This window comes from Pinus tabuliformis, chromosome 2_2 (assembly GCF_031772625.1).
Source record: "Pinus tabuliformis cultivar Carrire ecotype Pingquan chromosome 2_2, CPIR1, whole genome shotgun sequence".
NCBI lineage: Eukaryota > Viridiplantae > Streptophyta > Pinopsida > Pinales > Pinaceae > Pinus > Pinus tabuliformis.
The window spans coordinates 749,203,926-749,276,014 of NC_142300.1; the positions used below are offsets into that span (position 1 = coordinate 749,203,926).

General features: G+C 38.0%; 1 pseudogene; it reads right to left on the reverse strand.

The window, feature by feature from the left end:
* Window positions 1–521: 521 nt before the first annotated feature.
* LOC149194843 (uncharacterized) lies at window positions 522–52,951 on the reverse strand (annotated as a pseudogene).
* Window positions 52,952–72,089: the final 19,138 nt, after the last annotated feature.

A 72,089-nucleotide genomic window follows, 5' to 3' on the forward strand; every position in this document is an offset into this window, starting at 1 on the left:
TGACGAGCTCTAATTTTATTTTGATGTACTCAACTCAATGTTGAGTCCATATGGAAATTTTTATGGTTCTAAAGCTTACTAGCTAGCTAGGATCCAGGTACTTTTAACGAGTGGTTAGTTTAAAATGCCTTGTACATATTTCGATCAATAGGAATATTTTTTGGATTTAAAAAAGTGGTCCAAAAATCTAGATAATTGATGTGCATGGATCCCAACCACGAGCACAATTTAACAATATCGTAAGGGAATGTAAGGATTAAGTACTTTTATTTTTATTTTATTTTATTTTATTTATTTATTTATTTATTTTATTTATTTTTATTTTTTTATTTTTTTTTATATCGGCTTCCAACTATGCAGAACTTGTCCTCTCCACAAAATTACATTCTTTCCATGCTTGTGTGAAAAATATGTTCTTAATTGGATAAATCCCAAGCTTAATTTCCATCCGGCTAACCAACATGATAAATCAATATATGCCAAAGGATGTCTACACTCTACAATATACACATACTTCGGATCTACCCTATTGAACTAGGTTGCTGCCCATGCTCACGTTGGTATTCACTTCCCTGAACTGGAGGTAACTAATTACCCTAATTTGCTGGTGTAGGAAGCCTTTGAATAGCATATAACCCTCCCCCTTGGCTCGGTGTAGGACCAAAAAAACCCTCTTGTGTAGCATGTGAAGCAGGAAAGCTAGAAGCCATATAGTGCCTCGGATCATGCTGAGCAATAGATGGAGAGTGCACAGGTAGTGATTGCATGTATTGTTGATACATATCAGATGCAGCTACAGGTTGATTTAATGATGAAGCAAGTGGCTCCGTGACAGTCCCTTGTGCAGGAGATTCTACATCCATAACATACTTTGTATGTCGATCTTCTGCCCTCTTCACAGATTGCTTAATTGCACAAGCAATCTTTAATTTATGCTTTTATGTTTCACTCGATTTCATAGCACTTTCTTCTGAGGCCAGTTTTTTCCTGGTGAGATAAGCATGTACGGAATGAGAGAAGCTAGGTTTATAGGAGAAAAATAACCCACACAATGGCTTCCCTTCAATATGTGATTCAATAGTGTATCCATAATGAAACACATCAGTTATTTTTTCTTCAAATATCTTCTCTTCAACAGGATTGAAAGTGTACATAAAAGGTTTGTCTTTAGGCTTCACATCATGCTTAGGTGTATCTCTCTCCTTCTTAGGATCATTTGAAGAGACATGGTGCTCTTGATGCTTTCTTTTCAACTCCAAGAAAATTTCTCTGCCTTTTTCTCATCTTGTCCATTTTCCATTTTCATTTATGTATCCAAATAATACATGTCATCCAGGGCTTCCAAGTTTCCATTGCACCCTCCTATGAATATGAGAATGCCTCTCGTGAAATCCAAACAATCTCTAGCAATAGAGAATCTAGAAAAGGTCCTTGACCTGTGGTTGCTACCTTGGTCCACACTCCCGTCTCTATGTTTAGGATGTAAAGATCATCAAATAAATTACGATCATTAGTAAATCAACTAAAAAAAAACAAATTCTTTTGAACGGATATTGTTTCATGGCCTGCTCGAGGTACTAATATCTAGCTAGTTGTGTTGAAATCTTTCCACACAAGTGTATCTGTATCAAGGACATAGACATCAGACAAATAAGGTTATGATGCATCCTCCACACCCAAGACTATAATCTTTTTCTTCCATGACGAGCAAGTGTGGCTATCTCTTTGAGATGATGGTGTACCACTGGTTTCATCCCTTGTCCAAATTAAGTTAACTATGTCGAGTATGTGAAGGTCGTTGTAATATATCTCTTTAGATTCATCTTGAGGTTTTCCGCAACCTCAAAATATAAATAGACGTCAATCAATGAGTGTAACACCATGCCCCTCATGAGTTGTTGGTCCTTCATCACTTTCGTTAGATTGCACCCATGTATTTGTAGCAATGTCCAACATATGCAAATCTCGTAGAGGGTTATTCCCATCTGTCCCACCGAAAAAAAATAAATGTGTTCCCACAGTGGTATAGGTGTGGCTCTCTGTGGGAGAGGGCAGGGTTCCTTTCACCATAGGCTTACTCCATGTCTGCTTGCCCGAATCAAAGACATGAACATCATTTGTCTGCCAGTTTTCCTTAACATAGGCACCAAAAACATACTTCAAGAACATAAATGAATATTTCATTAAGCAAGATATCGTGATGTCAACCAATTGATCTCGTCCATCAAATTTAAAACCTTGTAATGTAATGCAATTTTGGCTAGAGAAACCCCTCTCCTTTATACCTAGGTCCTTGTTTCTCCAGGTTTCGATCTAAAAGGTATTGCTCCACCGGGGTCTCGAAATCACTAAATTCAATAATAGATTTCCCACATTTAAGGTGATTCCTTCATAAAAGCGCATAGTGGGCAAGTCAAGTCTTATTGTAAGTAAATTACCCAAAAAATGCATTGGTTCATTTGGGTTGGGTGCATCAATATCAAAAATCTTAAGAGATACATGTTTCTAGATTTCAAACACATTGTTTCCCAAGGATTCATGCTAAATCAAGTAAGGAGATGGTCAAATAATGCAAGGCCCTAGTGGGGTAGGCTCCACACATGTGGATGCATAAAAATATGTGTAATGCATGAAAATATGTTGAGGGTTGAGGTCTCATAGAAGGGGTAATGGTGTGACCATGTACAAGGACTTTTATTGACTGAGACCAACTTTGACTGATGTTCATGATGACTCAATGTGAGATGTATGAAAAAACAATAATCCAAGGGCTAAGAAGCTCATCAACTAAGATAGGTGTACATAGAACATGCTTATGGCTTGATGTTAATGATGACTCAAGGTGTACATAGAACATTCTTATGGCTTGATGTTCATGATGACTCAATGTGAGATGTATGAAAAAACAATAATCCAAGGGCTAAGAAGCTCATCAACTAAGCTAGGTGTACATAGAACATGCTTATGGCTTTGGAGGAGTGTGTCGATGCACAACTTTACACAAGTGAAATAACTTAGAAGGATCTAGAGTCAACTAGGTGAAAAAAACACTCATAAGCATTTGTCTAGTACAACTCTGTCATAGTTGGGCTATACAACTCTATCATAGTTGGGCTATAGATACAATATAATAAATTGGCCCATCATATATAAGTACAATCTCACTTACAAAATAATACAACATGATCATGGACATGACAAATTGACATTACAAATGACCAGAAGATAATTAAAAAGTTGCTTCAAATCTGCATCTGGGAGTCTTGTAACTGCAACTCTTTTGGCACAACATCATCTTCAACACTTGAGTTAACCCTCATGCAAACTGAGGGGAAACAAAATCTATGTAGAGTCTAATTTTAGGTCGAATCCCACCAAGGGTGGATTCATGGTGAATTTTATAGGGTAGAAAAGGGTTGTGTCCCTTTGTCTTGTCAAGGAAATGAAGCACACAAGGTGAATCAGAAGCACAAATAAAAATTGACAAATTTTCACCAACTCTCTCTACTTAGAGAAGGGGAAAAATGTTAATGTAGCACTCTATCTAGTATAAATATTATATTTCTTCACACGGCATAGAGTTGTGACGATATCTTTCATGTGTGAAGTAAAAGTGAGGAATTTTTGAAGGGTCCCTCTACCTAAAAGAGAAGCCACTCTACTTCATGAAGAAAAAATCAAAATCTAAGAGTTGCTCTACCTACAGAAGAATTCATTCTACCCTGTGAAATAAAAGTGAAAATTTTCCAAGTGTGCCTCTGTGTAATGGAGTCATTTCACCTGAAGAAGAACTCACTCGTTATTGTGAAGACAATGAAAATCTGTGAAAGTTAGTTATGCCTAATGAAGGAGCTGCTTTACCTAAAAAATTCTATAATGTAGGAAATGTGGAAATCGACAAATTGTGGCTCCACCTAATTCCTTTGAGAAGAATTCACTTTCTCCAGTAAAGAAAAAGTGAAAATTAGCTAAGGCTAGTTGCACCTAATGACGTAATCACTCTAGGTAAAGAAGAACTTACCATTCCCAATGAAGGAAAAGTGTAAATTGGTCAAGTGTGGCTCCACCTAATGAATGAGATGTTGCACCAAAAGAAGAACTCACTATGCCTAGTAAAGAAAAAGTGAAACTTGGCTATAGTAAAGAAAAAGTGAAACTTGGCTATGTATGGCTTCACCTAGTGAAGGAGTCACTTTGACTAAAGAAGAAGTCTCTCACTCAAGTTAGTGAAGAAAGAAATTGATAAATTTGTTAAGGGTTTATCCATCTCAAAAATGGGGGAAAATAAGTTCAATTCTCCACTTTTGGAGAAGCACTAGTATAGAGGTGTCTAAGTAGGGGGGGCATATAGGTACTTGTTGAATAGCTCTCAAGAAGGAGCGATCAAAGAGTCTTTCAAGTGTGGAATTTTGAGTCATTTTAGACTAATTTCTACTAATTGGAAGTTGTGTGAAGAATTGTGGTTGTGTATGATTCTTCATTACATAATTCATGGGAAGGCTCTCCCCTTTGAAACGTAAGGTAAAAAAATGATTCTTATCAATATTTTTTTGAACTTGCAAAGTAAACCTCCTCCGTAGAAAACTATTAGTTTTAACCCGATAAGTCCAAAAAGTCCTTACAATGCCCTTCCTTCTTACGTGGAACTTTAATGTGCATGAAATCCACATCAAAGAAGCGGAGATGCATTCAAATGGTCATTAGAAGAGATGCCAAGTGATCTTGCTAAGATAGTAAGAAACCTTGTTGTGCATATAGAGCAAGCCTAAGAGGAGAAAAATTAGGTAAATAATTAGTTGTTGTGGAATTTTTCATAAATAAATAAACAATTGAAGGGAAAATAATATACAATGGAAGCATAGATTCCAATGAGAGAACTCATGGATCAAGGAAGTCACCTTCTGATTCCACTTTGTTAAGAGTCATCATAGAGTTATCATAATTTGATAAAAAGGTAGAAATACCCACTAATAATCTTCAATGAATATGAAATAAAGCAAAATTGCCAACTTTTGATGCAAATTTGAGAATGAGGCAAGACGTTGAAGCTTGGTTAACAATAAGCCAAAATGTAAGATTGGAAATATATAATTGGTTTGGAATACCTCATTGTCATGGGAGTCTTGTAACTACAACTCTTTTGGCACACCATCATCTTCAACACTTGAGTTAACCCTCATGCAAACTCAGGGGAAACAAAATCTATGTAGTCTCTAAGTTTATGTCAAATCCCACTAAGTGTCGATTCATGGTGAATTTTATAGCGCAGAAAAGGGTTTTGTCCCTTTGTCTTGTCAAGGAAATGAAGAACAAAAGGTGAATCAGAAGCATAAATAAAAATTGACAAATTTTCACCAACTCTCTCTGCTTAGAGAAGGGGAAAAATGTTAATGTAGCACTCTATCTAGTATAAATATTATATTTGTTTACATGGCATAGAGTTGTGACAACATCTTTCAAGTGTGAAGTAAAAGTGAGGAATTTTTTAAGGGTCCCTCTACCTAAAGAAGAAGCCACTCTACTTCATGAAGAAAAAATCAAAATCAAAGAGTTGCTCTTCCTACAGAAGAATTCATTCTACCCAGTGAAATAAAAGTGAAAATTGTCTAAGTGTGGCTCTGTGTAATGGAGTCATTTCACCTCAAGAAGAACTCACTCCTTATTGTGAAGACAGTGAAAATCTGTGAAGGTTAGCTATGCCTAATGAAGGAGCCTCTCTACCTACAAACTTTCTATACATAATGTAGGAAACATGCAAATCGACAAACTATGGCTCCACCTAATGGCATTGAGAAGAATTCACTTTGTCGAGTGAAGAAAAAGTGAAAATTAGCTAAGGTTGGTTGCACCTAATGACGTAATCACTCTAGGTAAAGAAGAACTTACCATTCCCAATGAAGGAAAAGTGTAAATCGACTAAGTGTGGCTCCACCTAATGAATGAGATGTTGCACCAAAAGAAGAACTCACTATGCCTAGTAAATAAAAAGTGAAACTTGGCTATGTATGGCTTCACCTAGTGAAGGAGTCACTTTGACTAAAGAAGAAGTCTCTCACTCATGTTAGTGAAGAAAGAAAGTGATAAATTTGTTAAGGGTCTATCCATCTCAAAAATTAGGGACAATAAGTTCAATTCTCTGCTTTTGGAGCAGCACTAGTATAGAGGTGTCTAAGTAGGGGGGGAATATAGTTACTTGTTGAATAGCTCTCAAGAAGGAAAGATCAAACAATCTTTCAAGTGTGCAATTTTGAGTCATTTTAGAATAATTTCTACTAATTGGAAGTTGTGTGAAAATTGTGGTTGTGTATGATTCTTCATTACATAATTCATGGGAAGACTCTCCCCTCTGAAATGTAAGGTAAAAAATTGATTCTTATCATTATTTTTTTGAACTTGCAAAGCAAACATCATCCCTTGAAAGCTATTAGTTTTAACACGATAAGTCCAACAAGTCCTTACAATGCCCTTACTTCCTACGTGGAACTTTAATGTGCGTGAAATCCACATCAAAGAAGCATAGATGCATTCAAATGGTCATTAGAAGAGGTGCCAAGTGATATTACTAAGATAGTAAGAGGCCTTGTTGTGCATATAGAGCAAGCCTACGAGGAGCAAAATTAGGTGAATAACTAGTTGTTGTGGATTTTTGCATAAATAAATAAACAATGGAAGCATAAATTCCAATGAGAGAACTCATGGATCAAGGAAGTCACTTTCTAATTCCACTTTGTTAAGTGCCATCATTGTTATAGACATTTTTGGGCACTGCAACCCCAAGCATAAATGTCCATAAACCAAGGGCTCCTAAGTCCCTAAAGGTGTTGTTCCAACCCCTAAAAGAACAAGGTCAACTGATTACATCTTCTCCCAGAAGTTCTCCATGAAAAACTACTCAGAACTGGTCAAAACTGGACCATTTCACCTGCTCCATAGGCAAAGTGCGCTGCATCCCACCTAAATACACACAGTAGGTGCGATGCATGTCAAAAATCCCTTCTATGGGGTGCGATGGGCGAGAAGGGACAAATGGCAGGGTCAATCCGCAAGGTGGAGGAGCATGGAATCTTCTAGAAACTTCTCCTGTGACACTTGCCTCTCTGAATTCGACCAGGGATGAGTAAGAGGTCATCAATCTCCAAGTGGAATCAAGAACTATCAGAGAGAAGACACTAATCAAATCTCAAAAGCTAACTCACCCCCCTTGCAAACATCTATATATGGATCCCTCATCCCGGAGATCCAGGAGGCTGGAATTTTATATCTTGTAAGGAAGTGCTGTTGTTGTTTTGGTGCAATATCATAGTGTTGGGTGATCTAAGTTTTTCATGAGGTGAAGAAGGGATTCTTGCTGAGGGGATGACGCTGGGTCAGGACAATTAGTTGTAATCTCCTTTGCTCTTTCTTGATTATTAATAAAGCTATTCAAGTTTTCCTCCACATTCTTGTATGATTAATGATATGTACTTTTATGTGGTCAATGTACATCTGATCCTATATTGTTTATGATAATAGATCTCTGTTCTTGGATAGTATTATGCTGCTTTGATTCTACAGGTACTCCTTGAAGCTGGGTAAACGAGGAAGCGATTGGCAAAGATCTACCAGAAGAGAGAGGAATCAAGAAAGGAACCAAGCACAAGACAAAGGTTGGTCTCCTTCTTTCTTCTCTCATCTACTTCTCATAAAGGAAAACGAAAGTAGTTCTACTGTGTTTGTTTCTAAGGTAGCTATCACCCTTAGTGGGACTAGAAGTTCTGTATAGACACTAGTTTTCCCAATAAAAAATGGCGACTCCACTGGGGAGCGACTAGATTGTTTGTTTATCTACATTTGTTTACTTTATAAACTTGCAGACGGAGCGTGAAGTTGAGCGAGGTAGCCTTCGAGCTGCATTTGCTATGCAAATGCAAAGTAGATAAATGCCGCTTCAGTCTATCTCTGGGTTTTTTTTATGAATTAAACAATTGATTTACAAGCTCTTTAATTGCCCTTGTGGTGGCTCTAGTAATCTCTTTAGATCTACCCCTGTGATTGATTTACTGATTACCACTTGCTCGGCATAAATCCCTGAACTGAACTGCAAACTGTGACCCGAAACCCAATCAAAGTCTCATCCCTGGTCCAATGCACTGTTTTTTCCGTGAACTTCAAATGCATCGCACTTCCCGAGTGTAGTAGGTGCGTTGCATTTCAGTTTCACTGTGTTACAGGTGCGCTGGTCAGACAAGGCCTTGTTCCTAAATTTTGGTTTCTGTGTTCACTCTTTTCAGATTTATTTAGGAGTTTTGCTGCCTGTAGTCAGTTCACCTCTGTTTGAAACCCTTTTCCTTGCTATTATTCCGCCTCCATTGTGCAAAGAACTATAAATGTTTTTATGTATTTTTTAAGTCATTTTCAGTTCTCCTTTACAAAGAAGTAGCATAATTGTATTGTCATTTCTTGATTTGAAAGTGTCGCAAGTGTTGTCTTCAGTCATAGAAGAGAATCTGATTGTTCTTGATAGTCAATTACCCTGTTACTCTTGTATTTGAACTGAATTAGTAGTTTTTCTAGTGTCAAAAGCAAGTTTTCAATTCCAAATCGCAAAGTGTTGTCATTATCCTCATTTTGTTTTGAAAAAGAAACTTGTTAGTATTTGTCACTTTGAAAAATAATTCAGATTTGCACTTAGCTTTATTTTTATCATTTACACATTAAGAAGGCTGAAAACAAATACATGCATGTGCATTTGCATTTAGACTGTTTGTTGGTTTGATTTAGGACAGTGCATATAGTGTGTGCTCTTTGCTCTTTGTTGAAACAACGCCATCTCTCTTTCCTTAGTAGCTAGGATTTTCATTTGCAAAAAAAAGACTAAATGACTGTTTATCATCTTAGATTGCATTTTAGGAATTGTACATATACATACGCGGTGAACCTGAAAGGAAAATTTCTTAAGTAAGACCAACTATAAAATAAATTTAATGAATCTAAAAACACTTTGGAACCTAACGCACAACATCTAGAAGTCTAGGCTAGAGACGTATTCCGGCGTCGTAAAGCCTAGTAACTGTTGTTTTCACTATTGGTTGGGTGATTCCTCCACTTTGAGACGATAAGTGCCAGTACGGAATTGTGCTCCCATGTACCGTCGAGTATATTTTGGGAGACCATAATAGGCTTTATTCATTATCCATAGGAAGCCGTTTCTACCGCCCTATCGATCACAATGCACTGAACACAGCATTCGGGAAGATTGACTGTCGTACCGTAAAAAGTATTCTGCAGTTTTGCGATTGGTTTGGTAATCCCTCTGTCTAGATTTCCAGAGCAGTCCCTTTCGTTCCTTTTCAGACTCCTTAACAGAAAAGGTCCATCTAAGCACTTGTTACTTCAAGCTCATTAAAAATCGGAGGCGACTAGAGTCATCTTTTGTTTTTTCTCGACTCTTAAAAATTGAAAGAAAAAGTTGTGTCAAAGCGTCTAAAATTTATTTTAAACCGAATAATTATCACCTTTCCTACGTTGGTCTTAGGTTGAGGAAAATGGAGTCCACCAACCAAGGAGTTCCCCTTGGGGGAAATCCTAGCCCTTTCTCCTCTTAGGGAGATGTTGGTGCACCTCGTATGGCCAGATTGTCGCTTCCAGGATTGACAATTGGTTTGCCCGTATGGCTCTTCTCAACCTCCGTCGTTCAGAACACCGCGATTCCTGAACAATCGAGTCAGTAACTAAACGATTCCAAGGTTACCCCCCAACCCTCTACTTCGTCCAATTCTTCCTCTCCTCCTTCCTCTTCGCTTGATGAAGCTGGTAAAGCCAAAAATCAAGTACCTGAGAAGAAGAAGGAAAAGAAGAAGAAAGAGAAGAAGAAGAAGGAGCCAAAGGCGAAAAGGGGCAACCAAACATCGTCTAGCGAAAATCCACACACTGCACTGACCAGGCCTAAATCGCCATGTGTCATTTTCAAAGGAGACCACTATCATCGAGATTGTCCTTGCATCCCTTGGATCTTAAGGGACTGGTCTCCTCGTTTGCACAATCAGGTGTCGTCAACCTCTGGTGATCATGTTGAAAGTACACCGTCAACTAGTGAAAGTGAAGCCCTTGGACAAAAAGGAAAATATAAATTTCCTTATAGATTGTGTGAAGGTGATCACGTCATCCACCGTTGTCCCTTCTTAGATGAGGCTAAAAGAGTTTTTGAGGACCGTCTGGTTTCACCGTTACGGCTCCCTCGTGGATATAAGAAACTCTTGCCAAGTCCGTCACTAGTTGAAAATCCGGCTGACACACCCTTGTGGTTGGCTAAAGCATCTATGATTGAAGAAAAACCATCTGAATCCATACCAGATGAAAGTCAAAAGGTCGAGACGGCAGTTGACCCGGTCTTGCCTTCAGAGGATCCATCTTCAGATGATACAATCACCAAAGAGAACAAGAACAACACCGTTCAAATTCTCTTCGTAAACACAGACTCCGATGAACATGGGGGAAATCTACCTGTTCCTTTACCACAGGAAGGAAGTTCTTCAAATTCATATCCGGTCGTCTATTCGGTCCCACCTCCAAGCAACCTAGTTGTTTCCTTTGACTGGAATCTACTAGGCAGACCCCATTTACCGGCTAGTGTACCATTCTGAATCATTGCTCAAGTATATAGAATGGTCATGGCCGGTACCATCATAGATGAAGGGGCTTCTGTGAGTATCCTTTCCTCAACTGCTTGGAAAGCACTTGGTTCGCCATCACTTTTTCCTGAGATGAGAAATCTAACAGGCTTTGACAAAGGAACCAGTCGACCGTTAGGGATGCTTCCCAATGTGCCCATAACATTGAGAGGGAAAACCGTTCACATGAACGTAATGGTAGTCCAAGGACCCCTGGATTATAATCTACTCCTCAGACGAGACTCTATTTATGGCATGGGAGCCATTGTCTCATCACTCTTTAGAGTAATGTGTTTTCCGCACGAAGGAAGAGTGGTCAAGCTCATAGACCAGCTTTCATTTCCCGGTTCACACATGGAAAATAGTCATATACCAACCCTGAATGGTCTTTCCATGCAAGGAACGTCTCATCAATCCCCAGTCCGTCCTCCTGATGAGCGCAAGTGATTCAGAGGATATGACTGAAACCCAGGGCGCATGCACCCTAGTCTGCTTCAGCAAGGAAACTTCAGGTATAGGGTAGGTTTATGTGACGGATGTATGACCAGTCTGACACACCCGTCCATTTAGGAAAATGGGATTAGGCTGGAATAAGATTCCCTCATCAAATTTATGTGAGTGGAGGCGTCTGCACCATTCACCGTTTTCTATTTCGGTAGACATCGCCGAAGAAGTGTTTTGTTTGTGATGCAGATAGAACAATCTTTGGTAACCTGAAAAAGGTAGGCCTTTCCTAGCAAAACAAATATTTTGTCTGCAAATTGAGGGGTAACCTCGAAACTCTATTTCTCTATACCTGGAGGCATGCAAACCTTTCGGCATGCAAGTGAAAAGCGACCAGCATAACGCTAACTTCATACATTCGCTAACTATAACTGCATAAGTTAGGTGAGTGGTCGGACCGACCATTCGTTTTGCAGGGGGCCTTTTGTCCCAAAAGGCACTGGCGAAGTAAAGGAGAGAGTTTCCTACCTAACCTTAGTGGTTAGCTAACCCCATAAACAGTAGTTGGTCACTCCTAGCTTGCATGTGAAAGGTAGCAGAGCAAAGCTTTGTAAGGTGCAAGCTCCATAAAAATGGCATCTTAGATGAGACATTCTTATTATATGATTGGATCGAGCGGTTTTAACGCGGACTTCAAGCTTGTTAAAAAATAAACATAAGCAATGAGCAAGTGTTTCCCCCGGCTTTTAAGCTCATATTAAAATAAAAAATGAACCAATTTCAGTAAATAACCGTCGTGAATGTAGTACTTCAGCCTTTAAAGCCTTGGTCGTGTTCTCATCATCACCTCCACTCTGTATTGGCCGATCATTCACCTCCACTTGATTGTTTACCCCTTTTGAGGAACAGCTGCGAAGAGTGATCCTGTAAGCCATCCTTGTAACACTGCTGTGATTGGAAAATTCCAAACCTTAACTGGAATCAGCTGCTACCCGAATTTATCACTCGTTCCTCAAAGACAAGTCTCCTTTAAGCTCTTTTCAACTGACTCGTAAAATATGAAAAGATTGTCGAGCCATTGGCATCTCCAGCTCGTTAAAGTGACCGGAAGTGCTATCCCTCCTTTAGATTTTAATCTTTTCGGACCTGAGGGATTATTACACAAAATGGTCAAGCGCTTGTTTTGTTCGGCTCGTTAAAAGTACCGAAAATTCATCCCTTCTATATTATTTTATACTTTTTTGGACTTAAGGGATTAGATGACGAAAAAGGATTTTTGGAGTTTCCTTTACATCCCTTTTCAGACTCTCTAAAATTGAAAAGGACCGAGTTATCTTTGTCGTTAAACTCATTAAAACCTAATAGTGACAAACTTGTCCATAACAGACAAGAAAGAGTTTCACTATCGCTAGGCTCGTTAAAACATAGCGATGGGTTTGCCCGAAGGGCAAATTATAGAACAAGCATATGTTATCCTCCTCAAGATTGACAAAAACAAAGAGGTACTGGTCAGGAATGACTGGGGAAAAATTGGGAAGAAAACTTGAAGAAACTTTGTTGGTAGCAAGTCGCTCTTGAACATGACACTTTCACTCTGCATCCAAGTCGGGTTGGGTTGTTCCATTCACTGGTCACATCACCATGGTTCCATCACACCATCCACATTTGGGGTTAATGCTACCAATCCATCATGTCAGTGTCGCCGATATGTTCAAGGGAAGTCGCTCAGAGAATTCACCTGTGTCTCACCCACTGCAATACATTTACGCTCCATTCTTTCATGACCGCCACCCTAAACCTTATATCACCAGATCGTTTTCACCTCCATTAAAATCATTTGCTCCGTTCTGTGTCATTGATGTGGGATCCACTAAGGCCCTCCTATAACGGATCGCTTCTTGTCGACATCAGCTAATTATCCAAGAAGTCGATCTAGGAACAACCCTTTCAATACTTTGAAGCTTGCATGCCTCAATGGCAAATTTCTCACTTCCGGCGACAGGTTTACATCAATGGCCTTCGACCGAAAGATTTTGCGTGGTGTTTGACACCAAGTCCTTTATTCACACCACGTAAATTGTATTGTAGTACCTTGAGGGTCATCATCATTATCGGTGATTCCTCTCACGCCTGTTAACAGCTTACATCATTGGCTGGTAATCAGGCAATGTCTTTCCATGTTCGACTTCGGAACATCTCTCACATGGATTGACTTGTACTTTGAGTGAAGATCGAATGAGATTGAAGACCCCGGATCTAGTTTCATCCATCCGGGCTACGATATATATTCAAGAAAATAAAGAAATCAAATGTACATCATTTCAGCGCAGATAATCATCCAATCTAAGGGATGATGGCTCTACCAGAATCATCAGTCTACACTCAAACAATTGTCTATCTCATGTACATGAAAATGAATTTATAAAGCTGAGCATGGGAATGCCCGCCTCAGCTAGATCATGAAAATATTATGAAGATAATGTATTGTATTGTATCTTATTACAGGTCTCCTTCCAGCTTGAAAGAACTTCGGATCCTCATGATAAAGCATTTCACTCGACATCAAAAAGATTAACGAACTCATTCTTTAGGGGGCAACTGTTATAGACATTTTTGGGCACTGCAACCCCAAGCATAAAAGTCCATAAACCAAGGGTTCCTAAGTCCCTAAAGGTGTTTTTCCAACCCCTAAAAGAACAAGGTCAACTGATTACATCTTCTCCCAGAAGTTCTCCATGAAAAGCTACTCAGAACTGGTCAAAACTGGACCATTTCACCAGATCCATAGGCAAAGTGCGCTGCATCCCACCTAAATACACACAGTAGGTGCGTTGCATGTCAAAAAGCCCTTCTATGGGGTGCGACGGGCCAGAAGGGACAAATGGCAGGGTCAATTTGCAAGGTGGAGGAGCATGGAATCTTCTAGAAACTTCTCCTGTGACACTTGCCTCTCTGAATTCGACCAGGGATGAGTAAGAGGTCATCAATCTCCAAGCGGAATCAAGAACTATCAGAGAGAAGACACTTATCAAATCTCAAAAGCTGACTCACCCCCCTTGCAAACATCTATATATGGATCCCTCATCCCAGAGATCCAGGAGGCTGGAATTTTGTGTCTTGTAAGGAAGTGCTGCTGGTGTTTTGGTGCAATTTCATAGTGTTGGGTGATCTGAGCTTTTCATGAGGTGAAGAAGGGATTCTTGCTGAGGGGATGACGCTGGGTCAGAAAAATTGGTTGTAATCTCCTTTGCTCTTTCTTGATTATTAATAAATCTATTCAGGTTTTCCTCCACATTCTTGTATGATTAATGATATGTACTTTTATGTGGTCAATGTACATCTGATCCTATATTGTTTATGATAGTAGATCTCTGTTCTTGGATAGTATTATGCTTTTTTGGTTCTACAGTACTCCTTGAAGCTGGGTAAACGAGGAAGCGAATGGCAAGGATCTACCAGAAGAGAGAGGAATCAAGAAAGGAACCAAGCGCAAGACAGAGGTTGGTCTCCTTCTTTCTTCTCTCATCTACTTCTCATAAAGGAAACCGAAAGTAGTTTTACTGTGTTTGTTTCTAAGGTAGCTATCACCCTTAGTGGGACTAGCAGTTCTGTATAGACACTAGTTTTCCCGATAACAATCATAGAGTTATCATAATTTGATAAAAAGGTAGAAATACCCACTAATAATATTCAATGAATATGAAATAAAGAAAAATTGCCAACTTTTGATGCAAAGATGAGAATGATGAAAGAAGTTGAAGCTTGGTTAGCAATAAGCCAAAACGTGAGATTGGAAATATATAATTGGCTGGGAATACCTCATTGTCATAGGAGTCTTGTAACTGCAACTCTTTTGGACAAACATCATCTTCAACACTTCAGTTAACCCTAATTCAAACTCAGGGGAAACAAAATCTATGTAGAGTCTAATTTTAGGTCAAATCCCACCAAGGGTAGATTCATGGTGAAGCTTATAGGGTAGAAAAGGGTTGTGTCCCTTTGTCTTGTCAAGGAAATGAAGAAAACTAGTTGAATCAAAAGCAAAAATAAAAATTGAGAAATTTTCACCAACTCTCTCTACTTAAAGAAGTGGAAAAAAATGTTATTGTAGCACTCTATATAGTATAAATATTATATTTGTTTACATGGCATAGAGTTGTGACAACATCTTTCAAGTGTAAATTAAAAGTGAGTAATTTTGTTAGCATCCCTCTACCTAAAGAAGAAACCACTCTACTTCATGAAGAGAAAATCAAAATCAAAGAGTTTCTCTACCTATTGAAGAACTCATTCTATCCAGTGAAATAAAAGTAAAAGTTGTCTAAGTGTGGCTCTGTGTAATGGAGTCATTTCACCTCAAGAATAACTCACTCCTTATTGTGAAGACAATGAAAATCTGTGAAGGTTAGCTATGCCTAATGAAGTAGCTGCTCTACCTACAAACTTTCTATACATAATGTAGCAAAACATGCAAATCGAAAAAATGTGGCTCCACCAAATGGAATTGAGAATAATTCACTTTTTCTAGTGAAGAAAAAATGAAAATTAGCTAAGGCTTGTTGCACCTAATGACGTAATCACTCTAGGTAAAGAAGAAATTACCATTCCCAATGAAGGAAAAGTGTTAATCAGCTAAGTGTGGCTCCACCTAATGAACGAGATGTTGCACCAAAAGAAGAACTCACCTAAGCTGTTGATCTATCTTTTCTATCTGTCACTTACAATAATCTTTGGGTTTCCATGTAGCTTTTGAATTGTTTCCATAAATACAGTAGAAAGTGTACTAGCTTTAAATGGATGTGATAATGCTCAAAAGTGTGTATACTTGGTAAGTCTGTCAACTACCACCATGATGAAACTCTTTCCTTCAGACTTGGGTAAACCTGTGATAAAATCCATTGAAACCTCCTCCCAACGTTGGCTTGGAGTGGATAAAGGTTGTAATAGGCCCGGGGTATAATTGTTTCAACTTTATTTTGTTGGCAAACCAAACATTCCGCCACAAATTTTTGAATATCCAATTTAAGGCCATCCCAAAAAAAATCCTTCTTAACCCTGTGGTAAGTTTTTAAAAATCTTGAGTTCCCTCCTAATGGAGAAGTGTGCAATTCCATAAGAATCTTTTGTTTGAGTTGGGAATTCTTACATAGGTATAAGAGATCTTTGTACCATAATGAATCATTTTTCCAGCTAAATGTATCAGATGTACTAGAATCTTGTTGTATCTTTTGAATGAGTGCCCACACTTCTTCGTCATTCTTCCATTCCTCCCTTGCTTCATTTATCCAATCTAGTTGGATAATAGAAATGGCACACAACAATGCTTCCACATCCTCATACTTTCTTGAGAGTGCATCTGCCACAACATTTTTCTTCCCCTTTTTGTAGATGATTTCAAAGTCATAACCCAACATCTTTGTGACCCATTTTTGTTGCTCTTCGGAGGATAATCTTTGTTCTAAAAAGTATTTAAGGCTATCATGATCCGTTTTTACCTTGAAGTGTCTTCCCATTACGTAGGGTCGCCATTTCTTAAGTGTATGTAGTATTGCCAACATTTCCTTCTCACAAATAGCTTTGTGTAAATACTTTCCCTTGATTGGATGACTTTTGAAAGAAATGGGTCTTTCATATTGCATTAAAACAGCACTAATTCCATTTCCTGAAGCATCACATTCCACAATAAAGGTTTTTGTGAAGTCTGGCATAGCTAATACCAGTGCTTGGGACATTGCCTCTTTAAGATGTTTGAAGGCCTTTGTTGCTTCTGGAGTCCATGAAAATGCATATTTCTTCAATAATGTTATTAGAGGTGCTACTATTCTCCCATAATTCTTAACAAACTTGCGATAATATCCTGTCAACCTGAGAAATCCTCGCAGATGCTTTATGGATGTGGGGATTTTCCATTCCATAATGGCTTTAATTTTGCTAGGGTCTACCTTAACACCTTCATGAGATACAATATGACCCAGATATTCCACCTCTTGTGCTCCAAAGAAACATTGCGAGCTTTTTGCATATAATTGTTTCTCCTCCAATAGTTTGAGCACCCTGTCGACATGTTCAACATGATCCTTCCAAGACCTGTTGTAGATTAGTATATCACCAAAAAATACTAACACAAATTTTCTAAGGAAGGGTTTGAAAATGGAATTCATCAAACCTTGAAATGTAGAAGGTGCATTGGTAAGGCCAAAAGGCATGAACAAAAATTCATAATGACCCTCATGAGTTCGAAATACTATTTTTGGAATGTCTTCAGTCTTCATTCTGATTTGATGATATCCTGAATGAAGATCCAACTTGGTGAAGTAAATTGATCCATGCAATTCATCCAATAATTCATCAATGATAGGAATGGGAAATTTATCTTCAATAGTTAGCTTGTTGAGCTCCATATAATGCAGACACATGTGCCATGATCCATCCTTCTAGTGCACCAATACTAATAGAGCAGAGAAAGAACTTTGACTAGGTTGAATTATACTAGCCTCTAGCATTTCTACAACCATACGTTCAATTTCACTCTTTTGGGCATAGGGATATCTATACAGCCTGATGTTTGGAGGAACACTTCCTCGAACCAAATGAGTAGCATGATCATGATCACAAATAGGTGGGGGACCTTTGGGAGTCTCAAATACCTTGGAATGATTGTCCATGACTTTTTGGAGATCTAGAAAAATAGATGATTTCGATGTGGGAACCTCTAGTGAACATAATTGTGCAATTACTCCTTGGTGTTCCTTTTTTAGAAGCTTTGTCATACTGTTAGAGCTAATTATCTTTCTCAATTTCCCTACAATACCCCTTAATTCAACATCCTTTCCTTCTGCAGAAACTTTCATGAAAAGTTCTTGAAAATTAAAAGCTATTGTACCCAAGGATTATAGCCATTGGACTCCTAGTACAACATCAGCACCACCCATTGGAATGGAAAGCATTGGGATATTCAATACATATTCTCCCATGGATAGCTTGATATTATGGCACTTTCCAGAGCAATTTATGGTTCCTCCACTTGCAACCATCACTTGACACTCTGGTGTTGGATGTAGGAAGTAATTCAATTCCTTTTCTATCTTACAATGAATAAAATTATGGGTACTTCCCGAATCAATCAATGCTATTACCCTTTTTTTCTTGATATGTCCTTTTATCTTTATAGTTTGAGGAGTGGCAATTCCAGCGAATTCATTACAAGATATGGTCAGATTCATTTCTTCTTTATCTAGGGTTTGTTCCTAGACTATATCCTCTTCTTTTGACATTTCTTTTTCCTTTTATTCCTCCTCTTCACAATCTATGTCGAATAATTTCTTCTCAGCACACTTATGACCTTTAGTGTATTTTCTATCACAACTGTAACAAAGCCCTTTTGCTCTTTTTTATTCCAATTGTTGTGGTGTCAACCTTATAGGTTGTGGAAGGCTAGGGGCCAGAACACTTCCATCTTTATAGTTGTGAGTGGTAGGCTTCCTGGTTGCCATAATTTTTCTTTCCATTTTTCTTGCTAACCTGAATGCCTTCTCCAATGAATCAGGTTCCCAAAGGTGAACCTCATGTTGGATATTATCTTTTAAAGTCCCTATGAACACATCAATGCTATGCTCCTCTAGAATAACTTTTACCCTTATGTTCAATTTTTGGAAGTCCTCAATGTGCTCCATCATTAAACCCTTTTGTTTGAAATTTATCAACTGGCTAAAAAAGGTGTTTCTTTTTGTATCCTCATAATGTGCTATCAGTTCTTCCGTAAAAATTGCCCAAGTGACAATTTGTTTATGAGAGCAAAGCCATCGATACCATACAAACTGATTTGGTTCCAAATATAAAGTTGTAATACATACCTTTTGTGTGTTTTGCACATTATGGAGATCGAAAAATTGCTCCATCTGTAGTATCCATGTTCTAGGATCCTTGCCATCAAACTTCCTCATATCAATTTTTGGAACATGGTGGGTCTTCAATCCAGCATTAGAGTCTATGAAATCATGATAAACATTTCTTTTTTTCTCATCATGAGTTTCCTTTACTACCATTTCACCATTAGTGACCATTTCTTGTAGCAACTTATTCAAACTTATCTTCAAGTCTTCCATCTTATCGTCCATGCCATTCATCTTAGCTTCCATCTTAACATCCATGCCATTCATCTTAGCTTCCATCTTAGCATCCATGACATTCATCTTAGCTTCCACACCACTCATCTTAACTTACATGCCATTCATATTAGCTTCCACGACATTCATCTTGGCTTCATTTACCTCTAGTGAGAGTGAAATTTGTTGTACTTGGTCTTGTAATTTTGATATATCATGTTATATTTCTTCCTCTTCCTCATTAGTCATGTTAGAGCTTTCAGGTTTCTTACTAGGTGTTTCCATTTTCTTTCTTCGGGGCGTTAATTAATGCTAATAATTCTTCACTATCCCCTTTGAATTCCTTCAAACTAATTTTTCAAACCACTCTTATGAAAAATTAAAAAAAACTACACACCTTTTTTTTCACTTTGTAAGAGCTCGATATTGAATATGTTGTATCTCTGTAACTGTGGATCTTGAATATATAAAATCTCATCCTATGGTAGCCCTTTGAGTCCCCTTTATAACCCCACAAATCTTATCAAGATTGGATTCTCCAAGGAAGATTTATGCCAAATCTCCGAAAGTGACTTGCTTATATACTAGTTTAGTAGAGCAAACTTGTATGACGTGCCACATGTAACTGTTTCTCCCTTAGTACCTGAAACTAATGCATAGAAAACTACAGGTCGTCCTATTTCCAAAACTTCTTACCAAATTTCAATCTGATGCTAAAAAAAAAATTATGACAATTTTCCCCCGGTCACATATTTGGAATGTAATTCGGGAGTCTGCAAAAACCATAAATTCCTCAGATCATATCTCCGGAAATATAGCGAGACAAGCTCTGAAATTTGGACCCAAAGTTCAAAATGATTTCGGCTCAATTGGGTTTTTTTTGTAGCTTCTGAAACATCACAGACAAAGAGTTATAGCTAAAATTCCATGATGACCTGTTTGGAGCAGTGAAACCCTAGAATCCAAAGATCTGATACCAAAAGTTATGAAACCAGCTCACAAAAAGATAGAAAAGATAGATAAATGCCTTATAAATAAGCTTCTTCGAGGGGGCAACCTCCTTTACATTACACAAATGAAAAATTCTTAGATGATTCAAATGAAAAAACCTCCTTTCTATATATAGGAGTCTAAGGGGTCACAATATAACCAAGCCGACCTAACAATAATAATATAAAGACACAAAAATAATAATAGAGGGATTCTATGGGGAATAATAATAGAAATATGGAGACAATAGGAGCACAACAATCATAATAAGGGATACAACAACAATAGTAATGGGGGAATCACTAATATTATAGGGACCTAACAAAGAAGGAGTGATCAAAGAGTCTTTCAAGTGTGGAATTTTTAGTCATTTTAGACTAACTTCTACTAATTGGAAGTTGTGTGAAGAATTGTGGTTGTGTACGATTCTTCATTACGTAATTGATGAGAAGGCTCCCCCCTTTGAAACTTAAGGTAAAAAATTGATTCTTATCAATATTGTTTTGAAGTCATGAAGTAAACCTCCTCCCTAAAAAACTGTTAGTTTTAACTTGATAAGTCCAACAAGTCCTTACAATTCCCTTCCTTCTTATGTGGAACTTTAATGTGCATGAAATACACATCAAAGAAGCAGAAATGCATTCAAATCATCATTAGAAGAGGTTAAATTGATATTGCTAAGATAGTAAGAAACCTTGTTGTGCATATAGAGTATGCCTAAGAGGAGAAAAATTAGGTAAATAATTAGTGTTTGCGGAATTTTGTGTAAATAAATAAGCAATTGAAGGGAAAATAATATACAATGGAAGCATAGATTCCAATGAGAGAAATCATTGATCAAGGAAGTCACCTTCTGATTCCACTTTGTTAAGAGTCATCATAGAGTTATCATAATTTGATAAAAATGTAGAAATACCCACTAATAATCTTAAATGAATATGAAATAAAGAAAAACTGCCAAATTTTGATGAAAAGATGAGAATGAGGCAAGAAGTTGAAGCTTGGTTAATAATAAGCCAAAAGGAAAGATTGGAAATATATAATTGGCTGGGAATACCTCATTGTCGTGGGAACATAATTGAGAAGGGAAGAAGCATAGACAAAGAAAAGTAACCTAGAAACAATTTGAAAGGTACCTTGATAAAAGATATTGATTTTATTCTTATTATATGAAAAAAGACAACGAGTTTCATGACATAAAGAAGGGAACCATCACAGTAAGTGAATATGAATGTATGTTCATGAAGCTTCTGAAGTATGTCTAATTTATCAAGAATGGAAAATGTAGGTCAGTTGTTTTCTCAATGAAATGTAAATTCTAATCAGAAACGAGATTCAAGTCATGGAGTCGAATAAATTAGAGGAAACAATATGAGTTAAGACTCTTGAAGAGGCCTACATGATTCCCATAAGAGATGGATGGATAAAAAGAGATAAGGGAAAGAAAACAGGAATAAAGAGTATAAGAATTTGTTCTTCAAGGGTAAAAATAATACTTCTCAAACCCTCCAACTCAGAATGAAACTCATGATACAATGCAACCTCCATCTAAGATAAAGTTAATAAATGTGTAGCCATTTATGTGTGGGAAGTGCATTATGCAGTCCTAATGTTAAGTTTTAATAGAACCCATTACCCTAAATATTCCATGCATTCCATGTCCCCAACAGAGCACAAGAGTAGTATGCTAGACCACAAGAGGAAATCCCCGTCACATGATACTCGAAAGAAAGAGAAGGCCTTTTACCCACCACCACCACCACTAGAAGATATTAAGCCAAGTTCTTACCATATGAGTTGCTTGAGTTCCCAAGTTTCCACCAGACATGAGAGAGTTAGTTTAACAAATTTTCTTGGCCATGCGAATGAAATTTTATTATGTTGTTAGATGAAAGGATGGAGTAGAGGGAGGTGATACTTAGCAAGAACTCATTCCCAAAACTCACCCACTTCAAGTTGCTAATGGATGAAAGAAGATATGTCCACCATATGAGAAAATAGATGTCCCCCATCATTCCCAACTGATTAGAGAGGGAAGTAATTACCCATAGACAAGAGAGGTTACCACCAACGAGCCAACAAACCAACTCGCCTACCCGAATTCTCCCAACAAGAATCAATCAATAGAAATAGTGAAGAATATGTAATGGATTCCAAACCTTTTATTAATAATTAATTTAAACCATGATTGTTTCCTTTCCAAAAAAAACTATTACACTTTGCGCCATTTTTGGTCTTTTCTTGTCACCATTTTTGCTCAAAATGCATCCTAAAGTATTGGGGCTCCAATTTCACTTTGCACCCTTTTGAATTTTTTTTAACCCTTTTCAAGGATCAAGGAGGGGCCCCATCAAGGCTCAAGGCTTAAGGAGGGGCCCCATTTCTTTGGGCGATTATCGACTTTTTTAAGTTTCTTACTTTGGCTCAAGGCTCAAGGCTCAAGGCCCAAGGAGGGGCCCCATCAAGGCTTTAACCCGTTGGGCAAGTTCTTTAGTTGGTTCGAAATGTCGACCCAATCCTTGCGATGTGATTTATATGAAATACTATTCTCTAAATTACTCTTTATTTAATGTACGTTTAGTCTTTTCATTTTTATTTTAATGTATGTCTAATATGTTATACTTGGTTTACTAGCTTCACTTTCATAGTCTACATTTATACTTAGGTCCTATTTTTATACTAGATCCTATTAGGATACATTTTATCTTAGGCTTTTCTTAAAAGCATGTTCATTAAAATCTCAATTTAAATCTGATTACCTAGGGCTCCAACTTCCTAGTTGTAATTTTAAATGGATGTATTTGTTAATAGAATTTATAATCAACACTTTACATGGATTGATTCCAATAACATATTTGAATGGATCAATTTTGATGATATATTTTATACTCTTTAGAAATATACCTAAATACCAGCCAAAATAAAAGAGGGGATAGGGATAAAATAATATGAAGTCAAATATGTTAAAAAACAAACCCTAACAAAACCAGAAAACCCTAGAATATACAAAGGGGTTATAGTCTAAGTTAAAAGATCGCAAAATGATATACAGTTTGTGTATCGTCACCTTTCTTTCTCTAAGGTGAGTCCTAATAACTAGAATGAAATTTTGAGTATCCTTACCTTTTCTTTCACAAGGAGAAACCAACCACCTAGAAGGCAATTTTGGAAATATTGAGAGCATAACATCAAAGTAAAATAAGTATAAATGGTTGGAATTTATCATTATATTTCTTCTAACATAACTATGGCATAATACTTGTTATTTTTCAAAATCAATAAAAATATTAAACAAAAATTTGGCATAATGTAAGTGATTTCTCTTTATCTTCTAGCTTTGAATGACATTTTGTTTACTAATTTTTATCTTCAATGATTTTTTATATATCACGATTCTTCTTGAATTTATGCCTTACAGTGTTTCCTTTGCAACATCTGGTGCAATTGCTACTTTAGCATATGGTATTAATAATTCATGGTATTAGCCCATATAATTGTAACAAAAGCTATTTATAGGTTAAAAATATCTTATGATACTATATGGTTGAATTTCCTTGGTTAAAAAGCTTGTGACATGTTCTTATATATATATCATACCAGTGCAAACATATAAACAAAATGTTAAATTTCATTAGGCATCAATCCATAATATGTATGAACACACTTACTTTATCATAAGTCTCATGTTGCTAAGATTAAAAAATCATAAAAAATACTAAATTATAACTTTCTTTAAAATAAATATTGATAGCATTAACCATAAAAGAGTTAATATATAAGTTAAATATATGTAATTTAAAAAAAAAAAATGTTAGAGGACTCTTAACCATGGAAATTAAGCTCCACTCCATCACGAAGATTCTTACTCTTAAACCATGGAGATTAAGCTCCGCTCTATCACAAATGTTTTTAATAAAGCATGCTTTGTTACAATACCATGGTTTATGAATACTAAGTTTCCATAAACCTCCTTTCATATGACTCTTGTTCATATGGCATTTTTTTAATTAATAAATTTAATTAAAAAAGTAAAGTAAATATTTAAAAATAAATCTCAAATGTTAATATTCTAAAATATTCTGTAAAGATTAAATCTCTACCATCCATATAACAATTATTGATATTAAATTAAAATTCTATATATCTTATTTCAAAATATACATATTTATTGCTATAAATTTATTGTTTATTTAATAATTATTTAAAATAAAATTATAATTTAATTAAATTTTATAACAAAATTGAAAATTTTGAATTTAGGTAATAGGATAGGTATCATCCTCTAAATGTTTTGTTGTCTCTAAGGTTTTACCTGCTATTTAATTTATCATACTAATCTATTTAGTAATATTGCATACCCTACTCATAACCTATCTTGTATTTCAAAGTCAACTCGATCGGTCACATGAGAATCACGAAAATCACAATTCAATAACAATCCATGTAAATCACAACTATTTTTAGTGTGAGCAAAAAGATTAAGATATGTGGTAGTAGAATACAGGTATAAATAACATCTGGAAAGACAGATGTTTTGGACATTCAGTAGGAATCAATCCGCGAATAAATATGGACCGATGGCTGTGAGGGTTGATACAAATTAAGCAGAACAGTAGTTCAAAGAACTCAAAAGGAAACAACGTGTCAATATGGAACATTTTCAAATATGTCGATTGTAGAGATGTTTTGATGACGATGTTAAGCACAATGGGTTCAATCCCTGATTGATCTTAGGCTGTGGCGTTTTTTATTATCCACAGTGAACTAATAAATATTCGAGGATCTGAGTCTCCAGCTCAGAAGCATGGAGATTTTGTGAATACAATGAACAATGTAAAACATTGTTAACTAGATTGAGATAAAATTTAAAAATACTATCATGATGCAACAAATAGTATGTTTGTTGTATTTTGCGGCTGGAATATGGATTGCGGCGCTTTAGTTGGTGTTTTGTACTCTCAATTATCATGTTACCGTTTATTCAATTTTCTTTAACAATATACGTTGTGTGTGGTTATGCAATGGCCATGCATTTCAAAGGGATTTTGCTGGACAAGGATCGCATAAAGACAGGCATGTGTGCTCTAAGGAAAGTAAGGGATTGCCATCGGTGGCAACGGATTCGTATGTTTTGTTTGGTGGGCATTCATTTGATTGTATGGAAGCAAATGTTGTTGGAAATTTAATGCCAAGCACCAAGTTAATTACACTTACAACAACCATATTTTCCAAGTAGATTTTTGCAGCTTGCGGATTTTTTTAGCATGAGGAAAGACAAAAGTTCTGAGCAGGAGTACAAGCTCACATCGAATAATTAAAGTCAAAAGAGTAGTTAGTATAGAGTTGGTGAAATGTATGTTCAAACATTTGCTATACAACTCTTACTTGCATTCCAACCTCTGTAAGTTCAGAAAATCATTCATTATGTACCATCCTTTGTTTTAATGTTTTGTTCAATCATGCATTAATGTGTCAAAATTGTATGTTTTGATCAATATGAAGGTAAAAGTCTTTTGCATAGTCCAGTGTGTAAGTCTAAGTCTCAAAAGTTTTCAAAAATCGTAAAGCAAATTTTGGTGGGCTTATGAAAACAAAAAACTATTGAGTTTTACAGTTTGTTACTTCGCAACCCATACCTTAAGAAATTGGCTTTACTTGGTGAAGGAGTCTCAATCTCCATATGAATGTCTTTCATGCATTAGATTATAAGCCAATGTTTTTTCTCTATCTTCCAATGTGTTAAATTATTGTGTTTTAAAGCTCCTATCTAGTTGTGATTTGATCGCCGCTGAAGATTTGATCTTGTAACTCAATTATTGAGGGAAAGAATCCTCTCATCTACCCTATAATTTACTTCATGTGGTATCAAAGCACGTGAGACTCTCTTAGTATAAAAACAATTGCTTTTACCTTGAGTTAAAAAAAAAATTGTTTTGAAGGAAGATTTTCTTTTGGAGCATATTTACCAACAGGGAGAAAGTTTTTTTTTACACTTAGAAATGGCAGCATCAAGCACAAGCTTGACTAATCCTCATGTACTTCAGTTTAATGGAAAAAAGTATGACTATTGGGCTATAACATTGAAGGTTCTATTTTCTTCTCAAGATATTTGGGATTTGGTGGAGAATCGGTTCCAAGAACAAGTAGATGCATCAACATACATTGCCTTCTCACAAGTTGAAAAGGATTTGTTGAGGGAAAAAAGGAAGGACTCAAGAGCCCTCTTCTACATTTTCAAGCAGTTCATGAAAGCATTTTCCCAAGGATTGTAGCAGCAACAAAGTCGAAGCAAGCATCGGACACCCTCCAGACATCCTACCAAGGCATGGAAAAAGTGAAGATAACAAAGCTACAAAAGCTAAGGAGAGAATTTGAGACAATTTGTATGAAACGGTCTAGGAATGTAGACTCATTATTTACACATGTAATTGGACTAGTTACTCAAATCAGGTCTCATGGTGAGACACTTCAGAAAATGAGAATAGAAGAGACAAAGGGCCTCTCACTGTTTCAGTAGATAAGATTCATGCATCACTAATTTCTCATGAACATAGACTAAACAGGGAAACAAACTCCTCATTGGAGCATGCCTTCAAGACACAAGTTACATTTTCTCAAGGTAGAGGGAGAGGAAGATCAAATGCTAGAGGAAGAGGAAGAAACCCACACAAAAGTGGAAGAGGCATCCTTCCAAGCTCAAATGGAAAAGGCAATAATCGAAATCCAAGTCATGACCCAAGCCAAAATCAAGTGCAAGGTGAGAGGTATGATAAATCTCAAGTTCAATGTCATTAATGTAAGAGGTATGGTAATTATGCAAATGAATGTAGAAAGAAGCAATATCACATAAGTAAAAAACCTAGTGTAAATTTCACAAAAGAAAATCAAAAACAAGATAGCATGTTTTTATCTTGTAATGTAGCACAATAAAAACAAAGTGATGTATGGTTTCTAGACTTAGGGTGCAACAACCACATGACAGGGAACATTGAAATGTCTTCTAATTCAAATGAAAGTGTGAAATCTGAAGTAAAATTAGGGTCTGATATAAAATTCATTTTCATGGGAAAATAAAGAGTCAATATTCTAGCAAACAGGGGGGAGAAGAAGTACATTTTCAGATGTTTATTTTGTCCCTAGTTTAAAGCATAACCTCATAAGCATTGGACAACTCATGCAAAAGGGCTACATTGTTTTTTTCAAAAATGATGAGTGCACAATTTTGGATAAGCCTCTAAGCAGACAACTCATTGCAAAAGTTCATATTACAAGTAATAGAATGTTTCCTCTCAAGCTAACATCAGATTTGAAGGATGAAGGTGCACAAGCAAAATATCATTGAATTCACAAGGGGATGAAATAAATGTAGCAGTTGTCATAGAAGTAAACTTTCAAGTAGAAGTTGATGATGAACATTTGTTATGGCATCTGAGATTTGGTCATATCAAATTTGGAAGTTTGAATTTGCTGCATAGGAAAGGCATGGTGAAGGGATTGCCACTCATAGAAAAGCCGGACAACCTTTGTGAGGGATGCATCTTGGGAAAGCAACATAAAGAGACATTTCCAACAGGAAAGTCAATAAGGGCAAAGGTACCTTTGGAGATTGTCCATTAAGTCTTATGTGGACCAATGCAGACACCATCAATTGGTAGCATCTAATATTTCTATACATGCATAGATGATTATACAAGGAAGACATGGGTCTACTTCCTAAAATAGAAAAGTGAAGTGTTTGAGCACTTCTGTCAATATAAATATCTTGTTGAGAAGAAATGTGGACACTACATCAAAGTTTTGAGGATTAACAAAGATAGAGAATACATCTCAAATGACTTCCTCCCTTTTTGTAGGGAGCATGGAATTCACAAGCAATTTACAACAAGGTACACACCTCATCAAAATGGTGTCGCGAAAAGGAAAAATAGGACCATTATGGAAATGGCAAGAATTATATTGAACGAAAAGAAATTGCCAAATGGATTTTGGGGTGAAGTTTTCACTCGTGCAGCATATATCATCAATAGGTGTCCAACCAAAAGTGTCAAGAATGTTCTTCCGCAATAGGCATGGAGTGGAAGAAAGAGTGGTTTCACTCACATGAGAGTGTTTGGATGTGTGGCATCTGCACATGTCCCATATGAGTTGAGGAAGAAGTTGGAAAAAGGGGGGAGAAATGCATATTTGTTGGATATAGTGATGAATCCAAGACATACAAGCTCTACAATCCATCAACCAAGAAGGTAATAATCAAAAGAGATGTGCAGTTCATAGAAGAGGAAGCATGGGATGGAAGTTCAGAGAAGACAATTAATGTGAAAGCATGTATACCACATGAAGACAAAGAGGAATTGATAATAGCAATTAATTCCTCAATTGTGACTCCCTCTACCCCTATTCAAGATCAACAAAGTAACCAACAAGTGACACCATCAACAAATAATAGGACAATGTCACACAATCAAGTGAGTGCTTCTCCAAGCACACCGCAAAGACCCATAACGTCATCTACCTTGAGAGAAACATCAAGTGACATGTCAAACTCATATTCCGCAAGCATAAGAAGATGAAAATTTATAAATTTAAAGATGAAATTGATAGTAGCATCGGTCTAAATTCCTTATTTGCATTGTTTTGTCATGTAGATGACCTAATACATTTTGAAGATGCGGTCAAAGAATAAAAATGGGTTGCATCAATGGAGGAAGAAATAGAAGCAATAGAAAACAATGACACATGCGAGTTAGTGCACCTTCTGCAAGGAAAGGAAGTCATTACAGTGAAATATTGAAGGGAAGATTTTAGGGCATAAAGCAAGGCTAATTATCAAAGGATACAAGCAGGAGCATGGAAGAGACTATGTGGAGAGATTTATGCCAATCGCGAGGATGGAGATAGTGCATATAGTGGTGTTGATTGCCATGCAACATAAATGGAAAGTGTATCAAATGGACATAAAATCAATATTCTTGAATGGAGTGTTGAAAGAGAAAGTATATTTTGCACAACCACCTAGTTATGAGGTAGAAGGCTAAGAAGAAAATGTGTATAGGTTGAGGAAAGCTCTTTATGGGATGAAGCAAGCACCACATGCTGCATGATATAGCAGAATAGATGCTTGCCTGATGGACAATGGTTTCGACAAATGTTATGGTGAGCCTATTGTATACATCAAAGATAGTGATGTTAAGCTTCTTATTGTTGTCCTATATTTAGATTATTTGATTTTTACTGGAAGTGATGATTTCCTCATCGTTAATTTGAAAGAAGTCATGAAAAGTGAGTTTGAAATTATTGACTTGAGGTTGTTAAGATATTTTTTGGGCATAGAATTAAAGAAAATAGAAAATGGTATTTTTATTCCCAAGCAAAGTATGTAGTAGACATTTTGGAGAGGTTTAATATGAAAAACAACAAGCCTGCACCAAATCCAACTTTCATGGGGATGAATTTGAGCAAAGAAGATTGTAGCAATAATGTTAATCCGACATTATACAAAAGTATGGTTGAGGTTTGATGTATTTGACAGCAACTAGGTCAGATTTAATGTATGTAGTAAGCCTGGTGTCGAGGTTCATGGAGACACCCAAGGAGACGCATTGGGAAGTAGCCAAAAGGATTTTAAGGTATGTCACTGGGACAAAGGAGTATGGAATTTTGTACACCACAAAAAATTATTTAAGGCTTGTTCTATACTAACTGTGATCAGGCAGGAAATGTAGATGACAGAAAGAGCATGTCAGGATATGTTTTTCATTTGCATTCGAGATCCATTTCATGGGCCTCCAAGAAACAACCAATAGTGTCACTGTCAATAGAAGAAGCTAAATATGTCACCGTAACAACATCAACATGTCAATCAGTTTCGATGAGAAGAATGTTGAGGGATCTATGCCATGACCAAGAGGGAACAACAATTATTTTCTGTGACAACAGTTCCATAATTTCACAATAAAAGAATTCTATTTTTCACAATAGGACCAAGAAAATTTATGCTAAATATAATTTTATTAGAGAGTTGATTAACAATTGTGAAATTGTGTTGCAGCACTGTAGGTCAAGGGAACAATTTTCTGACAATTTCACAAATCCATTGGCACGTGAAAATTTTGTTTATCTCATAGACTGTTTGGAAATTTTCAATGGTTGCAGTTGTGATTAAGGGGAGATGTTGGAAAATAATTCCAAATACAACATTAATTAGATTGACAACAACCATACTTTTCTAGTAACTTTTTACAGGTTATGGATTTTGTTAGCAGGTTGAAGGACAAAAGTTATGAGCAAGAGTACAAGTTCTTCATTCTAAAACACACATTAGATATTTAAAGTAAAATGAGTAATTAAAATAGAGCTGATAAAATGTATGGTCAAACATTTAATCTGCAACTCTTACTTGCAATCCACAACCTTTGCAAGTTTAGAAAGGAATTCATTATGTACAATCACCCATCCTCTATCTTAATGTTTTGTTCAGTTATGCATTAATGTTTTGAAATTGTATGTTTTGATAGATATGAAGGTAAACGTATTTTGCATAGTCGAGGGTGTAAGTCTGAGAATTTTTCGGAGAGAAAATTGTGGAGAAAATTTTAGTGGGTGCATGAAAACAAACAGTTACTAAGTTTCATAGTCTATTACTCCACAAACCCTAGTGAAGTGTAAATTGCCATAAGAAAATTTTTTTATTTGATGAAGGACCTGAAGTCTCCATATGAATGTATTTCATGCATTAGAATTATAAACCATTTTTTTTGTGTGTTTCTCCATTTTACTCCCTTTTACTCTGTCATCTTGTGCGTTAATTTTTTGTGTTTTAAAGCTCTTGTCCAATTGGGATTTGATCACTACAACTAAAGATTTGATATATGCAACTGAATTGTTGAGGGAAATACTCCACTCCTCTGCTCTATAATTTTTTTCAGATGCCAAAGTGGGGCGAGGAATGACTTTTGGTTCAAGCTACTGAACAATTCTGGGTGTACCCTAGAGCCTATATGCCTCACCGTATGGAAAGTCGGTACATCAATATTTTTTTAATTACAAATCACAATTGTATGGTGGTTGTGGTTGGTTAAGATTATCGATGGAGTTTCAATAAAAAAAAATTTACATTCTAAAATTATGTTTAACTATATTTTGTTAATTTTTAAAATCAACAAAATTGTTTAATGTGCTAATAAATTTTTTTCTTACATAGCAGAAAATTCAAATCTGAATTCATGCACTAAAAATATGTTGAGCTTCTAACACATCTATACAAGGGAAACAAAAATCAAGGCCATTAATTTATGATATAACTTTTTACCCTGGAAAATCCAACTTTAGAAATTCTGTTTTGTTTTATTTTGAACTTGTACATGAAAATTGGAAGTTTTACAACAACAGAAGTTGTTCGTATCTACAAATTAGAGCTAGACAAATATTTATATATCTAAATGCTAAGCATCAATTTTTTAACCTAGTTCTAGGTGCCAACCGTGCCTAAGTTTACATGCCAAACTGCTACCTCGATCTATGTTCCATTTGTGCCTCGATCTATGTGCCATCATTTCTTAGATCAGCATGCTCACAATGCCTCGATTTGCACATTAGTGTACACTCATATATACGTGTGCATAGATCCCTGTGCTACCCTCTCAGAGTTGTGACCTATCTTAGTTTTGCATGTATATATGCATAGATTTGTGTGTTTCCTTTCTCCTCTCTTTTTCCTCACTAGTTCCTCCTAAGATTTCATGAAAATTCCTTGAATTGCATGTTTCCTTTGTAATATGTGCAAAGATCTCCTCAAGCAATTACTTGTATAATTTTTCACTCTCCTTGTGATGCACGAATTCAACTTCATATCCAATGAAATCATCCTCACAATTCACAATTTCCTTATTATTCATGATCTAAATATCTTTAATCTTTATTAATGAATGTGCTTAGGGAAAATAAAAGGCCATTTTGGTGGGAAATTTTGTTAGACATCTTTGCATGCTTGACACTAAGCCTATGTAGGATCACTTGCTTGATCTATTGGAATTTAACACTCCGTCTTAGTGAGGCAAGTGTTTTGCACCACCCCCACCTTATTGCTAAAGAAGAATATTGTTCCTTTTATGAGGGCCTTAGTAAGGATGTTTTCCACCTTCTCATCTGTAGGTACATATTGTAGCTTCACTAACCACTTCTACACATAATCCTAGATGAAGTGATACCTGATCTATATGTGTTTCTCCTTGCAATGAAACACATGATTTTTTTAGAACTTAATGCATGTCTTATTCTCACAATGTGTCATATTCAAATTCAACTCCTAATCAAACAACCCCATGAGAAACTTTCAAAGACAATGGCCTCACATGATAACAAAATAGTTGCAAAGTACTTAGCCTCCATAGAACATAGTGAAAATGACATTTGTTACTTATTGAACCAATAAAAAACTCTAGATTCTAAGTTGAAATAAGAACCCGAAGTACTTTTCCTATCAACTATGTTGCTTACCCAATAAACATCCATACAACCCACTAGCTTCATTCCATATCCCTACATATAGCTCAATCAATACTTAATTGTTCCACGTACATAAGTTAGGAATTCTTTTGATACTACCTAGTGCACTCGCCTCAACTCAACCATAAGCTATTTGATTCTATTAACAACAAGACATATTTATGCTCTAGTACTAATCTAACACATAAGAGAGCCATTGAGTTTCCTATATAAAGCGGGGTCCATCTTCTCTAACTTAGGAGTATCAATTTTCTTCCAATTGGTTGCCATTTTAGTAGTGATAGGTTTCTAGTCCTACATGTGAAATCTCTTTAAGATTTCCAATGAGTACTTCCCTTTTCCAAGGAATGTCTATCGATCTCTCTTCCATAGTTCCAACCCTACAAAGTAGTGCATCATCCCCAAATCCTTCATGTTGAACCCTGAAGCAAGATCCTTCTTGCAATTTTCAATGATCTAATTTAAGAATGTAAGAAACAATTCATCTAATACAACACAAGAATGAGTAGCTCTCATATGACCAATATAAGTTTAGGTTTGAGTAAGAAACAATCTTAATGAAGCCAAAACCTAGCAGATAGGTGTTTAACCTAGAATAACATGGACATGGTGCTTGCTTGAGTCAATACAAAACTCCCACCAGTACACATACATGGAAATCCCTCCCATTCACTTAAAAACCATTTGGATTCTCTATATATACCTCTTCCTTGATTATAGAATTAATAAATTCCATCTTAACGTCCATAAGATGGATTTTCCATCACATCTATGCAACAATGGAAATCATAGCCCTAATGGACGAATACCTAACTACAGGAGTGAAATCCCTACCATACTTAGCTCCCTCTCTATGAGAGAACTCCCTAGCCATGAACACAAATTTAAAATTCTCAACATTACCATTAGCAACATGTTTGATTTTATAGATCCACCTAGATCCTACCACTAATTTACATTCAAGCCATGGCACAACCTCCCAGACATAATTCTTCATGTTGGAAGAGTATTCTTCCACAATGGCATCCTGCAACACCTACTTCTTAAATGCCTCTTGAAAACTAGGAGGATCAACCTTTATCAACTCACTCATAAGAGAAATGTAGTTGGAAATTCATTGTCACTCCTTACATTCCCTAGTTGAAGTTCTAGGTGCATCGACTTACTCCTAAGATTCCCACAATGTACGCTCTAATCATTTCAATCTCATGTTCGTGGAAGTATCATTCTTGGTAATGAATCATCCTTCTCTTTCTCATGCTCATGTTGTTTTTCCTAGGAACTTGTCTTTGGTCTTGCAATTTGTAATGGTTATCTCCATTCTTCTATTGGTGCTTCCTTCTAATGAACAGGTACTTTGACTAACATCAATCCATAATACCTTCTGAAATACATACCCTCCTTAAATTTCACATCTCTCTATTCCATTTTTTCCATGAGTACATTAATGTAGACTCAATAACCCTTTAAAGTTTCACAATGCCAAACACAAATTTCTTTCCTTGTTGTAGGCTTTAATTTTGTCATCTTCTTTGACAGGATGTGGAAATAAACCAAGCGCATGAAGATATGAAGATGTCCAACTCAATTTCTTCCTTGTGTATGCCTATTTAAGGGTCATCTTCCCCAACATCTTGTATTGACTCCTATTTTGAAAATAAAATATTCTGTTACACGCTTACACCCATAATAAAATATGCAGATCTTGATCATTGAGCATTGCTTTTACTTCCCCAGCAATGGCTTTGTTGTTCCTCTATAATACTTCATTTTTTCTAGGTCATATGGAACTATTAGCTTCCTTTTAATTCGAATAATTTTCCCAAATATCCTTAAAGATATTCAAGCTATACTCACCTCCATTGTTAGATCTAAGCTCCTTCATATTTCTCCTTTTTTGGTTCTCAGCAATAACTTTAAACTCTTGGAACTAACTAAATACCTCATCCTTCATCTTCATTTAATAAATCCAAGTGTTCTCGGAATGGTCATCTATGAATGTCACATAGCATATGAACCCTCCAATAGACATGACTAAGACGGGCTCACATACACTTAAATGGATCAATTTAAAGATCCCTTATACATTCTATCATTGTTGGAAAGCATGGTTTTGGTGTACTTGACCATGTCACACCCTTTTCACACCTCATTTTGATCTATTGTGAAAGATGGAAGACTTGTTACAAGCTCCTTGAGCAATTTGAGTGCTTCGTGGTGCAACTGTTGCATCATCCTATGCCACAACTCCTTCAATTCATGGTTTCCACTGTTGCTACTCACCAATGCTTTTCCTTGCCCAAACTAAAGTTTGTACAACTTGTTCCTTCGTAGTAAAAGTAGTTTTTTTATGCTAAGAACTGAACCCTTGGGACAAATATACACCATCCCTTTCCAAAAAATCACCACATCACTATTGTCCCACAATATTCAAACAAAGATCAAATTCTTATTTAATCCTATAATGTATGTCACATCCCTCATTGGTAAGGTTTCCTAGTCTCCCTTTAAAATTTGATAGTTCCATTGCCCACTATATTTTATTTGGCATTGTCCCCAAGTTTAATGTGGAAAACTAAACAATTATCCTTTAGACTAGTAAAGTAGTGTCACACTCCAATCACGTGTCATGAAGTGCCACTATCGACATGGCACACATTGGTGGTCAATGAAAAAGAGAGAAATGTGATGTGTGAAAAATCATCCTCAATTATAGCTACAAACTCATCCATATTGGTTGGCAAAGTGACCTACTTCTTTTTTATGTTCTTATTCTTGTCAGGGTACTAGATGGAATCATTTCCTAGATAGTGGGAAGAAAAACATTTTTCATTTTTTATGTCTAACTTATTTTTCTTGATGTAGCTCCTTATATGGTGCATTTCATGACATTTCTATTTCTCTTGGATGTTAGAGGTAGGTTCTCTTCCTCATCACCCATCTTCTTTGGGTCTCCCTCCTAAAACCTTCCTCAAATATATTCCTCTATGAAATTATCCCACAAACCTTCCAATGTGGGAAGATGCTCTTATCCTATGATGCATTTAACAAACACATCCCACTACCTCATCAAGACATTCAAGGTTGTATAAACTAATTCAATCTCAGGAACTATCTCCCCTATGACCGTTATCTCACCTTATACTTGTGTGAGACTAATAAAGTAGTAAGTCAAACTCTCTCCTTTGGACATTTTTGTGTTGTGGAGATTATCCCTTAGTACCATCGTTTGGTTTTGGTTGTCACTCTAGTACATTTTTATGAGTGAAACCCATATCTCCTTTGTAACTTGTCTTCCTTTTAAAAATGGAGAATTAGGTGATCCTTTACCCCTTTCAAGATCAACCTCTATTCCCTAGATTCTTTCACATAATGGAGTTATAAGGAAATGGGATCTAATGTAGGAAGAGTAACTGTGGGGCAAGCAATGTTCTATTATTTGTTTCGCTATAGAACACATATAATCTAGACTAGACACTAGATAAAATTTGAGGGTCGTTCTAATATATCTTCATGCTTGATACTAGTTGCCATGTAAAACCCATGATTTAATTTTTTTTAAAACCATGAACCCTTTGAGCTTGAGCATATGCAACATTTGAATTTCTTTTAGACGGTTGGCTCTAATGCTATGTTGGCTCTAATGCGTATGATAATACCTTCTTCCTTGCTTTTCTTGGGAGGACATATTATGTTACTTCTAGAATTACATGCTTTGTGCTCAAATTTATTACACTTGTAACCTTCAATATGATCCATTATTGGAGCAAATGAGTTGAATTTTCTAACACCTCCTTCATAAGGACTTCTAGATTTGTTCCTTACATTTCCATTGATTGAGGGCTTATAAGATACTCTTATTCTCTTTCCTACATAACCATTTATTTCATAATCTCTATAATTTATTGCCTTATGACCAAAGTTGTTATATGCCAACCAATAACCTAATAACAAATTTTGATATGTAGAGGAGATAGGCCTTCTTGGGGTAATAGTTATTTTGAAACCATTCTTTTTATTCTCTAGTTATGGTTGAATAGGTAATAAGCTAAATATACTCAAGTTATGGTTGAAGGGGGTTTATTATGGTCAACACCTATTCGACTATGGATGACCATAGGTGTCCACATATAATTATATTTAACTATGAGAGATTATTATTGAGTATCGTATGAATGATCGACGATGTTGTCTATGCTTGATCATGGTTGATGATAGTAAACTATAGTTAGGCATGTTAGCAAAGGTTTGATTGTGTATGGACATGATTTGACAAATTTTACATGCTTGACCGTAGTTTTCTATGATATATTATGGTTATCTGTGTTGATAGTGGACGACATTGACCATGTTCAACTATGGTGACCTTGGTTGACCATTATTTGAGCATGTTTGCTTATTATTTACTATAGTTTTCCATGTTGACAATGCTTAACTATGCTTTCCCATGCTTTGTCATGTTGTCCAAGGTTGATCATGTTTACCATTATTTGATCAATTTCATCATGATTTACCTTTTATACCTATGGTTAAATATGGTCAAGTTATGGTTTACCACAATTGCAATATTTTAACTATAGTTAACTATGATTAATTATGATCGACCATGGTTGGTCATGTTGAGAATCCTTGACGATGTTTGATAATGTAGACCATGATTGGATTTGATTTGAGCATGTGCACACCTTGTTGACCATAAGTGATCATTGATCCAAGAAGATCCTAAAAGGCCAAATTTTCAAAGTCCTCAAATTGTAGTGAAACTAGTATTAAATCGAAGAGATCATCATTCTGAATCCAACAGTGTGAACTACACCTCAATTCAAAATCATAGAAAGAATTTATGCCCCACTAAAGGTTTTTGGAAACATCTAAAATTCTTGTAGGTAGGACCCACAAGTGACACTTGGCATGCTAATGTCAGCAGTACGAGCATTGACATCACTTGTACAAACGATGACGTTAGCAAGGTGATGTGTCCATAAAGACATAGGAAAGGAAATCTAGTGACGACACATGATAGGTGATGTCAGCATGACATTAGCAGTTCAATCAACAACCCAATTAGCTATATGGATCAGTTAGAGTATTCCACGTGGTGCCCAGTCAAAATTATCGATTCTTATTGAGGAGGTGACATTTTGGACCTTTTCGATAGTGAGCGGTGGTGAATTTGTAGCCCTATTTAATTTTTTTGCTAACCCCTAAAAAATCTAGGGAAAAATCAGCTAATTGGCCTAATTTATATTAAAATTAAAAAGAAAAAGGACCAACTATTGGCCAGCCAACACAACCAATGGCCAACAAACATTATATATATATATATATATATCTATATATATATATATATATATATATATATATATATATATATATATATATATATATATATATATATATATATATATATATATATATATAGATATAGATATAGATATATATATATATCGTTTCATTAATATAATTCTAGTAGGTGTCAAACCTTCCCCGCATAAGCACCGACTAGTCCATGGACGAAGTTAACCTCCCACAAAATGACAACATCAACATGTGACATCCATAAAGACCACCAGTCGGGCACAAAAAAAAAATCTTATATATATGGTCAGGTCCATGTTTGAACCCGCGACAAGTGATTTTTGAATGGCCCAACTTGGCTTGACTAACAACTGTGACCAAGTTGGTTGTTAATTACAAAGCACCCCAAACTTTTATTTAAACACCACTCAAGTGACAGATTGGGGGAGAAGGATGCATGGAGTAGAGGCCGAATTTCATAAGTGTGCAGGAACTAGAGTGAAATTGGCACCACACCTTTGCATGATTTTCGAGATAGATTCCTTTAGAATCTTGGGTAATATTTCCATAGTGAATCTTGCAAGGAATCTGAAAGATTCCCTATAACCCTAGAGGTCACCAACACATAACAGGGCCGACATTATAGTCATTTTCACTGGTTTTTACCAATAATCCAACCATGCATTTTGTTTCTTCAATACATGTCTATATTTTTAGGACATCGCTAGAAGTGGAGTGATAAGGTGCCATTTTGTAATTGCATGTGACTTGATTTCATTGCCAATTAATGAAAGAGGCCTCCCCACGTTGAAAATGGCCCAAAGACATAGCCAACACTAAGTGAACTCCGTTATCAACTTGTTTGTGTGCCTTTCGTCTCATGGTTGCTTTTAATTTCTACTAATTTTCTGTGTATGTTTCACTTGGTTACATGTTATTTTAAGTTCAATTTTGTATGCACCCATGAAGTAAAAGATTTGGATCAAGTTTGGTATCAGAGCAAGTCCTCTTGATGCGAGTTGCATGAGTGAATGCTAACTAGGAACAAGCTCCAAAGAGGTTTAGGAAAACTCAAATCCGCTGATCCCAAAGTAGGGCATACAACATGAAGACAAAAAATGGCAGTTGAGGAAGCTCAAATGGAGGACCAGTTGAATTATCACAGGATCTTCTACACCATGGTAGAGAAAGTGGACAAATTGTTTGCAGAATATGAGAAGACAACAAAGCTTGAGAAGAAAGATCCAGATGATCATGCCTTGGTAAATCGAGGAGAAGGAGGAGAGCCTCTTGAACCTCCCTCTTCATCTTCTAGTGAAATTTCTTCATCTTCCTCTTCTCGTCATTCTAACAAGCATCATAGGAATGCATCTAAAAATCCATTTTTTTAGCTAGATGTAAAGTTGGATTTATCCACATATAATGTAGAATGTAATGAAGAGAAGTTAAACATTTGGATTAGATAGATCAAGGTCTGTTGTTGGATTCAATAGATCAAAGAATATGAGGCTAATATCTAATTACAATCTCTTCAACTAAGTGGCACCGTTCTCATTGGGTGGAAGCGAAAGTTGCAAAAAGGTAGCTAAAACTTAGGTAATATCCTTTCTTCTTGGTTCAATCTTGTTTCTGCATTAAAATATAAATTATATCCTTTGGATTATCAACAAAAGGATTTAATGGAATGGAAATATTTGAGGCAAGCAAAGGGCCAAAGTGTACAAAGCTTCATAGAAGATTTTAGAAAAGAAGATTTAAATTTATGCGTTTCACTTGATTCACCATAAACTGTAACAAAGTATATTGTTGGTTTACATAGCTACATTAGACATTCTTTCTTCTTATTTGAGCCTACTACTATTAATGTGGCTAATGTGAAGGCCATTAATTTTGTAAGTAGGGGAATGAATGACAAAGAGGATCATCCTAATAAATCATCTTTCAAACCTCGTAATGGCAAGTTCAGGGGAAAAGGCAAGGCAAAGGACAAGAAAGCAGCTACAACCAACAAAGAAGAAGGAGCAGACCCATCTGGAACACATTTCAAGAAGGAAGGTGATGAGCCCCAGAAATGCGTAATTATATGGGCTCATTTTGCCTCCTAACTTAGCTTAATCTACCTTTATCATTAGTTTATTGCATGTTTTTTATTATATTTATGCTAATAGAGTGAGTTGGGTTGGTCATTATGCCTTGAAGTCTAATGTGTGCTTAATGCAGATTTTTGGTCAATTTTGGAGATAAAGTCAAAGGTTTAATGAGCATTTGGTAGCAAATATTTGAAGAAGACAAGGGAGAGGATTTGTAGGAGGGTGTCCCCCTCATTTATGACTCCCTCCTTCGAATCCTCCTTCAGAAAGCTCGGAGCACAAGCAGCCACATCAATGCATCAAAGAGGCAGCCGAGCAAGTGAAGAATAACTGTTGTCTATCTCAAGTCTTGGGAGCCAAGCCTCCTTGATTTTAGGGGAGCTGTCAGGAGCTCCAGTTGTATAAGTAGAGAGGCCTAGGGCCTCATTAGGTTGTTGGATGTTAGTCAAATTTTCTCACTTTTGTTGCAGCTTTTGCTCAACTCATTTCGAGCTTACTTTTGTGGACAGTTTCATGTAATGTGACTATTATTTTGATAATGAAGATGAAATCTTTTCTAAGCCAGCACTGAGTTACCTCAGAGGGCTGGAGATCTTGGGTTAGGGCCAAACCCAAGCTACCCAGCACTCTTGTTTTGTATTTATATGTTTTTTTGCAGTTTATGAATTAGTTGCAGTTAGATAGATTTCTTTCCTGGTTAGAATAGGTTGCTTTTGGTGATTTACATAGTTGTTTCCATCTCAGTTTGCTAAAGTAGGTTAAATAGTGTTAGGATAAAGATACAAAAAGGCCATCAATAGAGCCTTGACCTCTTTTCATCCCTTTGGGACCATGAGTTGAGGTCAAGACCCTCTTGCTACCACAAAAACACAGTTTTGCCTTCTCCATGCAATTTCTGGTGTTATAGTTTGATTTAGAGGTTAATGCTTTGCTTCAGATCCATTTTTCCATGCTCATTTATGTTTTTGCAATAAATCTCTTTCCATGCTTTCCTTTCCATATAGCATTGTTCAACATTTTATTTTCCTAGGTTAGAATTTAGGTTAACATGGGATACAGTTCTTTTTTTTGGTGCAGCTAGTTTTTTTGCTTACTCAGTTTCAGAGTTTGATTTGCAGCTCTCTTGTAGTACATCTCTACTCATAATAAGTCAATAAATTAGCCATCACCATCTCTCTTTGCTACATGTTCCACAGGTCATTCACAACCCCTCATAAATCTACCCTAATTTTCTGCACTTTTCTCATAAACTTTCCTCTCATCCCTTGAACAAATCCAACCATCATTCTCTTCCCTAATCCTCCTTGATGAACCTCAGAAACCTTAACACATCCTTCTAGCCTTCAGCTACCCTTTCCAACCATTTTCCCACCTTTAAATTCTCTAAAATAGCCCACAACATCCTCCTGTAGATCCTCGTGTGGACCTCTTGTAGATCCCCTGCAGCCTCCTGAAGAATTTCCTGTACGTGATGTTTTGAAGTCTGATTGTAGGGAAAGCCATCAGAAGGTTACCAAGGGCATCCTAAAACCCCTCCACACCTTCCTACACCTCTGCAAATCCCAAATTCGCCCTCCATCGCCACCTAATCATTGCCACATTCACAAACAAATAAATTACATGCATGACAATTTCACATAATATACATAAAAACCCAAAAAGATGTTTTTTTCTTATTTCCTTCTAGAAATAGCTTGAATAGATGTTGTTTACTTCCTAAGTAGATAATGGCATTCATTTTATGGTTTTTCATCTCTCTTTCTGCAAACATAGGGTTAGTTGGTTAATTAGGGCTTTCTAGGGTTACTTCACATTTCAGTCTTTCTTCTCTTTCTACAAGTAGAGCAGCCTTTGTAGAGTAAGCTTTTCTTTCTTTCATCACATATAAAGCTTTTTCTGGAATTCATAGAAGTTGGCTTGAGCTCCTAGTGGTCTTGCACCTGCTGACCAAGTAACAGCCTGCAACAAAAACTAGTACTTGTGCATACAACACTATCGCTTCCAAGTTTGGTATGAACTACTGGGTTGATAAAAGTAAAGTTGGAAGCCCTAGGAGTTGCAGCATTATTGCTGCAATACTGGTGCTCACCACTTTTTGGTGCCATTACTGGGGAAGCGTCAGAGTATTATGTGATTACTGCTTTTCTTCTATTTCCTACTGCAACATTCTGCTAAGTAGTTTATTTCAGCAAAAGTAGAGTAGTTGTTTCTTTCAGTTTCTGCATTTCCTTGCTTTCATTTCAATTCTGCAATTTCCATTTCAGAAAAAGTAGATTAGCCATTTCCTTGCTTTCATTTCAATTCTACAATTTCCATTCCAGAAAAAGTAGATTAGTCATTTCCTTGCTTTCATTTCAATTCTACAATTTCTTTTTAGCAAGTTCATTTTAGTAGTTGCAATTTGTTTGTTCAAACAATTTTAGTTTTGCAGGTACAAGCAAAAAAGCACAAATCACCCAAAAAGAGATTTCCTTTCATGCCTCGTAGGAATAGAGATAGTTCAGGAAAATTCCTACCCAACACCCCCACCACATCACAAAGCCACCCTTCTCTCTTCTTCGGTGGCAGTGATCCAGAAGAACCTTTAGGTGAACAACCAGAGATATTTGAAGAACCTATAGGAGAAGAAGAGGAAGAAAACATCCCTCCTGAGACAATGGCTAAAAATAGAAATGTTAGGGGAAATGGAGAAAGAGTAGAGGGTACCTTTCCCATCCGAGAGACTAATGGGGACACTAAAATGAAGAACATAAGCCCTTTAGCCCTACCTCACTTCCATGGATTGACTACAGAAGATCCTAACACCTTCTTGTTTGAGTTTGTTGTTATCTGTCGAACCTATGACTATGCAGAAGATGAGAAAAAGTTGAAACTATTTCCTTCTACTCTCAAGGATGCAGCATTGCGCTGGTTCATGGGGTTACCTGGCAATAGCATCACAACTTGGGCTCAGATGCAGCAAGCCTTTAATAACAAATATCGGGACTACTGTAGGTCAAAAGATACCAAGGAAGAAATCTTCCAAATGACCATGGGAAGTGATAAATCATTGGAAGATTATGAAGAGAGGTTCGAGCTCAGTTATAAAAGGGCCAGGTGCACAGTTGACCCCGAATTGCTGAAGTTGGTCCTACTCAAGGGAATTCTAGAAGACCTTCTAGACACCCTTCATCTACTGGCTGTGGGAGACATCTATCAACTAACTTATGAAGACAAAGACTGTTTTTAGAAACCATTCTAGGGCAGCCAGAAAGAGAGGTAGGGGGAGTCAACCCATAGCCAGTACCTCCTCATCCAGTTCATCCCTCAAAGGTGAACTTGGAAACATGCTGGAAGACTTCAAGAGTGAGATGTTGTAGACTCTTGCCATGCAAATGGATACCTTGCATGTCAAGAGGAAACAAGAGGAAATAGAGAGGGCTTTGGCCATTTTTTGTCCTAGGTGCACCAGAAGGCATCCTAGGAACGAATTTCCATTGAAATCTATAGATCTTTGTTCAGTCTGTGAAGAAGATCATTCTATAGATAAGTGCCCTTCCTTGCCCGGACTTAAAGTTGTATACCAAGGGGCCGAAGGAGCCACTAAACCACTCTACTTCATGAACTAGAGGAGACTGCATGGACCTAGACCATACTAGTAGGGAATGCAAGGGACTTTTCAGGCATGCTACAACCCCAATCAAGCCACTTCCATACCTTCTTGGGGTCCCCCTGCTCACCCTTCCTAGTTCATCCCTCCTCCTTGGTCATATCCATCTCAATATCATGCCCAACCAGCCACTCATTCATTTCACTCGTATGCTTAGCCACAACCTCAGTGGAATGCATCTCATCAGGGGTGGAGGCCCTTGTACAACTCTCCTCCCGCTCTTTTTCCTCCACCACCTACTCAACCACAACCATTGCCTCTGCTCCACCAAGGCAGCCCAAAATGCCTGTGTTAGGACTCCACTATGTATCATTTTTGCTATATATTTTGACACCACTCTACTCTTAAACCATGAACTTCATTGTCTTTTTCATCCACTTTATCCCAAGGTATATAGAAACCTCTTCTTTATTATATGTTTAATTTGTCTTACATTTAATTCCGCAATACTCTTATATTTTATCATTAATTGAAGTGCATTGTTGCTAACACAAGTCAAAGATCGCAGATAAGTTATATGCCTTGTTGGGAACGAGCGGCCGTTGCTGAGACAGCTGACTCCGTTGCTGAAACAGCTAACTCTGTTGCTGAAACAGCTGACTCCGTTGCTGAAACAACTGACTCAGTTGCTGAAACAGCCGTCAAGCACGCAAATCCCATTATGCGTAATTTGCGATTCTGGAAGAACTTTTTGTGGAATAGTAGCAGCAGCACGAAGATACGGTTACCTGGATTATCCTGAAGATAGCACTTTTGTTGTCTCGGTTGTAACAGCATCTCTTTTTGAAAGAACAGAATAGTCCTGTTTTGGAAAAGAAAACAGAATCGAGATGATGAAGATTCGCTCTCATGTAAATTGTAAAAGATGTCTCCTCTTTAAAAAGAGGAGACATCATCATTAGAGGGGGGTTGAATTGTAAGTTACAGGAGAGTATTGTGTGAGAACTGGAGCTAGTCTCCTTCTGTAATGTATCAGTTACTTTGACAGATGAATAAAATCTTCTTTTGAGCGTTTCAATTTAATTCTTTCTCCTGGGGAATCTTGTGAGAAGGAAAGGGCCCGCCTTCCTCACAAGATTCACCCTTTTGGTTCCTGTAGTTTGTTTATTTCTTTATGTGTTTGCACTTCCTTTAATTCTGTTGTTGAAACACTAGTTACACAGTTTTGCAATACTCTGTTTCTTAGCGCTACACGTATCGAATGCACGAATGAATGATGTTGAGAGCATGTGCTGAAGATTCCTGTATAAAGGAATAGGGTCTTGCTCCCATTGATTGCTTTCCTTTGCCTGCAGTGTGATTAGAAACAAGAGGACAAGTGCTGAAGGTTCCTATTCCTGGGAATAGGGTCTTGATCTCTTGAAGTTACTTTTCTTACAGTGTGATTAAGTGCCAGGCAGTAGGTGCTGAAGTTCCTCACCAAGGAATAGGGTCCTGTTCCTGATATGATTGAATGATTTCTTTCTTTGTAAATTGATTTTCCTTTGCTGTAACAGAGAAATCATTTCTGCTATAATTTAATTGACTTCAGCTTTGATTAAGTAGAGTGTGAATTAGTAGATTGATGAATTTAACAGGTGTGTATCTTTCTTTTACTACAACATCGATTCCGCTTTTGAAATTGAGCATATCCAGTGCGTTATTATCTTTGAAATAAAAAGACCTCCTCGGGTTGACAATTTATGTGGAGCTCGAATTGTGAAAACAATTAGAGCGACCAACATTTTGGCGCCGTTGCCGGGGAAGGTAATTATAGATTTCAAAAGCATTCATCTTTTCTTTTTAATGTGCAGATTGTATGAGAGGATGAGGAAACCAGAAGAAAAATAACCGCACAGGTGGCAAGGGCTGGGGAGGACGAAAAACTTTTATTGACGAGATTGTATCGAAGGCTGAATCATCACAAAGATTAAGTTCTCGGAAATCAAAATTCCAGCATTCCCCTCAGTCAGATTATAGAACAGAGGAAGTTGTGGGTCCTGAAAATACAGAAGAACCAGCAGTCAGTGCTGAAGAGTCAGAGGAAAGTATTAGCAGATCAGTAGAACACATTGAGGAAATAGTAGAAAGCGTTGGACGACCGGTAGAGAACATTGAAGAACCAATAGAGGATTCTGACGATCGAGAAAGTGCAGTAGGAGGGCCAACAATGGAAGATAACAATGATGCCTTCCTCTTTGGAGGAGGACGTGCAGGTCCTGAAGAAGAAAGAAGGGATGAAAATTCCCTCTCTACCTTGGGATTTCCCATCAGTGATCTCCCTGCAGGAACAATGAAAAATATTCCATTGTCTGCTCTACCTAACTTTCATGGTTTATCCACTGAAGATCCTGACGAATTTCTTTTTGAATTTGATATATTATGCAGAAGTTATGATTATGTTACTAATGCTCAAAAGTTGAAGCTGTTTCCAGCCACCTTAAAAGGGAATGCTTTAAGATGGTTCATGAGCCTTGGAAGTCAGGTAATCACAACATGGGAGCAGATGAAACAAAAATTTCTGCTTAAATATCAAGACTACTGCCGGACGAGAGAGAAGAAGGATGAACTGTTCAATATGGCACAAAAGTCGGATGAAAGTCTGGAGGACTACATAGAAAGGCTGCAGTACAACATACAAAGGTCTGATCATCCGGATATAAGTAAGGAAATTCGTAAAACAATATTACTTAGAGGTTTAAGGGATGATTGTCTAAATATGTTAAATATGCTTGCTAAGGGGGATATATCTAAAGAATCATATGATGAGATTTGTGAACTTGCTAAAAGGTGCTCTAGGGGAGCTGCAAGAAACAGAATAAGAGATTCCACCTATTCAAGGGTGCAGAAATCAGCCAATGGAGGAGCAACAAGAGCAGAAATAGGTAATTTACTTGAAGAATTTAAAACCGAAATGTTAAGTTCTTTTGCTTCGCAGATTGACACTTTGCAGGTTAAGAAGAAGCAGGCCGAAGCAGAAGCAACTTTGGCTGTCTTTTGCCCGAAATGTAGAGACAAACATCCACTAAGGGAATGCCCAAGAGATAAAATACCAATTTGCACCCTTTGTGAGAAAGATCATGAGACAGAACAGTGTCCATCTCTACCAGGAATAAAAGCAGCGTTGCAGCCAACGGAAGAAGAAGCTGAAGCAGTTTACCTGCTAACTCAAAGAAGACAATGGCAACCTAAAGGGCAAGGTACGAACTCTGGTATGCCATTTAATCGTTGGAACAATTATTCTGCTTTTGGCCAAACAAGTTACCCCCCCTTCAACCAAATGCAATACCCACTTTTCAATCAAATGAATTTCCCACCCATGCAAATGCAAAACCCTCCCTTTGTTGACCCTTCAATGTGGACTCCTTGGCCTCCACAGCAGCCACCTCCTTTTAATCCTTGGAACCCAAATTGGAATAGTCAATCACTCCCGTACCCAAATCAATTGCCTCAATTCCAACAATCACTCCCTCTGCCATCAAATGCTCCGCCAAACAACCAAATGAGACCCCAACTACCTGTGCAACCAAATCCTAACCCCAACAATAAAGTTGTGCAAGTCATTGATATTCAGAATCAGTCTATATTTCCTACTATGCAATGTAATGATATTCATTTGAGATCTAGAAGAATAGTAGAGCCTATTATTGATGACATAACTGATTCAGATAAAAATGAAACCGAGAAACAAAAAGAAGCTCAACCACCTCCTAACAAAAATGTTGAAATAACAGAACCACCATTCCCCGAGCGTTTGGTTTTAACCAAAACAACTGAAACACCTGCTTTTAATTTTATGGGGGAATTTCAAAATTTGTATATTAAAATTCCACTTTTACAAGCATTAAGAGATGTACCAATTTATGCCAGAACATTAAGGGATATTTGTGTTAAGAAACCTGGTAGGAAAACCAAGGATCCCCTTACAGTGCATGTGATGGGAGACTTGTCTGCATTAATGACCGGAAAAACCCCTCCTGTAAAATATGGTGATCCTGGCCATCCTACTGTCACAGTTCAGATTGGTAAAACAATGATTCCTCGAGTTCTGGTAGACTTAGGTGCAACAATTAATATAATGACTCTGGAAACTTCACAATTGTTACAGCTGAATAACACAATCAGAGATACACCCACCATCTTAGAGTTAGCTGACCGTTCCACAATTAAACCAGAAGGAATTGTTGAAGACCTACTCATTTCAGTCGAATCCTGGAAATATCCAGCTGATTTTGTTGTATTGCAGACTAAAACAAAGCTGGGGGGACATCCCTTAATTCTAGGAAGGCCATGGTTGGCCACAGCTGATGCATTTATTAGTTGCAGATCTGGTTCAATGACAATTTCTAATGGTTATGAAACAAAACAATTAACTCTTTATCCTCACGCTACGCCAGTAGTCAATAATGAAGATTCTATATGGATGGATTATGATGATAATGCTGTTCAGCCTATTCTAACTATAGGACAAGCTTTAACTCTTAAAGACAATACAGAGGATGAGATAATCAATAATTTTATTTGTGAACCTTCTTCTGTCATTGCTGAAACACACAATCAATTAACTGCAATTTTTGAAACTGATGCACAAGAAAAGATTGAACCTGAAGATTCATCCCAAACTTTAACCACGATCTCATCTAAAAGCATAACAGTTGAAATTGAACCCGGCAAGACATTAAACATAAATCCTGATCTAACAGATGCTGAAACACAGCAACTAATGAAGTTATTGCACGAATATAAGGAGGCATTTGCCTGGGATTACACGGACATGAAAGGTATTTCTTCTGAATTATGTACTCACCGAATTTACATTAAAGAGGGATGCCGACCTGTTTGTCAACCCCAAAGACGAATGAATCCTAATTTACGAGAAATTGTTAAAGAAGAACTTCAAAAATTGCTTAACGCAGGATTTATATACCCCATATCTGACAGTGAATGGGTTTCCCCGTTAGTAATTGTTCCTAAGAAAAACGGGAAATGGAGGGTATGCGTCGACTATAGAGCTTTAAACAAAGCTACTCAAAAGGATCACTTTCCCTTACCTTTCATTGATCAGGTGTTGGACAGCCTTGCAGGGAAGAAATTCTTTTCTTTTCTAGATGGATTCAGTGGGTATAATCAGATAAGAATTGCACCCCAAGACCAAGACAAGACCACTTTCACCAGCCCCTGGGGAACTTTTGCCTATAGAGTTCTTCCATTTGGGTTGTGTAATGCACCAGCAACGTTTCAAAGAGCTGTTATAGGAATTTTTTCCAATATGCTGAATGATTGTATGGAAATATTTATGGATGATTTCACCCCTTATGGTGTGTCTTTCGAAGAGGCATTACAAAACCTTGAGAAAGTACTTAAAAGATGTATACAAGCTCACCTCTCCTTAAGTACCGAAAAATGCCATATGATGATGAGTGAGGGAATAGTGCTTGGACATTTTATTTCATCTCAAGGTATTCAGGTAGATCCATCTAAAATATTGGTCATTCAGAATCTTTCTGTTCCTAAAACTCAAACTGATGTGAGAAGTTTTCTGGGACATGCTGGTTATTACAGGAGATTCATTAAAGATTTCTCTAAAATAGCTTCTCCATTATTTGTATTGCTTATGAAAAATGCTGAATTCAAGTGGACTAATTCTTGTCAGAAAGCTTTTGAAGAGCTGAAGCATCAGTTGTCTACTGCTCCTATTTTGAGGGGGCCTGACTGGAATCTTCCGTTTCACATATCTTCTGATTCTTCATACATTGCTATTGGAGCGGTTTTGGGACAAGAGGAAAATCATCTTCCTTATGCTATATACTTTATCAGTAAGAATATGACCCCTGTTGAGCTTAACTATACAGTTACCGAGAAAGAGTTCCTTGCAGTAATCTATGCCATTAATAAATTCCGACACTATATCACTGGTTATCCTACTTTTGTGCACACTGATCATTCAGCTATTAAATACTTAATGAACAAATCTGTCACAAATGCTAGAGTTACCAGATGGCTATTATTATTGCAGGAATTTGATATTACAATTGTAGATCGGCCTAGTAAAGAAAATGTGGTGGCTGATTTTCTTTCACGGTTAAAAACTGACAATGATATTCCAGTAGATGATAGTTTTCCTGACGAATATTTGTTTGCAGTTTCTGCTCACTCTCCATGGTATGCAGATATTGCTAATTATTTAGTTGCAGGAAAACTACTAGCACACCTGTCATATAGAGAAAAGAGAAGAATTGTTCAACAAAGTGCCAGGTACAGCTGGATAAGCGGGTGTCTCTTCTATACTGGGCTTGATCAGGAGATCCGAAGATGCATTAGAGAAGATGAAGTGTACGACATATTGAAAGCTTGTCATGATGGTCCTTGTGGAGGCCATTTTGCTGATAAAAGAACAGCACATAAAATTCTGAGGATGGGTTACTATTGGCCCTCATTATTCAAGGATGCAAAGAAGTATGTAAGGGCTTGTGACAGCTGCCAGAGAATGGGTCAACCCAATCATAGAGACCAAAAGCCATTAAACCCCCAGGTAGTTTCCGAACCATTTGAAAGATGGGCCTTGGACTTCATAGGACCCATTAACCCTCCATCCAATCAAAGAACCTATATATTAGTCTGCACAGACTATATGACTAAGTGGGTGGAGGCCAAAGCACTTATTAGAGCCAATGAAGAGGCTGTTCTAGCCTTCTTATTTGAAGAGATTTTCACTAGATTTGGAATTCCTAGAGAGCTAGTTACTGATGGAGGACCTCCATTCAATTCTCATGGTTTTAAATCTACCCTTCACAAATATCATATTCAACATAGAATGACTACACCATACCACCCCCAGGCCAATGGACAGGTGGAAAGCACAAACAAAGTTTTAGAGGCCATTCTAACTAAAACAGTGAAGGACAACCGAAAGGATTGGTCCCAAAGGCTCCCTGAGGCATTATGGGCTTACAGGACTACTTGGAGAAACACTACAGGTTTTTATCCCTATGAATTGGTTTATGGTAAAAATGTTGTTTTTCCTGTGGAATTTGAAATTAAAACTTTAAGGACTGCTTTAGCTGTTAATCTTGATTTGAATGATGTGCAGACAGCTAGATTGCAGCAGCTTTTGGAGTTGGATGAAAACAGATTAGATGCCATTCATCAAACAAACATGATACAGCAACAAAGGATGAAGTGTCATGACAAAATTATCAAACACAAGCAGTTCCAAAAAGGTAATTGGGCCTTGTTGTATGACTCTCGGTTTGAAAATTTTCAGGGAAAGCTACGTACACGTTGGCTTGGACCATATGAAGTAGATGATGTCTTTCCAAATGGAACGGTAAGACTTGTAACAATTGATGATGCTAAAACACCTCTACTAGTCAATGGCCATAGGCTCCGTCTATATAAGCGCCCTGTTTCTAAAGAGGATTTCAAGACTGCTTGCATGACTGATATTCATTATCTTTTTCTAGGGGAGTCTTCTGCTCCTCACAACACTTAATTTTCTGCACTATATTTTTAGTATTAGATTAGATTTAGCACTAATAATCCCTGTCAAGGATTGGCATATTACAATTGAATTTTGCAGATTCTGGAAAAAGCAATAAGGAGGACAGATTCATCATGAGAAGATCTGAAGCTTTAAATCAAGAAGCTTCTTCCCATCATTTTACCCTTTTTCCTAAAGCAATATCCCTCCATACCCACATTATTTCTATTATTCCCACTCCCACCATCCCTGAAATATCCTCCTTCAGTCAGTATTTCCCACCCCTTACTGCTGAAATGATCCCTTATCAAATATTTTCTCCATTCACAGACCTAAGTCATTCATCCCATTTCTCTGATTTTTCCCGTTGCTGAAACACCTGTTTCAGCAACGTATCATTAATTTTCCCCGTTGCTGAAACACCTGTTTCAGCAACGTATTATTGATTTCTCCCGTTGCTGAAACACCTGTTTCAGCAACGTATCGTTCATTTTCCAGTTGCTCAAACACCAGTTTCAGCAACTTGTTATCATCAAAACAGTATCCCTCTTTGATGTTATATGAGCTTTCTGGTTCTCCACGATTATACTTCAGATCCTTTTGGTGAAAATTATTCAGCACGTACCAGATTCAATTACACTCCCGTTCTAAAAAAATCTACAGATTCTTCCATGTACATTAAAGCTATTTTGAAGCAACCGACACTTCGAATTATTAAATCAAAGGTAAAATGTAAGGTATAAGGTTTTAATGTAATTCGGTTAAATCATATTAAAGAGAGGATTTCATTTATAATGATTGCATATCTTTACACGTCCAATCATTATTACACCATACGTAGGGGGGGGGGGGGAATTCCAAAAATAGAACAATCATTTCGCATGAACCAAGCTGCTGCCCATTGTCATATCTATTTCTGCCATCATTTAGACTATGCAGCCTCTGTTGCAACAACTAGTGCGATCAGGGTCTGTGTTTACTGTGTCGGTGCCTCTGCGGAAAACTCAAAGCTACAGCCATGGGAGGGTCGGCCGTTAGACATGAGCCCGGCTCCATAAGTCTTCTTCAATTGTTTTTTGAAGTCTATCAGATCTTCCAACAAGCGGGATGGACAGTATATTTTGAAAGGTTGGGGGAATTTAACCAGGAACAAGTTTTAGAATTTGCACAAAACCTTGAAGACAATTTTTCAGTGGTCCAAGGGGTTCGCATTTCAGTGACAGAGGATGACATAGTTCAGGTATCAGGGTTGCCAGCTGAGGGTACTCACTGGTTTAGCAGGAAGCAGGTCGTTCTTAACGCGCAGCAAGAATTTCTGCACCCGGATGAGCAAGTGGAACCCAGAGGCCGCGGGGTTAGTCTGCATTCACTTCCTCAACCATGGCCATCAGTGGCAGAGTTCATCAAACACTACTTAACATGTGAGGGGCGTTATCAGGTAGTGTACAATCATGATTTTGTTTTGATGAATCACTTGAGGAATGGACGACTGATTAATATCCCCTATTATCTGCTTGGTTGTATTAAAAACATGTCTTATTATTGTAAACGAGCTAAATCTCCAATGTCATCCCTTACCCATCACCGTTTATGCCAGTTGCTGATACAAAGGGGTTTTTCTCAGCAAAATCCCCCTCTGCACGCCCCACCTGAGATTCCCCAGCCGCCCGAAATTCCTCAACAAGCACCTGAAATTCCCCAACCACCCGAAAATTCTCAGGACATTCCGGAAATTCCTCAGCAGGACCAAACAGCCCAACCATCTGAAAGTCCTCATGACATTCCAGAAATTCCTCATGAAGAACAACAGGAAGAAATTCCGCATTCCCCAGTTGACCCAACCCCGAGCTCGCCTCATTTAGCAGAGCCAACTGCCTCCACTATTTCGGTCCCTAGTGACGACTCTCTAACACCCCCTTCCTCACCCATTAAGAAAAAGAAGAAAACCTCAACAGTCGCAGGCTCCAGACCACGGACAAGGTCCACATCTCAAATTCTTACCCCTCCGGAAAACCCTGTCCCCAGAAAGAAACCCTCCCTTTCAAAGAAAAGGAAAGGCAGTAATTTTGCTTCCTTCCTATCAAAAAGAAAAAGGAAAACGACTGTTGAGACAAAATCCACCTCCATTTTCCCTGACCCTGCCACTATTCTACTAAAACCTTTATCCCCATCCCAAACTTCCCAACCCGTCTCGTCCGAAGGCACTGCCACACAAGAACCAGTGTCCCGGGATAATATGACATTGTTTATGGGCCAAGAAGTGACTGCTCCACAAGAACCAGTCACTTGCCCAGTGACTGAAACACAAGAACCAGTCACTGAGGCACAAGAATACACCAAGCAGGACGATAGTGGGAAATCACCAGTGACTGAAACACAAGAACCAGCCACTGGAGCACAAGAACCCATTTCTCGCCCAGTGGATGAAACACAAGAACCACCCACTGTGGTACAAGAACCAGCTACGACTGTGCGTCAACAAAATAGTCCAACAGAGCCAATCAGCACACAAGGTTCACATACTATGACATCTCTACTGGAGGAAAATGAGTTCCTGAAGTCTGAATTAGAAGCTTACAAAACTGAACTAACCATGGCTCGAGAGGCTTTTGAAAGAGAACTGAATCTCCATACATTAGCACACGTAGCCTCAATGCAAAATAAGGAGCCATGTATGGAATATATGTGCAAGGAGTGTGGCAGCATTTACCAGGATGCAGGCTACAAAGTAGTTAAAATTCAGCTCCCTGAAACATCTACGACAGGTGGAATAAAAGAGGAATGCCCTACTGCTCCACAAGAACCAGTAGGACCCTCTATAAAGCAAGAAGAAGAAATCAAACCACAGATATCCCATCCTTTGCAGGTTGATGCAGCCATCCAGACAGAGGAAACAATGCCCCAACACATTACTTCTGATGCAGCCATTCAGACAGAGGAAACAACGTCCCAACCCATTACTTCTGATGCAGCCATCCAGACAGAGGAAACAATGTCCCAACCCACTACTTCTGATGCCAAGACACAGACTCTGCCATGGAATCAATTGGAACAGATGAACAAATGGAAGAAGCAATATGCTGAAGAACAAGATATAATATTACGACAGCATAAGTTACAATGGCAGAACCATGTATATGCCAACTGGGATAGCTGGGACCAAATAATGCAAGAGCACAGGGAGTATAAAAAGGAAGCCAGAGAGTCTAAGGCAAAGATAGCCTTGATGTTTTCATTAGTGCGGAAATTGATGGTTACGCGCAAACCCTCTGTAAACTACTCTCTCTTTTTTTCTGAACGATTAGTTTATTTCCAATTAAAAGCAATAGCAAATGGCAGACCATATGAATTAATGACTTCAGAGAAATTTGTTGAGACCTTTAAGGAGGCCCCTGAAAGTGACCAGCATCTGCTGTGCGAACTCTACCTTCATAATGAGGCCATTCCTGAAGATAGGAGAGTTAATCTTATTCCAATTGCAGGAGATATACAAATCAGAGCATTTGCTTCGTTTTTGTCTAACCAGCTCACTTGGCAGACTGCGTTCACTGCAAGCAGTCATAATGAGGAGAATAAACTCCTGTGGATTAAACCAGAGCCTGTAGGCCCAGCCACGTTTATAGCACAATATTATGAATTCTTGCAGAAGCCAGGAATGAACGAGTACATGCAGCAATTACAGGCTTCAATACTTTTTAAGTGTCAACAGCACATTAGAATGAAGGGTACTGCTGCATTGAAGGCCAATGATATCTTTTGGCAGCAGTCATGTAAGGAAAGACAGGATTATCATCCTTTTAACCCTCTCAATCTTCAAGCTGCATTATCCAGGGTCCCTAAGTACATTGATTGCATTCAACATTGTGGAGTAAACTGGATCGGGTATCATTTCCGTTTTCCAATTTTATGGCTGCCTTCAGACAAATATCAATGTCATTACCAGTTGACTGACAGAGAGGAAGCCTTGGCATCGCAACATTTGCAGACCAACAGCGGATTCCGAGCTCCTACAGATGCCACCTTCTCCAGCTACTGCTTGAGTAATTTGCATGCTCAGTCCCAGTACTCAGACTCGGATTCAGACTAGGGGTTGCCTGAGGACATGCAACATTTTTAGCTGGGGGGGATGTTAGGACTCCACTATGTATCATTTTTGCTATATATTTTGACACCACTCTACTCTTAAACCATGAACTTCATTGTCTTTTTCATCCACTTTATCCCAAGTTATATAGAAACCTCTTCTTTATTATATGTTTAATCTGTCTTACATTTAATTCCGCAATACTCTTATATTTTATCATTAATTGAAGTGCATTGTTGCTAACACAAGTCAAAGATCGCAGATAATTTATATGCCTTGTTGGGAACGAGCGGCCGTTGCTGAGACAGCTGACTCCGTTGCTGAAACAGCTAACTCCGTTGCTGAAACAGCTGACTCCGTTGCTGAAACAGCTGACTCAGTTGCTGAAACAGCCGTCAAGCACGCAAATCCCGTTATGCGTAATTTGCGATTCTGGAAGAACTTTTTGTGGAATAGTAGCAGCAGCACGAAGATACGGTTACCTGGATTATCCTGAAGATAGCACTTTTGTTGTCTCGGTTGTAACAGCATCTCTTTTTGAAAGAACAGAATAGTCCTGTTTTGGAAAAGAAAACAGAATCGAGATGATGAAGATTCGCTCTCATGTAAATTGTAAAAGATGTCTCCTCTTTAAAAAGAGGAGACATCATCATTAGAGGGGGGTTGAATTGTAAGTTACAGGAGAGTATTGTGTGAGAACTGGAGCTAGTCTCCTTCTGTAATGTATCAGTTACTTTGACAAATGAATAAAATCTTCTTTTGAGCGTTTCAATTTAATTCTTTCTCCTGGGGAATCTTGTGAGAAGGAAAGGGCCCGCCTTCCTCACAAGATTCACCCTTTTGGTTCCTGTAGTTTGTTTATTTCTTTATGTGTTTGCACTTCCTTTAATTCTGTTGTTGAAACACTAGTTACACAGTTTTGCAATACTCTGTTTCTTAGCGCTACACGTATCGAATGCACGAATGAATGATGTTGAGAGCATGTGCTGAAGATTCCTGTATAAAGGAATAGGGCCTTGCTCCCATTGATTGCTTTCCTTTGCCTGCAGTGTGATTAGAAACAAGAGGACAAGTGTTGAAGGTTCCTGTTCCTGGGAATAGGGTCTTGATCTCTTGAAGTTACTTTTCTTACAGTGTGATTAAGTGCCAGGCAGCAGGTGCTGAAGTTCCTCACCAAGGAATAGGGTCCTGTTCCTGATATGATTGAATGATTTCTTTCTTTGTAAATTGATTTTCCTTTGCTGTAACAGAGAAATCGTTTCTGCTATAATTTAATTGACTTCAGCTTTGATTAAGTAGAGTGTGAATTAGTAGATTGATGAATTTAACAGGTGTGTATCTTTCTTTTACTACAACATCGATTCCGCTTTTGAAATTGAGCATATCCAGTGCGTTATTATATTTGAAATAAAAAGACCTCCTCGGGTTGACAATCTATGTGGAGCTCGAATTGTGAAAACAATTAGAGCGACCAACAGCCTGCTCAACCAAACCTAAACCCGAACAACAGACAGGCTCAGAAAGTATATAGTGGGGAACTTTCATGCCCAACCTATGCTGTGGAGATTTAGGAGATTAACCTACGATCTGGGAAGGTTCTCCTAGATAGCCAACCTCCCCCAAGAAGGATAAGGAAGATAAAGAGGAAAGTGAACCGAAAGCAATTCCACCCTTTCCTGAGAGATTATCTAGGACAACACAACCCACCCCAGAAGAAACTGAACTTTTGGGAGAATTGAAACAATTATGTGTAAAGATACCACTTCTCCAAGCTATAAAGGATGTGCCTATATACAATAAGATGATCAAAGAGAAGTGCTTCAAGCATCCAGGCAGGTGCAAAAGAGATGCCCCAAACATCAATGTCATAGGACAACTGTCCGACCTGATGTTGGGGCAGGTAATCTGTCTGAAATATCTAGACCCTGGAAGTGTTATCGGGAAATCTAGTGTCTATGCAGAGCTGCTAGTCCCACTAAGACTGGTAGCTATCTTAGAAACAAACAAACCAAAACTACTTTCGTTTTCCTTTATGAGAAGTAGATAAGAGGGGAACAAAGGAGACCAACCTCTGTCTTGCGCTTGGTTCCTTGCTTGATTCCTCTCCCTTTTGATAGATCTTTGCCACTTGCTTCCTCGTCTACCCAGCTTCAAAGAGCACCTATGGAATCAAAGCAGCATAACACTATCCAAGAACAGAGATCTACTATCACAAAAAATATAGGACCAGATATATATTGACCACACAAATTCATATATCATCAATCATACAGAATGTGGAGGAAAACTTGAATAGCTTTATTAATATCAAGAATAGAAAAGAGGATTACAACCAATTGTTCTGACCCAGCGTCATCCTCTCAGCAAGAAAGCCCTTCTTCACCTCATGAAAAACTTAGATCGCCCAACACTATGATGTTACACCAAGAAACCAGCAACACTTCCTTACAAGATACAAAATTCCAACCTCTAGATCTCTGGGATGAGGGATCCATATATAGATGATTGTAGGGAGGTGAGTCAGCTTCTGAGATTTGATTAGTGTCCTCTCTTTGATAGTTCTTGATTCCACTTGGAGATTGATGATCTCTTACTCATCCTTGGGCGAATTCAGAGAGGCAAGTGTCATAGGAGAAGTTTCTGGAAGATTCCATGTCGAACCACCTTGCAAACTGTCTCTGCCATTTGTCCACTCTCGCTCATCGCACCCTGCAGAAGAGCTATCCAATATGCATCGCACCTTTTACTCTGGGCAGGTGGGATGCATCGTACCTTCTGCACTTGGCAGTCTGTATGGTCTAGATTTGATCAGTTCTGAGCAGTTTTCTGTGGAGAACTTCTGGGAGATGATGTAATCAGCTGACCTTGTTCCTTTAGGGTGTGAAACAACACTTTTAGGGACTTAGGAGCCCTTGGTTTATGGACATATATGATTGGGGTCGCAGTGCCAAAAATTGTCTATAATAGATTCCCCCTAAAGCATGAGGTCGTTAATCTTTTGATGTCGGGTGAAATGCTTTATCATGAGGATCCAAAGTTTTTTCGAGCTAGAAGGTTACCTGTAATAAGATACAATAAAATACATTATCTTCATAATATTTTCATGATCTAGTTGAGGCAGGCATTCCCATGCTCAGCTTTATAAATTCATTTTCATGTACATAAGACAGACAATCGTCTGTGTGCAGACTGATGATTCTGGTAGAGCCATCATCCCTTAGATTGGATGATTATCTGTGCAGCAATGATGTACATTTGATGTCTTTATTTTCCTAAATATATATTGCAGCCCGGATGGATGAAACTAGATCCGGGGTCTTCAATCTCATTCGATCTTCACTCAAAGTACAAGTCGATCCATGTGAGAGATGTTCTGGAGTCGAACATGGAAAGACATTGCCTGATTACCAGCCAGTGATGTAAGCTGTTAACAGGCGCGAGAGGAATCACCGATAATGATGATGACCCTCAAGGTACGACAGTACAATTCACGTGGTGTGAAAAAGGGACTTGGTGTCGAACACCACGCAAAATCTTTCGGTCAAAGGCCATTGATGTAAACCTATTGCTGGAAGTGAGAAACTTGCCACTGAGGCATGCAGGCTTCAAAGTACTGAAAGGGTTATTCCTAGATCGACTTCCTGGATAATGAGCTGATGTTGACAAGAAGCGATCCGTCGTAGGAGGGCCTTAATGAATCCAACATCTACGACACAGAACGGAGCAAATGATTTTAATGGAGGTGAAAATGATCTGATGATATAAGGTTCAGGGTGGCGGTCATGAAAGGATGGAGCGTAAATGTATTGTAGTGGATGAGACACAGGTGAATTCTCTGAGCGACTTCTCTTGAACATATCAGCAACAATAACATGATGGATTGGTAGCATTAACCCCATATGTGGATGGTGTGATGGACCAATTGTGATATGAACAGTGAACGGAACAACCCAACCCGACTCAGATGCGGAGTGAAAGTGTCATGTTCAAGAGCGACTTGCTACCAATAAAGTTTCTTTAAGTTTTTTTCCCAATTTTTCCCGAGTCATTGCTGACAAGTACCTCTTTTATTTTTATCAATCTTGAGGAGGATAACATATGCTTGTTCTATAATTTTCCCTTCGGGCAAACCCATCGCTATGTTTTAACGAGCCTAGCAATAGTGAAACTCGTTCTTGTCTGTATGGACAAGTTTGTCGCTATTCGGTTTTAACGAGTTTAACGACAAAGATAACTCGGTCCTTTTCAATTTTAGAGAGTCTGAAAGGGACGTAAAGAAAACTCCAATAATCCTTTTTCGTCTTATAATCCCTTAAGTCTGAAAAAGTATAAAATAATACAAAGGGATGAATTTTTGGTAATTTTAACGAGCCGAACAAAACAAGCGCTCGATCTTTTTGTGTAATAATCCCTCAGGTCCAAAAAGATTAAAATCTAGAGGAGGGATAGCACTTCCGGTCACTTTAACGAGCTGGAGAGGCTAATTGCTTGGAAATCTTTTCATATTTTACGAGTCAGATGAAAAGAGCTTAAAGGAGACTCGTTTTTCGAGGAATGAGTGATAAATTCGGGTAGCAGCTGATTCCAGGTAAGGTTTGGAATTTTCCAATCACAGTAGTGTCACAAGGATGGCTAACAGGATCACTCTTCGCAGCTGTTCCTCAAAAAGGGTAAACAATCAAATGGAGGTGAATGATCAGCCAAAACAGAGTGGAGGTGATGATGAGAACACGACCAAGGCTCAAAGTTTGATGATAATGCATTCACGATGGTTATTTACCGGAAATTGGTTCATTTTCCAATGAATGATCTTAAACTCTGGGGGAAACATTTTCTCATTGCTTATGTTTAATTTTTAACGAGCTTGAACTCCACATAAAAACTGCTCGATCCAGTCGTATAATAAGGATGTCTCATCTAAGATGCCATTTTTTATGGAGCTTGCACCTTACAAAGCTTTTCCCTGCATCCTTTCTTTATGCAAGTTAGGAAACGACCAATCCTACGAGTTTAAAGGGTTAGAGGACCTAAAAATTTAAAAAATAAATGGTCACTCTTCGCTTGCATGCTAAAAGGTTTGCATGCCCCCAGGTATAGCGAAAAATTTCCAGGTTACCAAAGATTGTTCCATCCGCATTGCAGACAAAACACTTCCTCGATGATGTCTACCGAAATAAACAAAGGTGAGTGGCGCAACTTGCCTCCACTCACATAACTTTGATGAAGGAATATTATTCCAGTCTAATCTCATAAACCAATCATATATCCTTCACAGAAACCTACCCTATGCCCAAGGTTTTCTTGCCGAAACAGACCAGGGTGCATGCCCCCTGGGTTTTAGTCATGTCCTCCCGAATCACTCGCGCTCATCAGGTGGATAGACTGGGGATTGATGAGACATTCCTTGCGTGAAAAGACCATTCAGGGATGGTATTTGACTATTTGCTATGTGTGAGCCGGGGAATGAAAGCTGGTCTACGAGCTTGACCACTCTTCCTTCATGCGGAAAACACATTACTCTAAAGAGCGAGGAGACAATGGCTCCCATGCAATAAATATAGTTGCATCCAAGGAGTATATTATAATCTAGGGGTCCTTGGACTACCATTACGTTCATGTGAACGATTTTCCTTCTCAATGTTATCGGCACATTGGGAAGGATCCCTAACGGTCGACTAGTTCCTTTGTCAAAGCCTGTTAGATTTCTCATCTTAGGCAAAAGCGATGGTGAACCAAGCGCTTTCGAAGCAGTTGAGGAAAGGATACTCACAGAAGCCCCTTCATCTATGATGGTACTGGCCATGACCATTCTGTATATTTGTGCAATGATTCGAAATGGTACACTAGCCAGTAAACGGGGTCTACCTAGTAGATTCCTTTCGCAGGAAACAACTAGGTTGCTTGGAGGTGGGACCGAATAGACGACCGGATATGAATCCGACGAACTTCCTTCCTGCAGTAAAGGAACGGGTAGACTGCCCCCATGTTCATTGGAGTCTGTGTTTACGAAGAGAATTTGAATGGTGTCATTCTTGTTCTCTCCGGTGACTATATCATCTGAAGATGGACCTTCTGAAGGCAAGACCGGGTCAACTGCCGCCTCGACCTTTTGAATTTCGTCTGGTGTGAATTGAGATGGTTTATCTTCAATGATAAACGCTTCGACCGACCACAATGGCGTGTCAGTTTGATTTTCAACTAGTGATGGACTTGGCAAGAGGTTCTTATATCCAGGAGGGAGCCGTAACGGTGAAACCAGACAGTCGTTCAAAACTCTTTTAGCCAATTCTAGGAAGGGACAACAGTGGATGGCGTGATCGCCTTCACACAGTTTACAAGGGAATTTACTTTTCCTTTTCTGTCCTGACACTTCGCTTTCACTAGTTGACTGTGTACTTTCAACATGATCATGAGAGGTTGTTGACACCGGATTGTGCAAACAAGGAGACCAGTCCCTTAAGATCTGAGGGATGCAAGGACAATCTCGATGATAGTGATCTCCTTTGAAAATGACACATGGAGATTTAGGCTTTGACAGTGCAGTGTGTGGATTTTCACTAAATGATCCCTGGTTGCCCCTTTTCGCCTCTGGCTCCTTCTTCTTCTTCTCTTTCTTCTCCTTCCCCTTCTTCTCCTTCTTAGTTACTTGATTTTTGGCTTTACCAGCTTCATCAAGCGAAGAGGAAGGAGGAGAGGGAGAATCGGACGATGTAGAAGGTTGGGGGGTAGCTTTGGTATCGTCTAGTTGCTTACTTGATTGCTCAGGAATCACGGTGTTCTGAACGACAGAGGTCGAGAGGAGCCATACGGGCAGGCGGATTGTCAATCCTCGAAGCGACAATGTGGCCATATGGGGTGCATCAACATCTCCCCAAGAGGAGAAAGGACTAGGCTTTCCTCCAAGGGGAAATCCTTGGTTGGTGGACTCCATTTTTCTCAACCTAAGACCAACGTAGGAAAGGTGATGTTTATTCTGATTAAAATAAATTTCAGACACTTGACACAACTTGTTTTTTCAATTTTTAAGAGTCGAGAAAAAGAAAAAGATGACTCTAGTCGCCTTCAATTTTTAATGAGCTTGAAGTGACAAGTGCTCAGATGGACCTTTTCCTCTAAGGAGTCTGAAAATGAATGAAAGAGACTACTCTGGAAGTCTAGACAGAGGGATTACCAAACCAATCGCAAAACTGCAGAATACTTTTTACGGTACGGCAGTCAATCTTCCCGAATGCTGTGTTCAGTGCATTGCGATCGATAGGGCGGCAGACACGGCTTCCTATGGATAAAGGATATAGCCTATTGTGGTCTCCCAATATATACTCGATGGTACGTGGGAGCACAAGTCCATACTGGCACTTGTCATCTCAAAGTGGAGGAATCACCCAACCAGCAATGAAAGCAACAGTTACCAGGCTTTACGACGCTGGAATATGTCTCTAGCCTAGACTTCTAAATGTTGCGCGTTAGGTTCCAAAGCGTTTTTAGATTCATTAAATTTATTTTACAGTTGATCTTGTTTAAGAAATTTTCCTTTCAGGTTCACCGTGTGATGTAGATATACAATTCCTAAAATGCAATCTAAGATGATAAACAATTGTTTAATCTTCTTTTTGCAATGAAAATCCTAGCTACTAAAGAAAGAGAGATGATATTCTTTCAACATAGAGCAGAGAGCACACACTATATGCACTGTCCTAAATCAAACCAACAAACAGTCTAAATGCAAATGCACATGCATGTATTTGTGTTTCAACCTTCTTAATGTGTGAATGATAAAAGAAAGCTAAGCGCAAATTTGAATTATTTTTCAAAGCGACATTACTAACAAGCTTCTTTTCAAGACAAAATGAAGACAATGACGACACTTTGTGATTTGGAATTGAAAACATGCTTTTGACACTTGAAAAACTATTAATTCAAATAAAATACAAGAGTAACAGTGTAATCGACTATCAAGAACAATCAGATTCTCTTTTATCACTGAAAATGACACTTGCGACACTTCCAAATCAAGAAACGACAATTCAATTATGCTACTTCTTTGTAAAAGAGAACTAAAAATGGCTCACAATACATAAAAACATTTACAGTTCTTTGCACAATGGAGGCGGAATAATGGCAAGGAAGGGGGTTTCCACAGAGGTATACTGACTACAAACAGAAAAACTCCTGAATAGAGCTGAAAAGAGTGAAGAAAAACCAAAGTCTGGAGGCAAAATTAGCCTTCTTTGACTATCACACCTATTACACAGCGATTCTAGTATGCATCCCACCTACTGCACTCAGGAAGTGTGATGCATACTGATATCCTTGAAGAGAGGGTGTGATGGTACAGTGCGAGACTTTTGATCCAGTTCTTGATCACAGTTTGCAGCACAGTTCAGGGATTTAGGCCGAGCAAGTGATAATCAGTAAATAAATCACAAGGGTAGATCTAAGGAGGTTACTAGAGCCACCACAAGGGCAATTAGGATGTTTACAAATCAATTGTTCAGTTTATAAACAAAACCGGGAGATAGACTGAAGCAGCATTGATCTACTTTGCACTTGCATAGCAAATGCAATTTGAAGGCTAGCTGGCTTGACTTCAGGCTTCGTCTACAAGTTTATAAAACGAACAAGTATAGAAAAGCAATCAAGCTATTCGCTCCCCAGTGGAGTCGCCATTTTGTTATTGGGAAATCTAGTGTCTATGCAGAGCTGCTAGTCCCACTAAGACTGGTAGCTATCTTAGAAACAAACAAACCAAAACTACTTCCGTTTTCCTTTATGAGAAGTAGATAAGAGGGTAACAAAGGAGACCAACCTCTATCTTGCGCTTGGTTCCTTGCTTGATTCCTCTCCCTTCTGATAGATCTTTGCCACTTGCTTCCTCATCTACCCAGCTTCAAAGAGCACCTGTGGAATCAAAGCAGCATAACACTATCCAAGAACAGAGATCTACTATCACAAACAATATAGGACCAGATATATATTGACCACACAAATGCATATATCATCAAGCATACAAGAATGTGGAGGAAAACTTGAATAGCTTTATTAATATCAACAATAGCAAAGAGGATTACAACCAATTGTTCTGACCCAGCGTCATCCTCTCAGCAGGAAAGCCCTTCTTCACCTCATGAAAAGCATAGATCAACCTACACTATGATGTTACACCAAGAAACCAGCAGCACTTCCTTATAAGATACAAAATTCCAGCCTCTGGATCTCTGGGATGAGGGATCCATATATAGATGACTGCAGGGAGGTGAGTCAGATTTTGAGATTTGATTAATGTCCTCTCTTTGATAGTTCTTGATTCCACTTGGAGATTGATGATCTCTTACTCATCCCTGGGCGAATTCAGAGAGGCAAGTGTCATAGGAGAAGTTTTTGGAAGATTCCATGTCGAACCACCTTGCAAACTATCTCTGTCATTTGTCCACTCTCGCTCATCGCACCCTGCATAAGAGCTATCTAGTATGCATCGCACCTTTTACTTTGGGTAGGTAGGATGCATCACACCTTCTACACTTGGCAGTCTGTATGGTCCAGATTTGACCAGTTCTGAGAAGTTTTCTATGGAGAACTTCTGGGAGATCATGTAATCAGCTGACCTTGTTCATTTAGGGTGTCAAGCAACACTTTTAGGGACTTAGGAGCCCTTGGTTTATGGAAATATATGATTGGGGTCACAGTGCCCAAAAATTTCTATAATAGGAAGCCCAGTAGTTGATGTCCACATCAATGGCACCATGATCCACATACCTTGATTAATCTAGGAGCTGCCATTAATGTGATGACAAAGGACACCATGCTCAAGCTCAAACTCCAGGGCTCCTTGAGGAAGACCACGACATTACCGCAGCTATCAAACCACTCCACCATGACCCCTGAAGGGATTATGGAGAGCGTGATGGTCTCCATTGATTCTTTGGAGTACCCTGCTGATTTCTTGGTTCTCCAGCTGAAGGCAAAGCTCACTGGGTATCCTCTCATTTTGGGAAGACCCTGGTTGGCCACTGCCAATTCTTACATCAGTTGTCAAGCTGGGAACATGACCATCCAGAATGGGCATATGTCCAAGCAGCTAGTCCTATACCCTCCTACCCAGCCCCTACTAGAACATGATCTACCTCTCTGCTTGGAGGAGGAGGATGAGGATGAAGTCTATTTTGCACCACTGTGTACATTAGAAACTGTCATGGGGGGAAACTACAAAATGAGCATGATATCATTGAAAATTTAATTTAGAATACACCCCCTAGTATTTTTCCATTAGAAGATCTAGTGAAAGAAACCCAAGGCAATCCCTTAACTGATCTTTGTGTGGCCAAACCAACCTCTCTTCATGTTAAGAATATAGAGTTCAGCCTAGAAAGAACATTGAAAATCAACTCATCCCTATCCACTTCCCAGGAGAAGGAACTGTGTAGCTTATTGAGAAAACATTTAGATGCCTTCGCCTGGAGCTATAAGGAGATGAAGGGAGTGCACCCTTCAGTTTGTACTCATCACATATACATTAAGGAAGATTGCAAACCAGTCAGGCAGCCTCAAAGGAGGATGAATCCAACCCTTAAAGACATTGTCAAGGAAGAATTGCAAAAGCTACTGGATGCAGGATTCATCTACCCCATCTCTGACAATGAATGGGTCTCTCCTTTAGTGCTAGTGCCAAAGAAAAATGGTAAGTGGAGAATCTATGTCAGTTATCAGGAACTGAACAAGGCCACTAAAAAGGACCATTTTCCTTTGCCTTTCATAGATCAAGTGTTAGATGGTCTAGCGGGGAAAAAGTTTTTCTCCTTCCTAGATGGGTTAGCGTGTACAATTAGATCCAAATCAGCCTGGAAGACCAAGATAAGACCACTTTCACTTGTCCTTGGGGTACCTTTGCATATCGGGTCCTTCCCTTTGGTTTTTGCAATGCTCCCGCCACTTTCCAGAGAGCAGTATTGAGTATATTTTCTGAACTGGTTCATGATGTAGTGGAAATATATATGGATGATTTTACTCCTTATGGTTCTAACTTCCAGGAAGCTTTATCAAACCTAGGAAAAGTTTTGGACAAGTGTATTGAAATGAACCTATCCCTCAATACGAAAAAATGTGAATTCTTGATGACTGAAGGGACTATGCTAGGTCATGCAATATCCCAACAAGGATTGCAGGTGGACCCCAACAAAATTGCCATCATCCAAACGGTCCCACCTCCTCAAAAGGTGAGAGATGTCCAAAGTTTCATAGGCTTAGCAGGATATTACAGAGGATTCATTAAAGATTTTAGTAACCTAGCCTCTCCATTGTTTGGTCTTTTTCAAAAATATGTCGAGTTCATATGGATTGAAAACTGTCAAGAAGCCCTAGATACCTTGAAAAGCAAACTTGTGACTACCCCAATTTTGAGAGGTCCAAACTGGGCCCTACCCTTCCACATTCACACAGATGCCTCGAACAAAGCAATAGGAGCAACCTTAGGGAAAGTTGATGAAAAGTTACCTTGTGCCATATACTTTATAAGTAAAAATTTGTCCAAGGCAGAGTTAAACTACACGGTAACCGAGAAGGAACTCCTAATTGTAGTACATTCCTTAAAAAAATTCAGACATTACATCACAGGCTATCAAACCTTTGTACACACTGATAATGCTGCAATTAGGTATTTAATGAACAAACCAGATGTAAATGCTCGCATTATTAGGTGGTTTCTTTTATTGCAGCAGTTTCATCTAATCATTGTTGATAAAATTGGTAAATAAAATGTTGTTGCTGACTTTTTGTCTAGGGTAAATCTGCCTGCAGGTGAGGAAGGAATGGTGGATGATCAAATACCCAATGAAAACCTATTTTCTATCTCAGTACTCTCTCCATGGTTTGCTGATATAGCAAATTACTTGGTTTTAGCACAGTTCCCACCACACCTATCCTCAAAAGAGAAGAGAAAGATCATGATGAAAAGTGCCCCTTTCACCTGGATTGGGGGCAATCTCTTCAAAATTGGCTTAGATTAGATCTTGAGAAGATGTGTCAGGGAGGAGGAAGTCTTTGATATTCTCTTGACCTGTCATGATAAGCCTTATGGAGGCCATTTTGCAACAAAAAGGATTGCCTTCAAAATTTTGCAAGCAAGTTACTATTGGCCCACTCTTCATCAAGATGTGAAGAGATATATCAGCCAATGTGATCGGTGCCAAAGGATGGGGAAGCCTACTACAAAGGATGAGATGCCCATGGAGTCTCAAGTGACTTTTGAGCCATTTGAGAAGTGGGGCATGGACTTTGTGGGTCCTATCAACCCTCCTTCAAAACAGAAACAATGCATCATTATGTGTACTGACTATCTAACAAAATGGGCAGAGACAAAAGCAATCAAGGCAACAATAGAGGAAAAAGTAGCTGAATTTTTCAGAGAAAACATATTCTACAAGTTCGAGTATCCATGAGAACTGGTTACAGATCAAGGTAGTTATTTCACTTCCAATTTGATTAAAGAAATGCTCACACATCGTAAAATCAAGCACAAGACTTCCATCCCTTACCATCCACAAGCCAATGGATAGGTGGAAGTCACTAACAGAGCTTTGGAAGGAATTCTGACCAAGGTAGTGAGTAGCAGTAGAAAAGATTGGGTGGATACACTAGTTGAGGCCACCTGGGCCTACAACACAACATGGAAGACCACCACAGGGTTCACCCCCTATGAACTAGTCTATGGGAAGAAGGCTTTGTTGTCAATAGAGTTTGAATACAATACACTGAGGATGGTAGCTCAACTGGACCTAGACCTCAGCCATGCACAGAAGGAAAGCTTACTCTAGCTCAATGGATTAGATGAACAGAGATTGCAGGCCCTTCTCCACACAGAGGTAATCCAGCTTCAGAGGAAGATATGGCATCGCAAAAATATCAAGGAGAAGCAATTCCAAGAAGGCGATTGGGCACTGCTTTATGACTCAAGATATAAAGACTTCAAAGGCAAGATGAGGACAAGATGGCTGGGACCCTACACTATAGAGAAATGTAATGACAGTGGTTTAGTTCTGATCAAAACCATTGATGAGGAAGCCATCCCCATGATTTTCAATGGGCATAGGTTGAAAAGTTACAAGAAGCCCCTCTCTATGCAAGAGTTCATTGAAGATCTAAATAAGATAGTGTTGGTAGTGGAGCAAGTCTCAGGCTCCACTCCACCCACTCACTAAAGAAAAAGAAAAAAATAATAAGGAATCAAACGAAAACCTCTATGAGGCGCTTGAGTCTCATCATTAGGTTGAAAACCTCTTTTGAGGCAGCTCGGTGATGACAAAAACAAGAAAAGAGAGAAAATAAGATCCCTGGGTGAAAACCTCCCTTGGAGGCGCCCAGGGCAGGTAAGTAGGGTGAAAACCTCTTGGAGGCGCCCTAGTTGTCTTTTCAAAAAAAAAAAATAGAGAAACGGGAAGAGGAAGTTGACTTTTAAAATTCATTGTAGGTTACAGGTCGAAAGTCAAGAACAGTATATCAGTGGCCTCTTAATGACTTTGACTGTGCTCTGCAATCTTCTTTTGCTTGTTGCTTTATTGTAGGTATGACAGTGATACTTCTGAAGCTTCGGACCTTCTCTTCGAGCTTCAACTCCAAAATCTTATTGTCCAATCAACACTATGACAATACAAAGGATATAATATGTACTGCGAAGGACATGGTAATATTAGTACGTAGGATCAAAGTAATGCTTTAACATCTGACCATTGACTGGTCCTTCTTTAGCGTTTGTACCATCTAACTCTTTAAGAAAATATGCATTGTTTCCTTTGAAAGCATAGATGATGTATGGTCCTTTCCATAGGAAGTCAAACATCCCATGTTTCCCCTTATCCTCTCTTCTAGAATCCCATCTTAACACTTTATCTCCAAGGTAGAAATCTTCTGCCTTGGTTTTTCTGTCAAATATCTTCTTAAGCTTCTCTTGCAACACTTGGGATCTTTGGTACACCTCCTCCCTGGTCTATTGTAAATTGATAGTCTGGTTTATCCTTCTTTGAATATCATTAGGTTCCACTTGAGCTTCTTGGAGTATTTTCATGACAGGAACTCCTAATGATGAAGGAAATACAGCTTCCATGCCATATAGTAACTCATAAGGACTCGTTCCAATGGATTTTTGGTTGTAAGCCTGTCTGCCCATAATGCATTTATCAGTTTTTTGTTCCAAGTTTTCTTGTTTTCTTCCAACAGTTTTTTGATGATATTAATGAGACTCTTGTTGGAAGATTCGGCTAGTCCATTCCCTTGAGGGTAGTAGGCTGTGGAATGGCCCAATGTAATGTGATACTTGTTACAGAAACTAATCATTTTCTTTGACTTGAAAGCTGCAGCATTATCAGTAATGATTTTAGTGGGGCAACCAAACCTAGACAATATATTGGTCTCTAGGAAACCTATGATCACAGTGTCATTGGCCTGTCTAGAGGGGATGGCCTTTATCCATTTAGTAAAATAGTTAATGGCAGTGAGTATCCATTTGTGTTGGCTTGAAGAGGGTGGATGGATTTCTCCAATGAAGTCAAGACCCCATTGTTGAAAAGGTTTCTCGGTGGAAATGGGTTTTAAGGGTAAAGGTAACAACTTTCTTTTGCCTTCAAAGATTTGACATTTATGGCAAGAAGTTACAAATTTCTTCACATCTGCAAACAAGGTTGGCCAATAGAATCTAGCCCTTAGGATTTTATCTGCAGTTGATTTCCAATAAAGGTGTCCACCACAGTCTCTTGCATGAAATTCTTGGAGAGCCTTGTCAGCTTCATCTTTTAATAAACAATTCAATAAAATTTCTTCATGATTTTTCCAAAAAAGAGTATTATATAAGATACAAAACCTTGAAGCTTTCATTTTTCAAAACCTATTATTGGTTCTGGATAACCCTAGAGGAGCCTGCAAGTTTTGTACAACATAAATTACATCATCATACTAAGGTGAGTCTGAAAAGGCATGGCTGATTTGTGGAGTTGCCATCTCCTGCTCGTTATCCAGTTCATTTATGTCCAAGGCTTGACAATTAGTTTCTGCCATGAGTTTGGCCAATCCCTATCCTTTTATTAGTTTTGTAGGTTTTATCTCTATATCATACTCTAAGATGGTAGCAATCCATTTACCTCTTTTGCCATCAATTCCATCTTGAGTTAGGATGTCTTTGACAACTGCATTAGGAACATAAGCTATCACATGAGAGTATAATATGTAGACTCTGAAGTCTTTAATGGCTTTTACCAGTGCAAAAGCTTGTTTCTCCATTATTTTGTATTTTAATGATGCATCTCTAAGTGCTTTACTAAAAAAGGCTATAGGTTTTTCACATCCCTGATCATCCTTTTGTAATAAAACAGCTGCTATAGTGTGTTCTAATGCAAAAGAAAAAATGATGAAGTCTCTATCAAATTGAGGACTTGTGAGGACCGGTGTTCTGGTTAAGGCCATTTTGATTTCTTCAAATGATTGCTTGGCCTCTACTGTCCATTTGATACTTGAATCCTTTTTTAGCATGTTATTTAGTAATCTAATGAGTTCAACTAAGTTAGAAATGAATCTTCTTAAAAAATTTATCTTCCCTAGGAAAGCTTGAAGTTCTTTAATACTTCTTGGATGAGGTATCTGTAGAATAGCTTCGATCCTGGAAGGGTCAATTCGAATGCCATCCTTGGAAATAATATGACCTAAAAGTTTACCCTCTTCCATACTGAACAAGGACTTCTTTGGATTCAAAGAAATGCCATATTTTCTACATTTTAAGAAGACTTGCCTGAGATGGTCTAAGTGTTGTTGATCAGATTTAGAAAAAACAGTTAGATCATCTAGATATATAACAAGAAAATCATGAATTTCTTTGGCAAAGGCAATGTCCATTGCCCTTTGGAAGGTTGCTCCTGCGTTTTTTAGTCCAAATGGCATTTTGATGTACATAAAAGTGCCCCATGGTGTTGTAAAAGAAGTTTTCTCTTGGTCATCAGGATGAACCAAGATTTGGTTATATCCTGAAAACCCATCTAAAAGTGAAATTCTAGAAGAACCCACTACCCTTTGCAAAATATGATCCATTTTGGGTAAAGGATAGTTATCTTTAAGAGAGACCTTATTCACATTTCTTAGATCAACACATAACCTTATTTCCCCAGTCTTCTTCCTAGTAGGTACTAAGTTAGACACCCACTCTGAAAATATAATAGGGGAAATAATCCCTGCTTCATACATGCATTTGATTTCTTTCTCAATCAATGGTAATATCACAAGGTTAATTCTTCTGAGTTTTTGTTTAAAGGGCTTTTGATTTTCTTTCAGAGGTATAGTATGTTGAATAATAGAGGTGTCATAGGATTTCAATTCGTAACTCTAGGCAAAGACATCTTGAAATTCCCTCATAAGTTTGACATACTTTACCTTCTAATTAGGAGGTAAAGATTTTGACAATTTTATCATTTTTGGATTGTCACGTGTACCTAAGTTGTATTCTTCAATATCTGCTTTTAATGTTTCCATTTTAGGTTTCTTGGGAATGTCATTGGAATCAAACAGATCTTCTAGAGGGGTCAATCCCTTGTGTAGATGATTTTTCTTTAGGTTGATAACCTCTATTTCCTCTTCAATTATTTCATCTAGGTCCATTTGTTTCAAGTCTTGAATTTCTTTTTGTGTCAATTTTGTGGGATGAAGCATATTTATTGAAATTTCCTCTGAAATATTGATTTCTACCTCATCTATTTGATTAGAATCAACAACTGTATCAACATCTATGTTACTATTAGAAAACTCTTCATCTAAAGTTAAAAAGTTATTGATCTGCTCATCACTATCAA